The sequence below is a fragment of the Petaurus breviceps genome, unplaced genomic scaffold, assembly GCF_028583685.1.
Source record: "Petaurus breviceps papuanus isolate PSGF00001 unplaced genomic scaffold, PetGlider_PUasm1.0 90842, whole genome shotgun sequence".
In the NCBI taxonomy this organism is placed as follows: Eukaryota; Metazoa; Chordata; class Mammalia; order Diprotodontia; family Petauridae; genus Petaurus; species Petaurus breviceps.
In genome coordinates, this window is record NW_027187358.1 from 15,902,210 (window position 1) to 15,974,298 (window position 72,089).

Sequence of the window (72,089 nt, forward strand, 5' to 3'; positions counted from 1 at the left end):
CACTTTAAGATTTATATTGTTTCACAAATATTATTTTATTTTATCCTGACAACAGTTATAAAAAGTAGGTTCTAATATTATCCCCATTTTATAGAGAAGGAAACTAATTGGTAGAAGTTATTGACTTGTCCAGAGTCACACAGTGTCTCAGCCTAGATTTGAATTTAGATGTTCCCAAATCCAAATTCAAACTTCTATCTGCTTGGCCATTTAGTTGCCCTAGAGTCCAAGAGAGAGTGATAAATTAATGATCTCATCAGTTTGATACTCTATCGACTGGTGTTTCATTACATCTTGATGTTCTTTGAGGCTGAAATTTTTCAGGTTTCTTTTTCGTGTCTTTCCACAAATACCTCTAGAAAATAATATGGAAAGAACAAAGCAATGTGTTACCTAGTCATGTGCTATAGTGGAAAAAGCATTAGGCCTGAAGTCAAGAAGACTTGAGTTCTAAACTAGTCTCAGACACTCTTGAGCTTTGGGACCCTGACAAATCACTTAACCTCTGCCAACTTCAGTTTTCTCAACTATAAAGTGATGATAATAATAGCACCCCTCCCAGGGTTTTTGTGAAGCTCAAATAAGATAATATTTGTAAGGTGATGGCACATAGTAGGTGATTAATAAATGCTTATTTCCTTTATCCCCTACTTTTGATTTTCTCCAATCACCCAGATTGTAAGTTCATTTACATTTCAGTTATCCCCACTAAGAAAGGAATACAAAATGAATTGTCTAACTTATTAAATCAATCAACTTTATTAGTCTGGCATCCCAGATTGAAGAGCCTGGGACGGTATCAACTTGAAAAAAGATTCCATCCCAACTTTCCTTTGCATTCTGCCCCCTCTCCAAATTAACTGCCTAATGACTATTTTTCTCTCCAATTGAGTTGAAAGGGTTGCCATCTGGAGTTGCAAGGGGAGACTAAATTTTTCCTTGAATTGTGGTGAGCTGTTAAAAATTCAAGTGTATTAATCTGGTCTCTAATTTTTAATCTCAGATTCCCAAATTTTAAATAAAAAAATAAAACCACAGTTTTAATGACAGCTACAGAAGAATAAATGAAATTGTGCACAGTGAACATGTAACAGTTGTCAAGCATCCTGATTTCATGCTGCTTTTTTGCAAGCAGAGGCTTTCAAAACTTCCAGTGTAACACATCTAAGGGTACTTAGGGGAATAAATATGGAGGAGAGGACATGAATATGAGCCATCCTTGCTCAAAGTTTTTATGCTAACATTGTTGGCCTTGAAAATTGTACAAAGAATCTTTTAGCCTATCCTATGGATGTCTCTGAGTTCTACTTAAAAGCAGATTACATAGCATATGCATAAACCATTCTTGCATGAGATGAATCTGTAAGTACTCGGGGTTCAACCTAACCTACCCTCAATAAACAACATTTAATGTTGTGAAGAACAGACAGTGCCAAAGAAGGTTTGATGGCTTTCCTGTTAGAATGACTAAATTATGACTTGCAGGATCAAAACATATGAAGGATATTGGGATTTTAGAAAAGCATTGCCTCCAATGTTTGAGAAAACTTAGCTTGCCAAATTAATTTGGTTGAATGTTAAGAGCATTACCCCATGGCGGATGAGATATAAACAATAATGATAAATGGCAATGTGTCAAGGTACTGTGGAGTGGGGGGCAGTGGAACGTCCAATGGGATATCACTGGAGTCAGTGATAAACCCAGTCTGACAATATCTTACCGGTTGGGTAGGTGGAATAAACAACACATTAATGAAATTAACAGGCCTTTCAGTTTCTTTCTCCCTTATACAAGAATTATTAGGAAATCAAACAAAAAGAAAAAAGGAGAATTTCATATTTTAAAGGAAAGATATTTTAACTGAATAATTCCCTAAAAGAAGGGGTATTAAAGGGGTGATTGCAAAGGATAGTGAGATACTTATTACAGAATTGTTAAATAATCTGATGATCAACAAGCTACTGTTATTGGAAGAAAAAAGGGAGAGAAGATTTTCAAAAAAGAAGTTGGGAACTTTTTCTTTCCTTTTAGGCTGCTACATTTTCCTTAGAGTAAGCTATGCCATTGCTAGTTTGGGGTCCAATTTACACAGAATTTATCATCTATGCCAAGATGAGGCTTGACATAATAACTGTTTGACCCTGGGAAAGGAATAAACTCTCTCGGTCTTAGATTTTCTTGTCTATAAATTGTGGATAAGAATAACTGTACTAGCTATGCCACTGGATTGTTTTGAGGAGCAAATGGAAGAAGGCAAGCAAGGTACTCTGTAAACCTTAAGGTGTTATATTGATGAGAAGTGGGAAGGGGAAAGGAATGAGCTTTATACATCATCTGCTATGTGCCAGGTACTGACTGTGCTAAGAAACTGTTATAATTGCCCCAAAGAGAAGCAGGCCCCGATTCAATTCAACAAGCATTCATTAAGCATCTACTCTGTCCTATGTACTGTGTACCATGTTGGGGATACAAAGTTAAAAAGAAAAACAAAAAGAAAAATAAAATAAAAAGATGGCTTCCTTTAAAAATTTACTTTTTAGTGTGGTTATATGTAGAGAGATAAGAAAATAAAAAAAAAATTGGAGAAGAGGCCTGCTTTAGGTCCTCTCACAAGGTAATCAATCCAAGACTTGACTAAAGATTGTTACAAGTAAATAATATCACATGGAAATCATAAGAACAGGACTATATATATATATATATATATATATATATATATATATATAATATGTGTGTGTGTGTGTATATATATGTTTGTGTGTATATATATATATATATGTAAAGAGAACTAATAGTTTCCAAAAGCCTAATCAATAATATAGTTGTTCTGACACATCAGTGATAATGTATTATTAGCAGATTTCTAAGTTAAGTACATTCCAATTTTATCAGTGATATCAGGTCCTGGGAGATGGGCTTTATGTTTTGGCATATTCATTTTTAAAAAATACATTGGCCCAAAAGGAATTTTTTTTCCCAAAACAGTTGTCTAGACAATGATAGTGTTAGTCTCAAATATTAATCTAGTCAGTTCTTCATTCAGGAAAGTTGCCCACCATGATTGGTTAGGGTTTTGAGGGGCTTTTTGTTTCCTTTTGTTTGTTTTGTAGGATGGTCTTTACTGAATCATCTACAGACACTCACTCAGATCCCCATACGAGAGACAATGAACACATTTAAGACAGTGAAGGGATGTTGATATAATTTGTGGCAACCAAAACAACACAAAATTGTCACAGAACCCATGCCCTCAGCCTAATTCCAGTCTCTCTTGTAATTAGCCTATCATTGGTTAATTATTGTTTCTCACTTTGCATTTCTCCCTCTGCTGGAGGGTCTAAGTCATAAAACAAGAGATATAGTCATTAGCCTAAGAATAGGCTGAGACAAGTTCTCTACACCAGTCTTTAAATCCTGATGTGTTGATAAATTCAAGATCACTTGCTAAATGTCTCTAGTCCCTCATTGATACAGACAGATTAGCTGGTTACTGCAGAGGAATCAACTTCTCCTTGAAATATAGTAGATAAGACATAGAATACTTTCATGGGATTCCGTGAAATTGATCAGGAGAAGGATATACATCTTTACTCACTAGGAAAGGAAGGAGACATAATGGTAGGGGCTATGTTCCACTGGAAGGCAATACCAATAAGAAAGTTCAATTATATAATACATCAATCAGTCAATAACCAAGAAATTATTAAATACCTTCTATCTGCTAGACATTGTACTGGATACTGGGGATAGAAAGAAAAAATGGAAAAGGAAGAAATTACATTAGACCCATGATTTATAGATACATACACATATACATCTCAAAGATACACATGCAAAGTAGAAAAGCATTTGTACTTGATAGTATAAGAGAAAGTCTTCCACAAAAGGTAACATGGTCCTAGTCACTAAGAAACAGCTTATTAACATGAATGTTTGAGGGAATCAGAATATCAGTGATTTGGAATCAGGAGACTGTATTAGCAAGCACCCTAGCACAACCAGGATGGCCTGCTAGCACAAGTTCTCTGATCTGCTTTTCTAAAGGAAAGACAGATTTAAAGGGGTTAAGGATCTTACTTTAATTAGCAGACAGATAAATATAGATAAGTAGAAAGAAATGAGTATTCAAGAAAGAATGCAACAGACAGGGCTCCAGCTGATACAACCACCTAAATACACCACCAAACTGGGAGAGCACCAATATATGCGTAGTTAGGGGGTTAGCAAATGGTTACTTAGAGTCCCATCCAGGGAATCAAAAGATCCTTCTCATGAGCGAGCCCATAAGGTAAAATACTACCCTCTCAGTATATATTTTATTAGTTTTCAACTAATAGGCTCAGAGCCAGAAGGCACCACAACCCTTATGATGCAGTGCCTAATTAGTTTAATATCAAAAGGTGTGAAAGCCTTCCTGCAAGCAAGCCTCCCTGGAAGCAAGCTTCCCTGTAAATAAGCTTCCCTCCAAACAAACTCCTCTTTAGGCAAGTTCCTCTCCCAATGGGCTCTATGTGACTTAGGATGTATCATAGCTATGAAAGAAGCAAGGCATCCATGTTTGAAATACCTGTGTACCTTTAGATCTTGGAACACAGCTCCTGTTCCAAGGGAAAAGGGGGCACATGTGGTCACGTAGGCCTATTAATAGATGGGCAAGATCTTCCTATTACATTAACATTACAGAGACCTGGGGTTAAACTCTCATACTCCCTAGATGAATGATCACAGTTAACTCACTTTAAGGCCAAGTGGTACAATTAAGTGTTCTCTAAACTCTTTTACTCATTCACTTATAAAAAAAAAATGAAGACATACCCAATATGTCCATATTTACTTTTAAAATGAATTAAGTACAGCTAATGTTATACTAATAATTATGCACACTATAAAATCTATACCAAATGGTAATTAAACAGAGATAAAGATGAAATAATAGTTGATAGGTAAAAAGAAAACCTCTAATTTAAGGAGCAAGTGGAGGGATTTGGTCACATCTGTGATTTAGGAAAACAATTTTGGTGACTGTGTGGAGGATGGATTGGAATAGGGAGAGATTTGAAATCAATAGGCAAATGAAGAGTCTGTTGCAATAATAATTTGAGAAGTGATATGGGCCTGAAGTATATGAGTGGCCATGTTAGAGGAGAGTTGTTGACTTAGAAATTATAGAAATAAACAGATTTAGCCACTGAGTAGATGTATAGGGTAAGGGAGAGTAAAAATTCTCGGATGATACCATATGTGGGAACTTGAGTTACTGAAAGGATATTGAGGCCCTAGTCAGGAATAGAGAAGCTTGTCTGATGAGAAATTTTAGTTAGAGCTATAATAGAAAGAGATATATAATGTAGATTACAACTTGTCCTATGCTATCAACTTTTTCCCACCCCAATATCTGTGTGCATGCATGTATGCACAGGGGTGTGTATGTGTGTATATATGTGCATGCATTTATGCATAGGTATATGTCTGTCTGTCTCTGTGTCTGTGTGAATCGAAAATCCTTACTAGCCACTGCTCTGGGACACAGAACCTGTTATGAGAAGGGTGCCTGTGGCAGTCATGAGGCCATGATTTATATTGTTCGCAAAATGTGGTCATGCTGGTTTTGGAGAAAATTGTGTCTGTGCAGGTGAATTCAGGTACTTGAGTCTCAGTTTAATCATTATTACCAGGAGGGGTCAGCATTCAACCAATGGTGGGAAGAAACACAGTGGGAAAGGGTTAGTCTGTAATGGGTGAAAGGGCAGCATTGGCATTCATTGTCACAGAATTTGAGCATTGGAAGGGACCTCAGTAGACAGTTAGTCCAAAGATACACAAAAGGAAACTACAGTATAACATACACAAAACATGGTTATCTAGTCTCTGCTCAAAGAAAAGAGAAGCTGCCATCTCTCGAGAAAGCCCATCCTACTTTTTGACAGCTCTGTTATGAAGTTATTTTTATTTTCCCCGACATCTAGTAGAAATTTTCTCTCTTTGCAAGGTCCACCCATTTATTCTGGTTCTGCTCTCTGCAGCCAAACAGATCAAATTTTATCTTTCCTTTCTGTGATGGCCCTACTCAAGGACAGTTATGACATCCCTCTTCCCTAGTCATCTTTTCTCCAGGTTAAATATGTCCAGTTCTTTCAACCAATTCTCAGATGTTAAGGATTCAAGTCTCTTCACTATCCTGGATGTTCTCCTCTGGATACTCGCCTACTTTTAGTAGACTTAATCTGTGGTGGTAATAAATTGACAAAAAACTTTAGGTAAGGTCTGACAGATGCAATGTACAATGGGAGTCACACCTTCTGTTCCTAGAAGCTATGTAATACTTAACAAAATAGCAATTGAACAGCTCTCCCTTCATTTTATCATTAGTTATCATTGTCCCTTCCATACCAAGTGAGGGTCCTTTTCCATCTTGATCCTCCTTTCTAACTAAAATACCCACTTTTTGTTGTCCTTAGCTTTTTTCACCTCAGCTCAGCCTGGGCTTTACAATTCCTGAAAGTATTTTTAAAGAACTATACCAAGATCTTATATTTAATTCTTACCTCACCTTGTTTACATCTTTTGTATATTTTTTTCTATTCAAATTATTTGGCATTTTACCTTAGGATCTATATTGTTCTCTTCAGACAAATCCCATTTTTCTTCCTCAATAGAATTGTTTTCATTTGTGTCTTAAGAATTGAACTCCTGGGCGGGGGGGGAGAGCCAAGATGGCAGAATAAAAGCAGGAACTTGGCTAAGCTAACGCCTCCAATACCTGTAAAATATGACTCCAAACAAATTTTAGAGCTACAGAAACCACAAAATGAAAGAGAGAAAGAAATCTCCTGCTGAAGGCAGCTTGGCAGGCTGACAGGAAGGGGCTATTACACTAGACTGGGGTAGTCCCACATGACGCACACAGGGGCAGACCGGGGGTGCCCTGACCAGCAGCTCAGACTGGCTAGAGAAGACTTCAGGAGAGTGAATCACAAGCAGCCATGGAGGTTTCTAGACTTCTCAACACATAAGCGCCAAAGAGAAAGTAAAAGGTAAGTAGGGAACACTGTTGGAACAGGGGAACAGAAGCATATGGTCCAGGCTCTGCCCCCAGGGTGAAAGGTGACAGAGGCATAGCAGCTGCAGCTGCTGCCCCATGGTTGCCTCCAGAAATCCTGGCCTGCAGATCATATGGGGATCAAGCTACGATTCTGAGGGTAATCACTCTTGCTTTGACCTGTTAAGATCTGGGTCACAGTCTTGTGTAATGGTGCTGGGGTAAGGGACACCAGTGTGCCAGAGCTTGTGGTGGCTGTAGAGAAGGTGTCCTCCTCATAGTTCTGACAACAGCTCTAACAACTGCAAAAACCCCAGCAATTTGGGAAATAACTCTCTCCACTCTGGAAGCAGAGTTCTACTGTGGCAAAGAGCTCAAAAGTCTATATTGGCTAGCAAAATGAGCAAACAGAGGAAGCAAAATAAGACTATAGAAACTTTTTTGGGGGGACAAAGAGGATCAAAACATAGAACCATAAGAAGACAGTGTCTTGACAACAAAACTCCTACATCGAAAGCTACTACGAAAAATATGAAGTGGTTGCAGGCCATGGAGGAGCTCAAGAAGGATTTGAAAATCAAGTAATAGAAGTAGAATAAAATTGAGGAGAGAAATGAGAATTATGCAAGCAGATCTTGTAAAGCAAGTCAAAAGGCTGACTGAAGAAAAATAACACCTTAAAAAAACAGGCTAACTCAAATGGCAAAACAGCTAATGAGGAGAAAAATGCCTTAAAAAAGATGAAGTGGCCAGATGGAAAAGGAATATAAAAAAACCACTGAAGACAACTCCTTCAAAATTAGGTGGGAGCAAATGGAAGCTAATGACTTAATGAGAAAACAAGTGAGTATAAAACAGATCCAAACAAATTAAAAGAAAAAAAAGGCAATGTGAAATTTCTCATTGGAAAACCACTGACCTGGAAAATAGATTCAGTACCATCTGAAAGCCATGATAAAAAAAAAATGAGCCTAGAAGTCATCCTTCAAGAAATTGTCAAGGAAAATTGCCCTGATATTCTAGAAACAGAGGGAAAAGGAGAAATGGAAAGAATACACTGATCACCTCTTGAAAAAAGATCCCAAAACAAAAACTCCTAGGAATATTATAGCCAAAATCCAGACTTCCCAGGTCAAGGAGAAAATATTACAAACAGTCAGGAGAAAACAATTTTAGCATTGTGGAAAAACAATCAGGATAACACAAAATCTATCAGATTCTATAGTAAGGGATTAAAGGGTTTGGAAAATGATATTCTAGAGGTCAAGGGAGCTAGGATTAAAACCAAGAATCACCTACCCAGCAAAACTGAGTATAATGCTTCCATGGGAAAATATGGTCATTCAATGAAATAGAGAACTTTCAAACATTCTTGGTGAAAAAACCAGAACTGAAGAGAAAATTTGAATTTCAAATACAAGAAGAAGATAAACATGAGAAGGTAAAAAGGAAAAACAAATCATAAGGAACTTATTAAACTTGAACTATTTACAGTCATACATGGAAAAATAATTGAAACTCATGAGACTTTTTCTCCGTATGAGGATAGTTGAAGGGAATATATATGTGTATAAATATAATATATGTATACATACATATGTATGTATAGGAGGGTGTATGTGTAAATAAATATATTTTGAGAGTATGTATGTGTGTGCATGTATACATAGACAGGAGGTACATGATGAGTTGAATATGAAGGGATGATATCTAAAAAATAAAATTAAGAGGTGAGAGAGGAATATATTGGGAGAAGATGAAAGGGAGAAATAGAATAAAGTAAATTATCTCAGATAAACGAGGCAAGAGAAAACTGTTACAGTGGAGGGAAAGAGCAGGAAGGTGAAAGGGATTGGGTCAACTTTACTCTCATTGAATTTGGGTTAAGGAGGGAATAACATACACACTCAATTGGGTATCTTACCCTACAGGAAAGTAGGTGGGAAGGAGATAATTTGGGGAATGATAGAACAGAGGGCAGATTGGGGGACAGGGTTGTTAGAAAAAAAACACTTATTGAAGGGACAGGATGAAAGTGGAAAATAGAATAAGAGGGTGGCAGGATAGGATGGAGAGAAATATAGTTAGTCTTTCACAATATAACTACTAGGGAAATGTTTGCATAACTACACATGTACAACCTATATTAAATTGCTTGTCTTCCCAGTGGGGGTGGGTGAGGAGGGAAGAAGGGAAAGAATCTGGAAATCAAATAAAAAAAAAATAAATGTAAAAAAATTTTTTTTACATGCAATGGGGACATATGGGCACTGGGGTATGGAAATCCATCTTGCCCTACTAAAAATTTGGGGTGGAGATGGGGAGGATAAAAGAGAGAACAGATTGGGGTAAAGGGTATTGAGTAGGTTTGCTAACTTAGGTTGGGGTTAGGGAAAAGATAGAGAGAAAATTTGTAACTCAAAATCTTGTGGAAATGAATGTTAAAAACTAAAAATAAATAAATTAATTGGAAAAAAATAATTTTACTCTTGAATATTTTCTATATCTTCTGGGTTGATTTCCTCTGAAGGAATTTGGGACAAGGAGATCTTAATTTTCTTTCCTCTAAACCTCATGAAATATGTTTTACAGACATTTAGAGTGACTACGAGACACTTTCCAGATTTCCTCTCCTCTATTACAAAATCTAGGATATAGTAGCCCCTTACCCCCAGTGATCTCATTATTTCCAACCAAATGAGAACCTCACTCTTTGTGACAAACAGATCCATCACAATTTTTCCCCTTATCTGTTTGTTTCTTCACCTTTTGAAAGAAGATATTGTCACTAAGCCAAGCTATTAATTGTTCTGCTTTTGCCAGAGAGAGCCACAGCAGGTGTATGGATATTTGAAATCCCCCCTTACCTAAACCTCTCTGCCAAGCCTGTGATCATATTCACAGACGTTTAGTGATTCCCCTTTTCTATTCAAGTTGTTTTCTGTATACTCTACAATAAGAAAATCACTTCTTTTTATCCCTGCTAATCTTCCATGCAAGGATTTTCCCCTTCTAGTTTTAAAATTTCCTTATGTTGGAATATTTTCCTAATACACAATACTATTCTCACAAATTTTCCCTTTGCCTATTCTATTTCTATTAAATAAGGCAAACCAAAGATGGTGGATCAGTAGTGAATAAGAAAACCCCAGTGATTTGGGACAAAGATGCACCCTACTGTGGCAAAAAGCTTAAAAGTCAATTAATTTAGGAGCAACATGAGCAAGTGAGAGAAGAAAGGCAAGCACAGTGGTCTGAGTTTGGATTACTTTTTTGGGGACAAAAAGGATTGGGCATGGAACAGGAGGAAGACAGTGAAGTCAGAACTCCAATACCAAAAGTTTCCAACAAAAGAATAAGCTGCTTACAGGCCATAGAGGAGTTTAAGAAGGATTTTGAAAACCAAATAAGAGTAGTGGAGGAAAAATTGGGAAGAGAAATGAGAATGATGCAAGAAAAGTATGAGATGAGGGTCAACAACCTGACTGAAGAAAATAACACCTTAAAAAATAGACTAACTCAAATGTCAAAAGAGGCTTAAGAGACCAATGAGGAGAAGAATGCCTTAAAAAGCCAAATTTGCCATATGGAAAAAGAATCTCAAAAGCTCACTGAAGAGAATCATTCCTTCATAATTAGATTGGAGCAAATGAAAGCTAGTGACTTTATGAGAAATCAAAATACTATTAAACAGATCCAAACAAATGACAAAATAGAAGGCAATGTGAAATATCTCATTGGAAAAACCACTGACCTGGAAAATAGATCCAGGAGAAATAATTTAAAACTTATTGGACTACCTGAAAGCCATGATCAAAAAAAAGAACATAGAAATCATCCTTCAAGAAATTCTCAAGGAAAATTACCTAGATATTTTAGAACCAGAGGGCAAAATAGAGTTTGAAAGAATCCACTGATCACCTCCTGAAAAAGATCACAAAAAGAAAACTCCTAGAAATATTATAGCCAGCTTCCAGAGTTCCCAAATCAAGGAGAAAATATTACAAGCAGACAGGAAGAAACAATTTGGATACTGTGGAAACACAATCAGGATAACACAGGATCTGGCAGCTTCTACATTGAGGGATCAAAGGGCTTGGAATATGATATTCCCAAGGTCAAAGGAGGTGGGATTAAAACCAAGAATCACCTACCCAGCAAAACTGAGTATTATGTTTCAGGGGAAAATATGGTCATTCAATGGAATAGAGGACTTTCAAGCATTCTTGATGAAAAAAAACAGAGTCAAATAGAAAATTTGATGTTCAGATACAAGAAGCAAGAGAAGCATGAGAAGATAAACAGGGAAAAGAAATCATAAGGAACTTGTCAAAGTTTAACTACTTACATTCTTACATGGAAAAATGATATTTGCAACTTATGAAACTTTCTCAGTATGACACTTGTGGAAGGGAATAGAAATATATGTATATATATATATATGTATATATATACACACATATATATATATATACATGTACATATATATGTCTATATATAGGAGGGTATATTGCTGAATGAATACATATGTGAGAGTGTTTATATATGTGTACAGGTATACATAGACAGAGGGCACAGGACCAATTGAATAGGAAGGGATGATACTTAAAAGGTGAAATTAAGAGATGAGAGAGGAATATAATCAGAGGACATAGGGAGAGATAGAATGGGGTAAATTATTTCATATAGAATAGGCAAGGGAAAACTGTTACAATGGAGGGAAAGAACAGAAAGGCAGAAGGGAATGAGTCATCCTTATTGAATTGTGCTTAGGGAGGGAATGATATACACACTAAATAGGTCATCTCACCCTACATGAGAGTAGGGGGGAATGGGATGAGTGGGGGGATGATGAGAGGGCAGGTTATGGAGGGGAGAAGTTAGAAGCACCCACTTTTGAAAAGGGACAGGGCGGGGGCGACGATGGGGCGGCGGCCTGCGCGGGAAGGCGCGGCAAGGGGCGACGAAGGCACAGCGGCCTGCGTGGGAAGGTGTGGTGGCGGTGCGGTAGTCACAGGCTGGGTAGGTAGGCGGACGTGGGCCGGGAGGCACGGTGGCGGAGGCAGGCCAGGAAGGGGCCTGATCAACTCCAAGGGCAAGTCTTCCCACCAACCACAAGGTCCACTGCCAGGCCTATCACCAAAGGGCTGGGACTGGAAAGAGCAAGGTAAGAAGCAAAGACAGGGGCCCCTATACTGGACAGCAAATACTCCTGGGGCTACCACATCATAGCACAGAAAACTTTTTTTAAAAAGCCCCTTTCAGGACCTCCAAAAACAAGGATGACAGAGTGAACCCCACTTGCTCCAACCCCCCCCCCTCTGACCCTGAAAATATAGTAACTATTGTCCAGGGCAAAACCCTCTACAGTAAAGGCTTGGGATCCTAGAGGAAGGGTGTGGTTAGGACCCTGCCTCAAAATGGGTAGAAAGCAGACTACAAAGACAAAGACTCTAGAGTCCTACTATCCTCAGAGGGAGGAACCAACCTCAGAGGGAGACAATGTGGACTCCACACCCACAGCTGAAATTCAACAGGGAATGGATCCCAAGCATAGAAGGCTCTCCTAGATGAGATCAAAAGGAACTTTGAAAGTAAAATGAGAGAGATAGAAGAGAAAATGAATAATTCTCTCAAAACAAAAATAGCAGAATTCGAAAAGCATTATAATGAGGAAATCATCTCTCTAAAAAGAAAAGTGTATGATATGGAAAAGGAGCTTCAAAAATTAACCAAGGAAAATGATTTGCCAAAAACCAGAATTAAACAAACGGAAACAAATAACTCTATGAGGAAGCAAGAAGTAGCCAAGCAAAACAACAAAAATGAAAAATTAGAAAAAGAGGTAAAATACCTCAAAGAAAAAATAACTGACTTGGAAAACAGATCCAGGAGAGATAATCTGAGAATCATAGGCCTACCAGAAAATTATGATGAAAAAATGAGCCTGGACAACATTCTCCAAGAGCTCATTAAGGAAAACTGCCCTGAGATACTTGAACCTGAGGGGAAAATAGAAATCGACAGAATCCACCGGACACCTGCTGTAAGAGATCCCAAACTGAAAAATCCTCGAAATGTTGTGGCCAAACTCCAGAACTACCAGATAAAAGAGAAAATACTTCAAGTGGCCAGAAACAAACAATTCAGATATCGAGGGTCCACAGTGAGGATTGCACAGGATTTGTCAGCCTCCACACTGAAAGATCGGAGGCAGTGGAATACAATTTTCAGGAAGGCAAAACAGCTTGGATTACAACCAAGGATCACTTACCCAGCGAGACTGAGCATATTCTTCCAGGCAAAGAGATGGTCATTCAATGATATAACAGAGTTCCAGACCTTTTTGACAAAAAAACCAGAACTCAATGGAAAATTCAACCTCCAATTACGAGAAGCAACAGTGACTTAGAAAGGCAAACAAGGAGAACACACATCATTTTAGAGGGAAAGAGGGGAGGGAGAGGAGCTTCGCATGAGATCTGTTCCTGTCATTCTTAATGCGAAGAAAAAAATAGCATACCTCATTAAGTATAACAATATCCTACAGGTAGTAGGAGGGGGAAAGGGTTACAAAAGGGGGGTGGGAGTGGTTTGTAGAGAGGGAAGTAGTAAGGGGAAAAGGGGAGGAAAAGGGAGGGGGGCTGAAAAGGGAACACTGAAGGAGGCGTTGGTCAAAAGGAAAACTATTAAGGGGGGGAAGGGAGAAGGGAGGAAAAATATGAACATTAACAGAGGCAGGAATAGGATAAGGGGAAAGAAACAGATAGCAATCATAACTGTAAATGTGAATGGAATGAACTCTCCTATAAAACGGAGACGGATAGCAGAATGGATTAGAAATCATAATCCTACAATATGCTGTTTACAAGAAACACATCTGAAACAGAGGGATACACACAAGGTAAAGGTAAAAGGTTGGAGTAAAATATATCATGCCTCAGCTAAAGTAAAAAAAGCAGGGGTAGCAATCCTTATCTCAGATAAAGCAAATGCAAAAATTGACCTAATTAAAAGAGATAAGGAAGGAAACTATATCCTGTTAAAAGGCACCATCGAGAATGAAGCAATATCACTACTTCACATATATGCACCAAGTGGTGTAGCTTCCAAATTCCTAGAGGTGAAGCTAAAGGAATTAGAGGAAGAAATAGATAGCAAAATTATACTAGTGGGAAACCTTAATCTCCCCCTATCTGAACTTGATAAATCCAACCTCAAAATAAACAAGAAAGAAGTTAAGGAGGTGAACAGGATTTTAGAGAGGATAGGTATGATAGATCTCTGGAGAAAACTGAATGGGGATAAAAAGGAATATACTTTCTTCTCAGCAGTTCATGGCACATACTCAAAAATTGACCATGTTCTAGGGCATAAAAACCTCACAATTCTATGCAGTAAGGCAGAAATATTAAACGCATCATTCTCAGATCATGATGCAATAAAAATTATATGCAATAAAGGGCCAGGGAAAGACAGACTAAAAACTAACTGGAAATTAAACAATTTAATCCTAAAGAATGAGTGGGTCAAACAAGAAATTATAGAAACAATCAGTAATTTCATTCAAGAGAATGATAATAATGAGACAACATACCAAAATCTGTGGGATGCATAAAAGGCAGTTCTTAGGGGAAGTTTTATATGCCTGAGTGCATACGTGATTAAATTAGAGAAAAGGGAGCTCAACGAATTGGGCATGCAATTAAAAAACCTAGAAAAAGAACAAATTCAAAATCCCCAATTAAATACTAAACTAGAAATATTGAAGACTAAAGGAGAGATTAATAAAATCGAAATTAAGAAAACTATTGAACTAATAAATAAAACCAAGAGCTGGTTTTATGAAAAAACCAACAAAATTGATAGACCCTTAGTCAATATAATAAAAAAAAGAAATAAGAAAACCAAATTATGAGTATCAAAAATGAAAAGGGTGAATCTACCTCCAATGAAGAGGAAATCAAAACAATAATTAGGAATTATTTTTCCCAATTGTATGCACATAAATTTGACAATCTTAGGGAAATGTATGAGTATTTAGAAACATACAAGTTGCCCAGATTAACTGAAGAGGAAGTAAATTACTTAAATAATCCCATCTCAGAAAAAGAAATTGAACAAGCCATCAGTCACCTCCCTAGGAAAAAATCTCCAGGGCCAGATGGATTCACTAGTGAATTCTATCAAACATTTAAAGAACAATTGATTCCAATACTCTACAAATTATTTGGGAAAATTAGTGAAGAAGGAGCCCTACCAAATTCTTTTTATGACACAAATATGGTACTGATACCTAAATCAGGAAGAGATAAAACAGAGAAAGAAAATTATAGACCAATCTCCCTCATGAATATAGATGCAAAATTCTAAATAAAATACTAGCCAAAAGACTACAGCAACTTATCTCAAGAATAATACACTTTGATCAGGTAGGATTTATTCCAGGAATGCAAGGATGGTTTAATATTAGGAAAACCATCAGTATAATTGATCATATCAACAATAAAACTAGCAGAAACTACATGATCATCTCAATAGATGCAGAAAAGGCTTTTGACAACATACAACATCCATTCCTATTAAAAACATTAGAAAGTATAGGAATAAAAGGAGCCTTCCTTAAAATAATAGGTAGCATCTATTTAAAGCCATCAGCAAGTATTATATGTAATGGGGAGAGCTGGAAGCATTTCCCATAAGATCAGGGGTGAAACAAGGGTGTCCACTATCACCCCTCTTATTCAATCTGGTACTAGAAATGTTAGCAGTAGCAATTAGAGAAGAAAAAGAAATCAAAGGAATCAAGTTAGGCAAAGAAGAGACCAAGCTATCACTCTTCGCAGATGATATGATGATATACTTAGAGAATCCTAGAGAATCAAGTAAAAAACTGCTTGAGACAATAAATAAATTTGGCAAAGTTGCAGAATATAAAATAAACCCACATAAATCCTCAGCATTCCTATATATTTCCAATGAAATTCAACAGCAAGAAGTAGAAAGAGAAATCCCATTTAAAGTTACTGTAGACATTATAAAATATTTGGGAATCTAACTGCCCAAACAAACCCAGGACCTGTATGATCATAACTACAAAACACTTTTCACACAAATAAAGTCAGATCTAACTAATTGGAAAAATATCAATTGCTCATGGCTGAGTCGAGCTAATATAATAAAAATGACAATTTTACCTAAATTAAATTATATATTTAGTGCCATACCAATTAATTTACCAAAAAACTACTTTATAGAGTTAGAAAAAATAGTAACAAAATTCATCTGGAAGAATAAACGGTCCAGAATATCAAGGGAATTATTGAAAAAAATGCTAGGGAAGGTGGTCTAGCTTTACCAGATTTCAATCTGTACTATAAAGCAGCAGTCATCAAAACTACCTGGTACTGGCTTAGAAATAGAGAAGTAGATCAATAGAATAGATTAGGCACATGAGATTCAGAAGTCAATGACTACAGTAATGTATTGTTTGATAAACCTCCAGACCCTAGTTTTTGGGATAAGAACTCACTGTTTGACAAAAACTGCTGGGAAAACTGGAATATAGTATGGCAGAAACTGGACATAGACCATTATCTAATACCATATACCAAAATCAAGTCTAAATGGGTTCATGATCTAGGTATAAAGGTTGATACTGTAAGCAGTCTGCTAAAACAAGGAATAGTTTACCTATCAGACTTGTGGAGAGGGAATGACTTTATGACGAAACAGGAATTAGAGAACATTATAAAATGTAAAATGGATAATTTTGACTACATGAAATTGAAAAGTTTCTGTACAAATAAAGCCAATGTAACCAAGATTAAGAGGGAGGTGGGAAATTGGGAAAGAATCTTTACAACCTATGTCTCTGACAAAGGACTCATCTCTAAAATATACAGAGAATTGAGTCAAATGTATAAGAATACAAGTCATTCCCCAATTGATAAATGGTCAAAGGATATGAACAGGCAGTTTTTGGAGAAAGAAATTAAAGCTATCTATAAGCACATGAAGAAATGCTCTAATTCACTATTGATTAGAGAAATGCAAATCAAAACAACTCTGAGGTACCACATCTCACCAGTCAGATTGGCTAAGATGACAAAACAGGAAAATGACAAATGCTGGAGAGGATGTGGGCAAACTGGAACACTAATGCATTGTTGGTGGAGTTGTGAACTGATCCAGCCTTTCTGGAGAGCAATCTGAAATTATGCCCAAAGGGCTATAAATACTTTCATACCCTTTGATCCAGCAATACCACTCCTAGGGTTATACCCCAAAGAGATCATAGAAATGGGAGAAAGACCCATATGTACAAAAATGTTTATAGCAGCTCCTTTTGTTGTGGCAAAGAATTGGAAATTAAGGGGGTGCCCATCAATTGGGGAATGGCTGAACAAGTTGTGGTATATGCATGTTATGGAATACTATTGCACCATAAGAAACGGGGAGCAGGCGGTCTTCATATTTACCTGGAGAGGCTTAAAAGAACTGATGCTGAGTGAGAAGAGTAGAACCAGGAGGAATTTGTACACAATTACAGACACAACGTATGTGTGATGACCAACTTTGATAGACTGGACTCTTCTCAACAATACAGGGATATAAGTCAATCCCAAAAGACGCATGATGGAGAGAAAAACGTGCATCCAGAGAAAGAACTAGAAAGAACTAAATTTATATCTAGGTGGAAGCAAAATACCTGATCTTTTTCGTTCTCTTATTTGATTTTATGTCCTCTTTACCATTTTTCATTCCAGCTGGTACAATCCATCCTTATAAACTGACCATTGTATAATGTGAAAGTATTTACAGATCCTATACTTGATAATAAGCTGCCATGGGGGGGGGTAGGGAGGGGGACAAAATGTGAAATTCAAGGAATTGTGGAATTGAATCCTGTAAACTAAAAGGAAACAAACAAATTAATAAATTAAAGTTAAAAAAAAAGAAAAGGGACAGGATCAAAGTAGAGAATAAAACTAGTGGGGTGGGGGATAGGATGGAGGGGAAAATAGTCAGTCTTTCACAATCTATCCACTATGGAAATAGTTTGCATAGCTACACATGTAAAACCTAGAATGAATTGCTTATCTTCCAAGTAATGGTTGGTGATGAGGGAGGTAGGGAAAGAATCTGGAATTCAAATGTTTAAAATCAAATGAAGATATGGGAGAGAACAGATTGGGGGAGGGGATATTCAATGGGATGGCTGTTTTGGGGTAGTGGGTAGGGGAAAATGGGGAGAAAACTTGTAACTCAAAATCTTGTAGAAATGAATGATGTAAACTAAAAAATATAAAAAAAGAATTAGTCAAAAAAGAAACAAAACAAAAAACATGTAAAAAGTCACACCACCTAGACTTCTAACCTGGTCATCCCTTCTATTCCACCAAATATTAATTATATATTTGAGGTGAAATTTACACTTTTTGTTTTTAAACATTCACCTCCCCCTTTTTATTGTCTAAACTTTGGGCTTTTGTTCATAGACTTTCAGTTGGTGAATTTTAGTACTGGCTCTTTTTTTGTAGTTTTATCTCTTTGATTTTCTTGACCTGTTAATTACGATTCTCCTTCCTTCTTTGTAATTTTTTCTATTGCACACAGATATAGTTATAGCTAGATATAGGTATAGGTATAGGTCTATACCTATAGATTTAGGTGAGATTTATAAGACAGTGCAAGATCGTACTTCTTCCAGAAGAATGGGTCTAAAATACACTGAAGTGGAAGGAGCTGAAATAATGGAAAAGGGTACAGTGGAAATCATGCCATTACCAAAGGGTGCAGAGCAATTTCAGCAGATCCATAATATAGATAGATTCTAATAGCTTTCCTGGGTTACCCAAATAGTCCCATACAGCTCATGACAGGAAATATATCCCAATTTTCCAGATAGCTCGAGAATAATTCCTATATCTGTTTCTAACTTCCTATGCCCTTTCTACAGCTACTTTTTCTATATCACTTTATGTCCAAGGTTTTACTGAGCTAGTATTTTCAACTATCCAATGAAAGAAAAGTAATAAACCTAGAAAGCAAGACCATAAGCTTAGGAGGTGGGGGCAGTGGGGAGCAGTCTTAACAGGGTATCTGTGCCAATACTTCTTTCCAGAGAGGAGCAAACTAAAGACCAAAGAGATGAAATGGCATATCCAAAATGACACAGAAAATAGGAAAGCTGATTCAAAGTCAGGACTTTTGATTCTAAATCCCACATTCTTTCCTCTACACCAACCAAAGTCAGGTAATTTAGAGCTTGTTAAGAAAGCACAATGGGATAAAATGGGAAATGTACATAGATGATATTTATCTTCCTTCAGAATAAGAATCATTCAAGTTGCCGACAACTGATGCATCATTTTCTTGTAATAATGACTTAATCACAGTAATGAGCAATCAATTTTCAAATATGAAATGAATGCTCAGAATAGAAAACCCAGCCATTTCAAAGGCCAGTTAATGAGAGCAAGGTGGGGAAAAATATTTCATTAGGCAGCTGATTTAAAAAAAAAAATAGTTCTTATATCACCTGGATTTTGGAGTCTCTTAAGCAATCATTTCTGTTTTTTTTTTTTATAAAATTGGGAAAAACTCTGTCTCTCTAAAGTAAAATTTTAAATACAACTTCTTTGACAATAATATTTAGAGGATCAAATTTTCTCTATCATGTGACCAAGAAGATCTAACATTAGATATGTAAATTTTAATCCTTACACCTCTCAAACTTCTCCAAAACAAAAAGTATGCACCAAAGATAAAGCGGTTTTAACTGTATCTGTAGAATAGGGAACCAGGATTCAAAAAGAAGGCTAAAAAAAAAAAACCTGACACCTACAATGAGCTCACCAAATACCTCCCACTCCACCACCCTCTTTTCTGCTTCCAGTGAGGCAACACTATACAAGGACACACAAGCCTGTAACAAACCCAACCCCATGTCTCTTTCTCTTTCCAGTGCTATTGAGATCCCAGATCAAGGCCTTTGCTTAGACACAGAAGCTTGCTGAGACCCCAATAATACAGACGTGGCAAAACTCTGTGCTTCAAAAAGAAAATAAATCTGTTCAGGAGAGTCAGAAACAGAAGATAGGGGGTAGGGCATTTGTCTACCTTTGAAATAGATGTTAGGTTTATATCTCTTCCCACCCTCCAGCTAGAACTTTGGAGACTTGAAAGATCTAAATTATCCACATAGTACCCAGTACAAAAGTTCTCTTAACTACTAGTGCCAGGTCAGAAAACTGAAGAATAGAGGGAATGGGAGAGAATACCTGAACAAGATACCATGTATGTTTATCTTGGGGGTGGGAAGGGGATGAGGCTTTCCATTAAACCTGAGATAAAAATCTTAGCATCTAGCTGAAGCCAATCCTATTCCCTTGCCACAGGATAGAAAATGTTGTGTCAGAGACCTAGGTTGAGAAACCAAAAATTGCCCAGAATGGGTGAAGGCTGAAATACTTGAGCTCTAACACCCAGAGAAATATCATCAGAAGGAAGGGAATTAGAAAATGAGGAATAGGAGAAAATAAGAGTGAGAAAAAGATGGAAATTACCAAAGAGAGCTCAAGAAAATGAAAACACAAAGACTTTGCAATGTAATAATCATAGGATCATGGACTCAAAACTGGGGCTTAGACTATGGACTTAGAAATGTCATTAAAGGACATTTAATTCAATTCTCTCATCTTATAGATGAGGGCACTGAAAACAAAGAGACTTTAAAAGACATGACTAAGGTTACAGAGCTATATAAGTGGCAGAGCCAATATTAGAATTAAGATCATTCAATACCAGAATACAAATGCTTTATACTATACCATGCTGTTTTCTAGAAAATATGAAAATCTGGCTTGAGGGAACTTGTGATTTTGTTTGATGCCTTCAATGAGTGTATTATGCACCATGACAACTACCAAATCAACGTTATTCTAAAATTAATGGAATAACCACGTGACCATTATTGCCAGGGTACATATTAGAAATAAGACAGGGCAGGCCAGTATTATAACATTTTTATTTTTAAACCCGGTGAATAAATATCCAAATTAAAATTGTGCCACTGATTGTACTTTGCAAAGTTGCTACTAGGAATATCTTGGCAACATAAAAGTGAAAGAATTCCTTTCTTAAAGCAATCATAAAAAGGGGGAAAGCACCCATGTGCACAAAAATGTTTATAGAACCTCTTTTTGTAGTAGCAAAGAATTGCAAATTGAGAGGATTCTCATCAATTGGTGGATGAATGAACAAGTTGTGACATATGAATATAATGGAATACTATTTTGCTCTGAGAAATGATAAGCAGCTGGATTTCAGAAAAACTTGGAAAGACTTACATGATCTGATGCTGAGTGAAGTGAGCAGAACTAGGAGAACATTGTACACAATAACAGCAACATTGTATTGATGATCAACTATGACAGCCTTAGCTCTCCTAAGCCATAGAATGATCTAAGACAGTTCCAAAAGACTCATAATGCAAAATGCTATCCACATCCAGAGAAAGAACTGATGGGGTCTAAGTACGGATCAAAGAATGCTATTTTCACTTTCTTTATTGTTTTTATTTTTTTTTCTTTTGTTCTAGTTCTTTTGTAACATGAATAATATGGAAATATGTTTTATGTGATGCATGTATATATAATATTAAATTGCTTACTGTCTTAGGGAAGAGGGGGGGAAGGAGGGAAGGATAAATATTAAAATGTAAAAAAATATATATATCTTTCCATGCAACTAGAAAAAAATTTTTTAAATGTTAAAAAAGAGTTAGTTACTTTCTTTCATTGATCCCAAGTGCTGTAAAGGCCACTTGGAGAGTAGCCACACTTATGGCTATATTTATATACACAGATGATGACAAATCATATGAAGCAATTTTGTCGGGGAAAGGAAAGAGCTAGAGGTGATAGAACACTAAACTTCAAGTCTGGAGTCATGGGTCTGTGCTTAGCCTCTTATATGAACTTAGCCAAGTAATTTAACTTCTCTGGGTTACAATTTTCTCATCACTATCATAATAGTATGTCTTGCTAAAATTCTACTCTGATACAATACAAGGAAATGAAACATAGTGTAATGCATTGCAATGAAGTACAATAAAATTCGAAACACATTTGTGAAGTAGTTACTATGTTCCATAGACTTTGGATTCGGTCAAATGGCCACACTTGAGGACCTAGAGGGCCTCCTGTGGCATCAAGGCCACAGGTTTCCCACTTATGTTGTAGATATTGTATTTTGAAGATAAAAATATGAATAAAAACAAAGATAGTTCCTCCCCACAAGGAGTTTACAATCTAATGAGGGAAGACAATAGACAAAAGAAAGCTGAAAAGGGAAGATAGGGAGAAGGGACCCAACAGTGGAGCTTGTTGAAGAGTTGCAGAGAGATCCAAAAGGAGCATATTGTGTTGGAAGTGAGGAGAAAAAATGTGCTGTACCCCTCCTTAAATAGGGATCCTGGAGCCCATGGTCCTGCCCTCCTGTCATAGGAGCCAGTCAGAAGGACAGATCAAACTGAAGAGATATGAGGCCTCATTGTGACTTATAGACAAGTAACCATATGTTCTTAAAGATTGTGACAGTGGGGTGCAAGGTCAGATATTAAATCCTAACAGTGGACTTTATATAAGAGCTCTTTGAGAGTGACTTCTTTGTTAAGTTAGCTCCCTGAGGTCTTTGTTATGGGTTCCATTTATAAGGATGTTCTTTGAGTTCTGAGACCAATAGGCTCTTCCCCAAGATTTAGTTATTTTTCAATGGTGGGCTCCTATGCAAATGTCCTCCATTAGCTTTGGCTTAGGCCTTGAAGCCAGCTCTCCAGAGTATCCTTTGTAATGTGACTACATATGAAAAGAATTAACTGATTCTTCCTAAGACTCTCTGGCACCTAGAGAACACAACCTTATCAAATTATCTATTCTGTGCTACTTCCAGGATGCAGCAGTCTAAGGTAATGATTAGAAAACTTGAGTCTTTTTTGTCTCACTGCTCTATAAAAACCTTGTCCTAAGAATCAATAAATGGAGTTCATGGTTCTTCCTTGAACTACCCACATGGCCTGGTCATTTTGTATTCACATCTCTGAATCATGCTAAGTGCTGGACACTGAGCAGCCCATGGCACACAGACACCACCAGTGTGGAATGTATAGGTCAGTTCTGGTGACTTACTAAAGCTCTTTTTGTCTGAGGACCAGCCTAAACAAATATGGTGATACTCTCACCAGGTTGGCAGTAGGGTGGTGATTTTTTAATTTTCTTGTAAGTCATGGTCATACTGGAATCCAATTCACTAAGTGGTAAAGGGATTGAATTTATGTTCTTGCAAGAAACAGTAAACACTAGCAACAACAGAAGCAAAATCAGCAAACGATTGTTTGTATTGGGCTAAGAGGCAATGTTGCTTATTGGATAGAGAATTTGGCATCAACAATACCTGGGTTCAAGAAGACTCATTGCTGACACTTACTTGCTTTCTGACACTAGCAAGTTACTGAATCTCTCAGTGAATAGGAAAAATCTCCAAGATTATAAAGTCAGTGTTACTGATGCATTTATATACATTATGTCATTTGCATCTCAGGGCACTATTAAGAAGCGGGTACTAGGGATGGCCAGGTAGCACAGTGAGTAAGAGCATCGGCTCCAGTGTTGAGAAGACCTGGAGATCGAATCCCGGGCTCAGACACTTAGCACCCACCCAGAAACACCTTGCCGTGTAACCTTGAGCAAGTTACTTAACCCCAATTGCTTAGGGAAGGCCAGGTGGCTCAGCGAGTAAGAGCACCGGCTGTAGTGTCTGGATGACCTGGATCAAATCCGGGCTCAGATATTCAGAACCACACCCAGAAATAATAACTGGCCGTGTAACCTTGAGCAAGTTACTTAACCCCAATTGCTTTAAAAAAAAAAAAAAGAAGCGGGTACTAGAAGCATGGAATGAGCACTGGGTTTGCACTCAGAGGAAATTAGTTTGAATCTTGACTTTAATACTTATTACTTATATGACATGAAGCAAGTCATTTAAGTTATCTGAGTCAGTTTCCTCACAGCTAAAGTGAGGAGACTGAATTAGATGATTGCTAAGTTCTTCACCAGGGGTAAGGAAGAAGGGAATAAATATTTATTTAATGACTATTATGTGCTATGTACTATGCTAAGAACTTTTTACAAATATTAACTCATTTGATCTTCACAAAAAACTTGGCAAGTAGTTGCTGTTATTAAACCCATTTTACAGTGGAGGAAAAGGAGACAGATAAATTAAATTACTTTCCCAGGGTCATGTAACTAGTAAGTGTCTACAACTGGATTTAAACTCAGTTATTCTTGTATTTTTTTTTCCCCAATTCCATGTCAAGACAATTTTTAGTATTCACTTTTATAAGATTTTGAGTCTCAAATTTTTCTTCCTCCCTTCTTCCCTTCCCCTCTTCTTAAAATTGTAGGCAATTTGATATAGGGTATGCATTTGCTGTCACCTGAAACATATTTTCGTGGGTCATAGCTGTGAAAGAAGAAACAGATCAAAGAGAAAAAAAAACACAAAAAAGAATAAAGTAAGTTGAAAAAAGGATGCTTCAATATTCATTCAGCGTCCATCAGTTCTTTATCTGGATGTTGATAACATTTTCATTTGTGAGTCCTTTGTACTTGTCTTGGATCATTGTGTTGTTGAAAAGAGCTGAGTCATTCATGGTTCATCATCACACAATGTTCCTAATACTGTGTACAATGTTTTCCTGATACAGTTCATTCCACTTTGAATCAGCTCATACACGTTTTTGCAGGTTTTTCTGAAATCTGCTCTCTCTGAGAAAAGTTATGTGATTTGACCAGATGAGACTCTGGGCAGCCGTTGAGTCCCAAGGCTTTGAACACCCAGATGTTGGTGCTTCCCTCTCTGGTAACTAACTAGGTATGGATGTAATGGTCAGGCAGCTGGAAGCCTCTCTGCTGATGTTTCTCTGTCTGTATTTTTTGTCTGCTTGTAACTTCTGTATTCTGTGAAGTTCGGGGTGCTGACCTTTTCCCCCTGAACTAGGTAAATGACATATGTTTGATTAAAGCAGGATTGTTAGCCCATTTTGAGTTGCTTTCCTTTAGAAAAGTAAATCTGAGAACCTGTGTTGGCAGCCACCCTGAGTATGCTGGAATGCTTGCTGCTATAGTTTCTTTTTCCAAGCTGTGGACTCTTTATTTTTTTATATTTTTTTTGTATAAATCATTTCTTTTCACATTTTTATCTATATCTCTTATGTGATTTTAAAATTATTTTTTGAGCTCTTCCATGAGTTTCTTTTCTGGGCTCGAGACCACTTCCCATTTTTCTTTAGGGTTTTGCCTACAGGTGTTTTGACATTTTTGTCTTCTTCAGAGTTCGTCTTAATCTTCCCTGTAAACATAATAACTTCTATGGTCAGATTCTCTTTTGGTTGCTTCTTTTGATCATCTATTTTGGCCTTTTTCCTTTCTTTTAAATTTGAACTCTGCCCTTTGGGTGGAAGGGGAACTGTCTCAGCCTTCTTGTGCCAGTGTCTGTAGGTGTTGGCCGTATACTTGGTGCTGCAGTGACGTTGCTTTAAGGTCCATGGGGCAAGTCTTGTGTCTAGTGCTATGATGAGGAGGTAGCAGTGGGAGGTGGGGGAAGGTACCTGGCACTGCTGGAGGCTGTAGGACTCTGGTGCTGAACTGCAGTCCTAGTCTTGTTGTCTGGCCTGTGCTAAGGCTGGTGGGGTGTTTCTGTGCTTCCCTGGAGCTACACTGAAAGATGTGGTGGTCTGTCCTCTGGAAGCTCCCTGTTTGCCCAGAGCTGTGCTGAAGCACTTGGATGTCTGGTCTCTGGAGGATGCCTATTTTCCTGAAGCTACATTGAAGCACATGGTGATTCTTGGAGCTAGAGACTACTGGTTCCCCTTGCTATGCTTTAGCACATGGGTGGTTCTGGTGTTCACATTTGCCTGCTCCATCACGCTGGAGCTCAGAACCTATCACTGGTTAGCTGAGGTGGGGTTTGCTGCTGGCTTACTGGGATGATTCTTGTCCTGGACTGCACTCTACTTTTACTGGAGTGAGAAAGACCTTTCTTGCTGATTTTCATCTTTCTTGAGTTAGAACACTCTTTCACCCCAACTTTTTTGCTGGTTTGACTGTTCCAGGATTTGTTTTGGGGTGAAACTTTATGATTGTTTGGAGCTGAATATAGAAGAGTTACAGCAACATAATTCTTACTACACCAACTTGGCTCCTGGTAATGGTGAATTCAGTTCTTGACTCCAAGGCCAATGCTCTATTCTCTGTGCCACCTGACTGCCTCTTCCAACTCAAATAGCACCCTATAAGCATTATTTCCCAACAAACCCAATATTTTTTTTCAGACCTATGATTTCAGTGATGTAGGGAACTTAAGGAAATTTCCTCCTGATGCAGACTGAAAATATATGTATGTATAAAATTTAATCTTCAAAAGTTTTCTTGGACATTAAGAGAAAAAATGACTTGCCCATGGCCACACAGTTCCTATGTCTAAGCAGTAGGACCTTTAGTCAATTTTCTACTTCTAGACCTGCTTGTCTATCCATCATAGCACATTCCTTTCTTATCCCTAGTTTTACAAATGAGGAAACTAAAATTAATGTACTTATCCTAGGTCACACAGAGAATTGTAGAGTCAGGTCTCCTTTATTCATATAATATTCATTCTTCCATATCACATTTTCTTTCTCATACATCTCATGTTCATAAAACAAAGTATTTCCTTACTTCAAAGTCACTGTTCTTTCCTTTATGCTACATTCTCTATAGCATGCCTATAAAAGGAGTGCTTGGAACTTCATTATCTTTAAGGTTTTCCCAGTTTTAAAATTATATGTTGTGCTTGTGCATAATTGTATGTTATCTTTCTCTTTAGTGGGTCTTGTGAAGGCAGGCCATTTTCACCACATTGCTAGCACTTAGTACAGTATATGGCACATAGGAATTGTTCAATAAATGCTACTCCTTTCACTGATACAGATCAAACTGCATCAATGATTTGATACATAAGTTCTACAGAGTCACCGTAGTCATATAGATGACAAATGGATTGCCCTAGACCACAGAGCCAGTAAACAGAATTTGAACATGGATCTTCTGACTTTTAATCTAGTACTCAAATGTTTACAATAAAGCAGTTTGCTTCTATATATACATACACACATGTGTGTATGACTATATGTGTGCATTTGTATGTATATGGACACATACATATAGATATTTGTTTGCATAAACATAACATAGATCAGAGAATTTGAAAGTAGAAAGGAATCCAAGTAGCCAATCAGTTCAACCTATCCATGCAAGGAATCCTCATTCTAATTTAACTTGACAAGTGGTCACCCATCCTCTTGTTGAAGACCTTCAAGAGAAGAGAAACTCTCACCTTTTGCAGCAGTCCTTTGCACTTCTGGACAGTTCTCTCTGACATTAAACCTAACTTTGCCTCATTGCTATTTCCACTTATTGTTTTTAATTCTATTTTCTGTGGCTAAGCAGAATGAGTCCAGACTGTCTTCCATACAATAACCCTTTAAATATTTGTTGAAACTTGTCATCTCTCTTGTCTGTTATTTGTCCAGATTGAAGGTCCCCACTTCCTTTCACTAGTTGAAACCCAAATATTGTGAGTGTAAGACACATATACATATGTAATTTACAAACATATAATATACAAACAACTCATATTATTTATAGACATAAGTATATATACGTGTGTATATATGTACTTTATATATACATGTATATTCAACACAACTAATATAGATAGAGTTACATATTTATATATAATACATGGAAATATATGTGGGTGTTTTCAATATTCCGCAAATAAAGGATATTTAGTCAGCTAGGAACCGAACTAATGCGGGCACCAGGGCTGGAGTTAGGAGTGTGTGAATTCAAATCCAGCCTTGGAAACTTACTAGTTGTGTAACTGGGTAAAACACTTAACCTCTATTTATCTGAGTTTCTTCAGCTGTAAAATGGGGGTAATCGCACCAACTTCACAGCATTCTTATGAGGATCAAATAATTGTAAAGCACTCAGTATAGTGCCTCAGGCATGGTAAGGATTACATCAATGGTTATAATTGACATCATCATTATTAGTATATAATGTTCATACTTCACTCTGACATCCATGACATTCGAGAATTGTGTCTAAAGGAGGGTAAATTGGCCAATTCAATTCACATAACAAACATGTCAACAGAGATTATTTCTCAGAATGTTGCATAAAATGTGGCTCCAGGATTCTTTTTTTTTTTTACAGTAATGATATAAGCTTTATTTGCCATTTTTAATATTGCAATTTTTGTTGACCATTGTCAAAGAAGACTTTATGTTCTCCTTTCTTTTAGATCAAAGCCAAAGCTGAGGGACAAACAGCAAGGATCCAGGTTCTAAATCTGTGTACCCAGCTGAGTTGTTTTGGAGCCTCCAGCAAGTCATTTAATTTCTTTGTTGCTACCATACAGCTGTCTGTAATCCAGGAAAATAAGACTTCCTATCTCTCTGGGTGTTTGTGAAATTTTTAGTTAATTAGTCTCAGTGAAGTACTTTGGAATCCTCTGATGAAAACTCCTATCTCAGGGAAAAGGGTGATAATTCAGGTTGGAAGCATTAGCCTTACCTTCAAAAGACTGTGTAGCAACCTAACAATGCCAGGCTCTGTGTTAAGTAATGCTTGTTGAGGATAAAAATGACTAAGACCTGGAAATAAAAATTGAACATTATAGATTCCAGGTAAGCATGGGCAAAATGGCCAATTTGGCAAGAGGTAGAGGAATTTAGCTCACTCTTATGTTTACCTATTTAACTGCAAGAAAGAGAGGGTGTTGCTTCTTTTTGGTCCAGGGTTTATGACATTTCTTTAATAGCCTGCTATGTTTCACATTGAATTTAAATATAGTATGTTCTTTCCTTGCTTCGATTTATTATTGAGATGCTGTGCAACACATATATGATCTTTATTCTCTCTAGGGACTTCAGAAACAATATAAAAAGAGATATGGGCAGATTAGAAATTCTCATTTTTCCTTTCTCAGGGCCTCCTGACAATACAACAAAGAATTCCAATTTTTAAATACACAGTATTACTATTGACAGTATTTAGAAAGGGTATGGGGTGGCCATTCTGGACTAGTCCTAATCTTGTTCTACAGAAGGTATGATTTTGTTATGATCCCTACCATCCATGGGATTTGAAATCCTTTTGTAAATCCTTTGTTCTCCTCAGAAACAGAAAGACAATAAAAAGCAGTTGTGTTTGTACATATAACTCCCCTTAGAACTCATGAGCTAAGGAAGATATGTATTATTTTTTGACAATCCTATAACTTGCACATGCATCTTTATACACATAGGGAGACACTTCCCAACAAGGTACAATTTGAAGGTAATTGTGATGCCAGTTTACAACAAAAATTTCACCTCTTCTAATTGCCCTACCATGTAATATTCTAACAATGGGGGGGGGACAGTGTTTTTGTTTCCTGGCAGATAAAACATAAAACTAGAATCATAAGACAGATTTGGAAGGGGAGTTAATGTTCATCAAGTACAACTCTTTCATTTTCTAAATAGGAAAATAGAGGGCCAGAGAAGTTGTAACTTTCCTAAAGTTACACAGTAAACAGGTCAAACCAGAATTCAAATGCAACATTCAAATATCATCTTCAGATGCTAAACCTACTCTTCTGCCATCTTTAACTTGCAATAAAATGTTTCCAACTCAGTTCTATTTGTCTCCTGAAGGGGGTGGGGAGAATGTAGGCAGAAAACATGGAGTTGAGAAGAATTGGTGCCTGGAATGAAAGAGGCTAAGGTAGGGATGAGAAAAGACTTGGGAAGAGAGAGAAAAGGATAAACAAGAAGTGAGGTAAATATTTTTAAGACAAATTTAGCCTACTTCATAATTTTCTCTAGGACCAGGCCTCTCTATAGGAATTGTGAGGTATCATTCATACCCCCAAAATAACCTATATTAATGCCTTCAATTTGGTCACAATCTTAGGAAGTCTTGACAGTGGTTGTATCTCACTTTATTGAGCTTCATTTAGCCATATTATCCTCTCTTGATCAGGTTTAACGTTTGTTTATATATGACACCAAGTTATATAAAATAAATTTGACATCTACAGCTGGTGTCTTATATGATTTAGAGATTGATCAAATTGGAAGGGTCTCATAAATTGGTACTACATGCGAGATATACTATGTATTTTGGAAAAGGAAAGCTTACAGTCTGTTGGTATAACTCTATTCTTCTGCTGGCATATGCTCCCCCTGGTTCTACCTCTGACCTACTAGACTTCTATGTCATGCTTCAGCTTCTATCTTGCCCTAAACTTTCTTCAGGCTCTAGGCTCTGCACCTAATGGAATGTCCAACTAATCCCGAGATCTTCTCATTCTGGAATTCTCCTCACTATGTTGACCCCTTTCCCATTGGTGAGCTCCTGACAGGGCCTCCATTTTAGGGAGCTGCCCAGGCTGGCCAACCTTACTTACCCTCCAGGCTCTGATTCTGACTTTCCAGACTTTAACACCATACCTGCTTTTAGTTGTCCTCCCCTCTCCACCTCTTCTTTGCAGCTGCCTTTTGTGTGCTGTCTTCCTCTATTAGAAAGCTAACTCATTGAAAGCAAGGACTGTCTGCTTGCATCTATTTATTTTCCTAAGGTTTAGCACAGTGCCTGGTACAGAGTAAGTAAGGTTTAGGATAGAGTGAGAGAATAGGAAATGAAAGCAACATTCTTTTTCAGAATTTGATTAAGAAAGGGGAGAAATAGTATGTAGCAAATAGTAGATTATTTATAAATACTACTGAACATAGAAATCTTGTACAAGTATAAGATGGAATATGTAGCCTCCAAGATCCTTTCCAACTTTCTGTTTCTGTTGGAGTCAAAAGATCTGGGTTCACATAATGGATCTACCACGTAAGAGTTATATGATGTTAACAACCTTCTTCACAGCGTAACAAAAATTCACAGTTGGAAAGGATCTTGAAGGCCGCGTGATCCATCTTATACTTGTACCAGAATCCCAGATCCAACAGTATGACAAATAGTTCAGTATTTACTATGTATTGTTTCCTCCCGTTTTTAGTCAAACTCCTTGAAAGGGAATGTTGTTTTTACTTCCCCTTCTATCAGTTCTATTCTAACTTTTGCAATAAGGCTTCCATCCTCATCACTAATTTGAAATTCTACTTTCCAGCTTTAGCAATGATTTCCTATTTCTTATCCTTCTTGACTTCTCTGCAGCACTTGAATTTAGTGGTCACCCTTTTCTCCAACTCTTACACTCTCCTTTCCAGATTTTGGTGTCATTGTTCTCTTTGTTTTCCTTTGTGATTATTTCTTTTCAGTCTCTTATTGAATTGTTCTCAATATCCCACCCCTTAAGGCAAACCCCAAGGATCACAGGATAATAGGTTGAAAGCTAGAAGGGAACTTTAGAGGCTATCTACTTCAATCCTCTTATTTTAAATATGTGGAAAATGAGCTTCAGTAAGATTAAATGACTTGCCTGAGGTTTAATAGAGTAAGTGAAGGTCCTCCAACTTCAAAGTCAGTATTCCTGCTGCTGTAACACCCTATGTTCCTGGGTCCTCTACTCTTTTCTCTCTACTAGCTCTGTTAGTAACCACATCAACTTTCATGGGTTTAATTATCTTTTCTATGTTGATGACTCCAAGATCTATATATCCAACTATAGACTTTCTTTTGAACACCATGTGATAGTAATGGAATATAAAGATCCCCCTGTATTGGCTTGGTTTTCAAACTGATTGTGTTAAAACCCAGAGCTTGTTAATCCCACCTGTGGGATGGACTTGTTGATGTGAAAAGAAAGTCCTGAACAGGGAGGAGCTGGTGATGTAGATTTGGAGAGACACAAGAGAGAGGCAGAAGAACTTTTTGGAAGCAGCACCCTCTTGGAGGCAGAGAGAGAGACTGAATGGATTGCTGAGGGCTTTGAATCGCCCTGGACTTTTGAGACCTGCCCCCTGAGCTGCCAAGGACTGAGGAGACATGGCTGTTTTGCTGGTACTTTGTCTGTCTGTTTTGATGTTGTTTTGCCAGATTTGTCCACTGGTGAAAGACAGTCCTGTTGAAGAAGTCCTGGAACCTGGCTGTTGGCTAAGAGCTCCTGAGACTGTCCTGCAGACAGAGAGTGAATACTGTCCACTGGTGAAGGACAGTGCTATTGTTGCAGGGGTCTGGGAACCTTTCTGTTGGTTCAGAAGCCCTAAAGAAGGATTTTCTTGTTGTATGTTTACAGAAATCCTGGGAGAGGGTTTTGCTAATGTTTTCAGGGGTTCTAGGACTGTTCTGCGGACAGAGGATGAATTAATGAAGAGACTGGCAATGTATCTTGTGGCCTTGCTAAGCCTTGTCTCCCCAGGAACTAAGATTGCTGAGAACTAGCCTCTTGTCAAGATGAAGAAAAGACCTCCATTTGGGTATTAAGTGCTGTGCTTAAACTTGATGTAACTCTGGGGTAGATTCAATTGTGATCCAGGGGTGGGGTACTTTTGATCTTTTTGTGTTCTATGGTTGAACAAATGAATGACTTTACTTATGTTTGGAAACTAATCTCCATTTGAGAAGAGGGGTTTTGTGATGGACTAAATGAAGGTACAGCCTAGGGGTAGAGTAGTATTTAGAACAGGGACTTTGTAATTGATTGAATGAATGGAAGGTCCTGGGGTGGGGTAGTACTTGGAGATTATTTAATCACACTTAGTAAATGCTGTATTTTGAATGATGTCATGTTTTGATCTTCTCTGTTCTTGGTTTGTTACTGAGTAAAATGGAGAGCACCTATGCTGGTATTTTGAACCTTGGGAAGTTGCCTTTCCTTGGCATTACATTACACACCAGTCCCACATCACCAAATGATTACTGGATATTTCAAATTATACTAAAGACCTCTCAAAATCAACATGCCCAATATGATTCTATCTTTCCCCCCACATCTACTCTCTTCAGAATATTGTTAGTCATTCAGGCAACAAGCAGATATTAAGGCCTATTGTGTGCCAAGCACTTTACTAAGCTATGCCAAGGGCAAGACCATCCTTCCAGTTAACCAGGATTCCAACCTTGATGTCACTCTTGAATCCTCATATTCAGTTGACCCACATTTTCAATCATTTACCAATTCTTATCATTTCTTCCTCCACAACAGGCAAATATCATTCACTTTCTCTTCATTCAGAGAAGCACCATCCTAGCTTAGGTTTTTATAACTTCCTGCCTGGATTATTGTAATACCCTTCTAATTAGTGTCTTTATTTCCAATTTCTGCCCACTCCAACTCATCCTCCACACAGTTATCAAAGGAATTTTCCTGAAACACAGGTCTAAGGATGTTATTCAGTTAACTTTAATGGATAATTACAATCTCTAGGGTTCAATGTAAGCTCCTCTTTTTGAAATTTAAAACTTGGTGCATTCTCTCTTATCAGGTAACATCATCATCACCATCATCATCATCATCATAACTAACATTTTTGTAGTGTTTACTATATGCCAGGCACTGTGCTAAGTTCTTTACAATTATAATATCCTTTGACCCTCAAAACAATCTTGGTAAGTAGGTACTATTATTATTCCCATTTTATAGATGAGGAAACTGAGGCAAAAGAAGATAAGTAACTTTCCCAGGATTGCACAGCTAGTAAGTTTCTGAGGCCAAATTTAAACACAGATCTTCCCGCCTCCAGGACTGGTACTCTATCCACTGAGTCATCTATTTCCCTTCATTCACTGTAAGGTACAACTGAACTGGCTTTCTTGTGTTCTTGCACTACACTCTATCTCTGATCTCCAGTTCTTTCATTGGTTATCCCCCATGACTGGAATACACTATTTCTTCATTTTTGCCTCTTTGTGTACCTAATTTCGTTCAAGACTCAACTTGAGCATTACCTTCCCCATGAGGCATTTTGCTCACTCTGTCCAAGGTTATCTTTTATCTGTTTTGTATGTACATATATATGATCCTGTTTCTCCCTCATTAGAATCTAAACTCCTCAAGGGCAGAGAATATTTTGCTTTCATATTTCCGTCTCCAGCACCTAGTAGAAGTATCATACATAGTAGGCATTTAATAAATGCATATTAATTGACTGATCATTAAGGTTCTGCTTGCTGGAAAACATAGTGAAGAAGGATCTCCATGGAAACATTTCTTTTTTTGGACAACTCCTAGTGTCAGGAAAGAGGCAGCATAACCATGACACCTGAGCAAATGGGGAAAAAGAAGAGTACTATAATGCAAATACAATAGAAGGAAAATATCCAGAATTTCTGAATATGGACAACAAAGCATTGAACTAAATAATCTACTGATAGTGGCCAGAAAAAAAATCACTCTAAATTCTGAGCTACATAATGGTTAATATGATTTCAATGACAAGAAACACATTTTACAATTGGCCAGGAGAAATATATTTAAATATCATGGAACTGCTATTTGAATAACAGAATTATTCTGTAGTTACAATAAATCAGACAAGGAAATGGAAGCACCTTTCAAAACCCAAGAGAGCAAAGAAGAAACAAAGGGTTACCCTGCATAAATCAGAAAATACTGTAAAAAATTCAGAAGAAAACTCAAATGGTAGAGAAACAATGAGGCAAAGGAGATCTTATGGAAAAGAACAGCAAAATAAACTTGCTAAAATTATGATGTTAAAAGAGACAGGGAAAGAAGATTTTAGACTTCATTTATTTGGGCAAAGAATTGGCAAGGACAAAAAGAGGTAAATGCATTTATATATGTCTGTATGTATGTATACATACACACACACACAAGACAAAGAAGGGAACAGTTCAAGAAAATTCAACTTTAGATGAGTTAGACAAACTGGAGGAGTTTCTGTTTTTGTTTTCTTTTTTTGGGGGGTGGAGGGAGAACTTGTGGGAATAAGCTAGCATCAAGTTAGTGTAAGCAAAACTAGTTAAGGGGATAAAGAATTGACTTGAAATTTTTTTCAAATAAACTGAGGAAAACACAAATTTAGCCATCACAATTTTAAATGTGAATAGATTAAACAATCAGAACAGGATGGATAAATTATCCAGCATATTGTTGTACAAGAAAGACTTGAGAGGCCGTAACAAATCATCTGTTGATCCAAAAAAGTAGGAGTTTCAATCATGTAATAACACAAAGCAACAGTTAAAAAATCCCCCACAATAGTAAGAGGAACACAGGAACCATAGATAACAAAATAATGTCAATATTAAATGTAACACTACTACCTGGTATAGTTTCTAAATTTAATTTTAAGAATAATGTAGTGACAAAAAGACAGTAACATAATAAATGTAGAAGATTTTCACCATTTTTCTCTCAGAGATGAACAAAAATAGCAAAAAGATAAATGAAAGGAAAATCACCTACAAAACAAATGGCTGGAGAACTTTGAACTGAAAAAACAGGGTATTTCTAAATCGAAACATTTTAAAAATATTTATATTCTCAGCACCATTTTGTACATTTACAAAAATAGGCCATGTGCTAAAACACAAAAATTATGTTAATGTAAAAGAAGCAAAAATATTAAACTTAGCCTTTAGAGAGAGACCATAATGCAATAGATTTGTAATTTATTTAGGTAACACAAACCAAAATACATACCTAAATTAAAGCTTAACCTTTTCAATAAAATAGCATTCATGGAAATAATGAATAACTATTCATAAACATTAAGATTACAATCAAATATCACTGAGTTTAGCTTCTAATCCCCAGGATGAAGATATTAGTTCATTAAACTTTTCTTTTTAATTCTAACCATATCAAAATGAGGAAGATAATCTAATTGACAGAGCAAAAGTACATTCATAAGACATAGTACTTTTATATACTTGTCAAATTCATAGAATATTAGGTCTATTAGGAGCCTTAGAAAATGATTCTTCTGTGCCACCATCTTGTATATTTAGAAACAGCTAAAATATGTTGTCCAAGTTTATATAGGTAGATCGTGGCATTTCTTTATTTTTTTTTTGGAGGGCAATTGTGATTAAGTGACTTGCCCAAGGTCACATGGCTAGCTTCTGCGTTAAATGTCCGAGGCTGGATTTGAACTCAGTTCCTCCTGACTCCAGAGCCAGTGCTCTATTCACTGTGCCATCTAGCTGCCCCAATCGTGGCATTTCCAGGGAAAAAAATCAAGGTCTCCTGAGTTCTAATCCCCTTTAATACAACAGTTACTTCTCAGGAGAATCTTGCTTACTTCAAGAGTGAATCTGGAGTTAAGATACTGAAGTCACATGTTATTTTCAAATGTTAATTGTATGAAATCAAGTAGCAATAGCCTAAAAATATTCAGCATAATGCTGCTTCTTTCATATTATATAATTTTATTCTTGGTAAATGAAAACAAATACACGTTTGTGTATGATATATAATTATAAATGCAAATATATATGTAATGTATACATATAAACTTTACTATGACTGAAGTATTTGTAAAACTATTTCAATTATAAGGTATTTGTTTTGGTTATTGAAAACAAGGAGATGTGGGAAAATGTATACTAGTTTCTGCAGAAAAAAATTTTTTTTCTAAAAATGAGGAGTCATTTTTAGTAGGACAAATACATTATTCAGTCTGTTAAGAAGAGAATAAACAGCTTGAATACTTAAAAAAAAACAACTTCTTTTCTAAATTCTACAATAACTATGATAAAAATGATTTTAAAAACTCTTTGTTTTATGACTTCTTACCCTTTTGGACTATGTTCTATTTAATAATGCCAGAGAGTGCATGGTAAATACAATGTTTAAAAAAAAATAAATTCAGATCTGCTCAGTGTTTCAAGGTACATGTAAGACATGATAGATAATATATTTGAGTACTGACTAAATATGTCCTAAGTAAGTGCATGACCTTTCTCTGGAAAGAAGAAAAGAGTTAAGTCCGTGGATCTGGGATCTCTACATCTGGGTAATTAAAGGAAATCTTTTGTATAGGCTTTACATATGGCAATCTAGTATGCTTTGAGATCTACTCTACTCAGTTTTCCCCCATCTCTCCCTCTTCTACTGACAATATTTATATTTCCACCTAATGAAAGGATAAAATAACAATTTAGAAATGTAAATGTGTTAATTATGAGGTGAGAAGAGTAAAGAGAAATAAGAAGAGCTAGGCATATTTTTTCCCATTTCCCCCTAAACTTTAATTAATTTATTAGTTTAGTTCTTGTTACTTTGCAAATTCAGGGGACACAAAATAAGAAATATAGTTAGTGAAAGGTGGTGAAAAGAACATCCTTAGTACATGCAAGACTAAGTGGATGGTTTGGAGTTTAAGTGCTGCATTTGAGGGTCAAGAGCCAATAGGGAATAGCTTGAGGCAAGCAAGGAACTGGAAAGGCAACATCAAAGTATGAAAATAAATGGAAGAAGAATGAGGCTCAATTAAACCAAACTTTTTTAAAGTACAATTTTCTGTAGATTGGGCCTTTCCTATAGTTTTAGTACACATAGATAAAGATACATCCTAAAACATGGCCTAACAGGCTTCATTTACTCTATGATTTGAAGAAAGAGGATACGTGTTCCATTTCATTCCATCTCTGGTTGTATTAACTTCTTTTAACTGTCCCTGTCCCTAATTTCTAGAAATAATAAATGTTTTATTACTTACCACTTTGGAAATCAAACCCAGTATTTTAAGTTCCAAAACCAGAGTATTATATATATTCTCGTGTGTAGTATATCATTTTAAAATGTTTATTGATGGTGATTTCCATTTAGGAATATCCTGTTCATACATTCATATCACTTTGATCAAAGAAAATCCTGCCACAGGCCTGGCCCTAGTCAATTTAAAGGCAAACTCAAGAAATGACAAAAGCTGTTTATTAGTATTTAGTCATATAAAGTCATTAAGCAGTTAGAGTCAGGACAGTTAATAAAACATTTGACAATTATAGTGGGGCTGGCTGCCCAATTTCAACATGGAGGTGCTTTCATTACACAGGAGTAAGACAATTTATGTATGAGGGTAAAGCAATCTTGATTGGTAGATATTTCAAGGAGGAGGTGAGATTAGTGTCACCTTAATTCCTACCCATTTTATCATAATTGAGAGATGAGATTAGCCCTCAAGTGATAGGAGTAGCCTTCAAATGTTGAAAGTAGCCCTTGGGGGGTGGCCAGGTAGCACAGCGAGTAACAGCACCTGCTCTAGTGTTGAGAAGACCTGGAGATCGAATCCCGGGCTCAGACACTTAGCACCCACCCAGAAACACCTGGCCGTGTAACCTTGAGCAAGTTACTTAACCCCAATTGCTTAGGGGCGGCCAGGTGGCTCAGCGAGTAGGAGCACCGGATCTAGTGTTGGGATGACCTGGATCAAATCCAGGCTCAGATACTCAGCACCACATGCAGAAGTAACTGGCCATGTAACCTTGAGCAAGTTACTTAACCACGATTGCTTTAAAAAAAAAAAAAGAAAAAAAAAAAGAAAGTAGCCCTTAAGGGAGTAGGAACAGGACCTCCAAGTGGCTCTGGCTTCCACCTTCCCCAATTGATGTAAAAAGGGGACTCTGAACAAACTTTGGAGCTGCAGAACCCAAAAAATGACACAGAGAAGCTAACTTCCTCCTGAGGACAGCCTGGAAGGCCATCAGGAATTGGCCAGTGCAGCACTCTGGGAGCCAAGCCCAGGCCCTTGGGAACCAAAGGTTTTAGCCCCAGGGCGGGTCTGACCAGCTACCAGGTTTGAGGGACTCCAGATCAGCAGCAGCCTTGGCTGTTTCCAGAATTATGAACACATAGATGTGAAAGACAAAGTGAGAGGTCAGTGCAGTCTGGACTTTGAGACCCAATAAGTAGAAGTGCATCTGCTTTTGCCCCTAGGGCAAGAAGCCGCTGAGATGCTGGCACAGACATCCAGCACCATATGGCAGCTTCAGCTCCTGGCTTGCAGAGTATAGGGTGACCAAGCAACCAGTCTGTGGGTTATTCACTCTTGCTTTAACCTGCTTGGATCTGGACTGCAGTCTAGGGTAGAGGTCCAGGGGTGTGTGTCCAGCTTGCCAGAGCATGTGGAGACCTCAGAGAAGGCACCCATCTAATACCTCCAGCAGCAGGGAAAACTCCAGTGTTTGGGACGAAAGCTCCTCTGTCTGGTAGCAGAGTCCTACTGGGACAAAAAGCCCAGGGGTCAAGTAACTGAGGGGAGATATGACCAGGCAAAGGAAACAAACCAGACAGAAGATTCCAACATTAGACTCCTATTTTGGGGACAAAAAGGATCAAAGAATGGAACAGCAGGAAGACAGTGAAGTCAGAACTCGCACCAAAAGCTTCAAAGGAAAATACAAGCTGGTTACAGGCCATAGAGGACCTCAAGAAGCAGATAAGAGAAATGGAGGAAAAATTGGGAAGAGAAATGAGAACAATGCAAGAAAATTACAAAATGAGAGTTAACAGCCTGACTGAGAAAAATCATACCTTAAAAAACAGATTAACTCAAATGGCAATAGAGGCTCAAAAAGGCAATGAGGAGAAGAATACCTTAAAAAGTCGAATTTTCCTGATGGAAAAAGAATCTCAAAAGCTCACTGAAGAGAATCAGTGCTTCAGAATTAGATTGGAGCAAATGGAAGCTAATGACCCTATGAGAAATCAAGATGCTGTTAAACATATCCAAACAAATGAAAGAAGAGAAGGCAATGTGATATATCTCATTGGAAAAACCACTGACCTGGAAAATAGGTCTAGGAGAGATAATTTAAAAATTATTGGACTACTTGAAAGCCATGATCAAAGTAAGAGCCTAGAAATCATCCTCCAGGAAGTTCTCAAAGAAAACTGCCCTGATGTTTTAGAACCAGAGGGCAAAATAGAGGTTAAAATAATGCACAGATCACCTCCTGAAAAAGATCCCCAAAATAAAACTCCTAGGAATATTATAGTCAGGTTCTGGAATTCCCAGATTAAGGGGAGAATATTACAAGCAGCCAGGAATAAACAATTTGAATATTGTGGAACAAAATCAGGATAACCCAGGACCTGGCAGCTTCTACACTGAGGGATCAAAGGGCTTGGAATACGATATTCCCAAGGTCAAAGGAACTAGGATTAAAACCAAGAATCACCTACCCAGCAAAACTGAGTATCAGGTTTCAGGGGAAAATATGGTCATTCAATGGAATAGAGGACTTTCAAACATTCTTGTTGAAAAAACCAGAGTTGAATAGAAAATCTGACATTCAGATACAAGAAGCAAGAGAAGCATGAGAAGGTAAACAGGGAAAAGAAATCATAAGGAACTTATCAAAATTGAACTATTAACATTCCTACATGGGAAAACAATAATTGTAACTGATGAAACTTTTCTCAGTATGAAAATAGTTGAAAGGGATAGAAATATATATATACATATATATTCTGGTCCCCAGAAACATCTTCCCTTGGACATTGTGGAATAAGTCTCATTCTTAGGGAAGCTCTGAAGGGGGTTAGTAGATCTGCTTCTCTGGTACCAAGTTACTTCCAGAGATTTATTTTTGGTTTGTTTAAATATTTTCTCTTTGATCTGGGAGATGTGGATTTGTCTATAGTGTTTCTGGGAGCTTTCATTTTGGGATCTCTTTCACATGGTAATAACTGAATTTTTACAATTTCTATTTCCCCATCTGGTTCTAGATAATCAAGCCAGCTTTCCTTGATAATTTTTGGAAATACAATGTCTAGACTTTTAGTTTGATCATGGTTTTCATGTAGCCCAATAATTCTTAATTATCTCTTCTCTATTCATTTATTAGGTCAGTTGTTTTTGAATTATATTCTATTTTTTCATTCTTTTGATTTTGTTTATTGTTCCTTGATGTTTCATGGAGTCATTCATTTCCATTTGTCCAATTCTATTTTTTTTTTAAAGCAATCTGGGTTAAGTAACTTGCTCAGGGTTACACGGCCAATCATTTCTGGGTGTGGTGCTAAGTGTCTGAGCCTGGATTCCATCCCCAGGTCATCCCGACACTGAGACTGGTGCTCTTACTCACTGGGACACCTGGCCACCCCCCAATTCTAATTTTTAAAAGACAATTTTCTTCACTGAGCATTTGTGCCTCTTCTACTATATGGCAACTGACGTTTTATAAGGATTATTTTCTTCAACACTTGTAATGCCTCTTAAAAAAAAAAACTTGTTTTTTCATAATTATCTTTCCTTACTCTCATTTTTAATCATTTTTTATCTACCAGTCTGATTTTGAAAATCATTTTTATGTCCTCCAAGAATTCTTTTGGGTTTCTGTCAAAATCCCCTGCACCTTTTTTTTTTCCCTTTTGAAGCTTTGCTTACAACTGGTTTGACACCATTGTCTTTTGAATTTGTATCTTGATCTTCTCTGTACTCATATTAGATTTGTATGGTCAGGTTTTTTTTTTTGTTTTTTGCTTATTTTTCCAGTCTATTTCATGGTTTAGAACTTGGGTGAGGGGAAGAGACATAGTACCAAGCTTCAGGCTTTTATGCATTGCTGTTTTATGATCTAGTTTTGAGGCTTTAGAAGTTTTTTGTGCTTCCAAGGTGGTGTCATGCAGGGATATGTGTGGTCACTGCTCTCCTGATGTTCACTTGGCTTTTACTCAGAATGTGACCCTGCTTACTCAAGACTGAAAGCCATATGATTCCTAAGGGCTCCTGCTCCCTTGTGAAAAAGTACTCCTTTTAGCACTTGAACTGTGATCTGGACTAAGTGGGTATAGGAAATGGAGTTGCCTAAGAGCATCTGGTCTTGAACCCAATGGAAGGATAGCAGTTACCTGTAATCTTTAATAGTATTTCCCCCCAATTACATGCCAAGGTACATTTTTAGTATTATAGTGTATATATATGTATATATACTTATTGTATTCATTTTTACAAGATTTGTAGTTCCAAATTTTTATCCCTCTCTCTCTCCCCTCCCCTATTCCTAAAATGGTAAGACATTGGATATAGGTTATATATGTTCTATTATGTAAAACATATTTCCATATTAGTCTCAGTTGTAAAAGAAGAAACAGATTAAAAAAACATGAAAAAGAATAAAGTGAAAAAGAAACACTTTGATCTGTATTCAGAGTCGAGTTTAACAGTTCTTTATCTGCATGTAGATAGCATTTTCCTTTCTAAGTCCTTTGTATTTGCCTTGGATAATTGTGTTGTTGAGAAAGGCTGAGTCATCAATGGTTGATCACATAATGTTGCTGATTCTGTGTACAATGTTTTCTTGGTTATGCTCATTTCACTTTGCATCAGCTCATTCAAGCCTTTCCAGGTTTTTCTGAAATCTGCCTGTTCATTTCTTATTGCACAATATTATTCTATTACATTCATATACTACAACTTGTTCAATCATTACCCAATTGATGGGAATCCACTCAGTTTTCAATATTTTGCCACCATGAAAAGGGCTGCTATAAATATTTTTGAACTTGTAGTTCCCTTTCTCTTTTTTATGATCTCTTTGAGATGCAGACATAGTTGTGGTCTTGTTGGATCAACGGTATGCACAATTTGGTTGCCATTTGGGCATAGTTCCATATTTCTCTCTAGAATGGTTGGATTAATTCATACCTCTAGCAACAGTATATTAGTGTCCCAAGTTGCCACATCTTCTCCAGCATGTATCCTTTTCCTTTTTTGTCATATTAGTGAATTTGATAGGTATGAGGTGGTATCTCAGAGTTGTTTTAATTAGCATTTCTCTAAATCAAAAGTGATTTGGAGTACTTCTTCATATCCTTACAGAAACTTTGATTTTTTTCATCTAAAAACTTCCTGTTCATATCCTTTGACCACTTATCAATGGGTTAATTGCATGTATTCTTAAAAATTTGACTCAGCTCTATATACATTTGAGAAATGATGCCTTTATCCAAGATTGTTCCTCTGGTTTCTGCTTTCCTTCTAATTTTGGTTTAATTGGTTTTGTTTCTACAAAACCTTTTTAATGTAATATTATAAAAATTAGTTTACATATTATATAAAAATTGTATAATGTATTGTATAATATATGGCTTCTTTGGTCATGAATTCTTCTCCTCCCCATAGATCTGACAGGTAGACTATTCCTTGCTCTTCTAATTTGCTAATGGTTTAACCTTTTATGTCTAAATAATACACTCATTTTGACCTTATCTTTGTATATGGTGTGGAATGTTTGTCTATACCTCAAAAGAGGACCTGAACAGAATGTTTTGAGAAATTATGAATGAAAACTGCCCTTATATCCTGGAACCAGAGGGCAAAAAAGGCACTGAAAGAATCCACCAATCACCTCGGGTAAAAGAACCCAAAATAGAAACTCCAAGGAACATTATAGCCAAATTTCAGAACTATAAGGTCAAGGAAAAAATACAAATGACCAGAAAATAAATCATATAATGAGGAGTCACAATGAGGGTTGTACAAAACTTGTGTGCTATAATATTAAAGGACTGAAGGTTATGGAACATAATATACTGGAAGATAAAGGAGCTAGGACTACACCCAAGAATCATTTACCTGGCTAGATTATGCATAATACATAAAGGGAAAAATGGTCATTTGACAAAACAGAGGACTTTCAAGCTTTCCTAAGAAGACCAGAACTAAACAAAAATTTGTCCTCCAATATCAAGACCAAGAGAAGGTAAAAAGGGCAAAGAAAACATAAGGGATTCAGTAGAGCTAAACTATTTACATCCCTAAGTGGGAGGAAGATACTTGTAGTTCTTAAAATTTGTATCACTCATAGTGATGACTATTAGGAATATACATAGACAAAGAATATCGTAGACGGAATATAGGCATAAGTTAATTTGAGGAAATGACACAAAAACTTGAGGGAGCACAATGGGTGCAGAAGGAAGGAAGAAGGAGAATGGAGTGAATTAGTCCACATTAAGCGGCACAAGATTCCTTTTACAAAGGAGGGGAAGATGGGAGGGTGGGTGATGGACATGTCTTGAGCCTTACTCTTGTCAGTATCAGCTCAAAGAGGGAATATGCACAATTGAATATAGAAATCTGTCTTATCCAACAAGGAAGTAGGAGATCAAGGAAGGGTAAGTAGGAAGTGATGGAAAGGAGGGCAGATCAAGGGAGGTGATAGACAAAAACAAAACACTGGTGAGGAGGGAAAGAGTGAAAGAAGACAGGAGAAACGGGAGAAAGAAAGAGATGGAGGGGAAATTCATTGCAATCATAACTGAATGCGATTGGGATGAGCTCACATAAAATGGAAGTAGATGGCAGAGGGGAGCAAAAAAACAGAATCCTATGATATGTTGTCTAAAAGAAACATACCTGAAGCAAAAAGACACAAATCGAGTAAAGGTAAGGGGTTGGAGCAGAATCTGTTATGCTTCAGCTTAAGTAAAAAATAAAATAAAATAAAAAGCAGGAGTAGCAATCCTGACCTCAGACAAAGTAAAAGCAAAAATAAGACATAATTGGGCGACTAGGTGGTCCAGTGCGTAGAGCACTGACTCTGGAGTCAGGAGGACCTGAGTTCAAATCCAGTCTTAGATATTTAACACTTACTACCATAGCCGTGTGACCTTGGGCAAGTCACTTAACCCCAACTGCCATCCAAAAAGTAAAAAAAAAAGACACAATTAAAAGAGATAAGAAAGGAAACTAAATCTTACTAAAAAGGTACCATAGACAATGAAGAAATATCAATACTAGATATATCAAAATTGGCACTAAACATATATGCGGCAAGTGGTATAGCATCCAAATTCTTACAAGAGATGTCAAGTAAGTTACATGAAGAAATAGACAGCAAAAGAGAGACAGAGACAAGAGACAGGCTGTTGTTGCTTTTCCCCCTAAACTGTTCCTTCATCATGCTGCTCTGACTTTGTCCTTGTGAAGTTCATTTTGTTCTTCCTACAGGCAGAACACTGGTCCACCAAATCATGCTTCCCAGGGTTTCCCTCCTGCAAAATTATACTAATTCCTGCTAGTGTCTGAAATAAAGAATTAAAGCTACTTGGAAAAAGTCCCAAGTTCTTTTTCATATGAAACCTCCTATCTCCAGGACACCAAAGTACACAAACAGATTGATTCCCATTACAATCCTGGGTACCTTTTACCTAGCCAAGGAATTATGCTAATTATCTCTAAAAAGGAACTTCAATAAGAACTTGTAATGATTTCTATGTGAAAGGGATGAGCCAAGGTTCTTGGCACCAGAAAGAGAAACCTTAAAATAATCCCTGTCCGGAAGGGGCTTACATTCTCCTTTGCATATGAATGGGGGGAGGGAGGGAGGATAAAACATATAATCTAATAAGTTTTTCCACTACTAATTTGAGAAAGGAAAAATATCTAATGGGTGAGGATCTAAACAAAGTCTTGTCTAGGGGCTGTGATTTGAATGAAAGCTAGAGATTTAAGAGGTGAGAAAATGTTTATATTCATAAATGAGAAACTATATTGCTCAAGATTTTCCCAAAACGGTACTTAAACGATCTAAGTCACATTTTTTTTTCACCTTTAAAAGAGGTCTAATCAACATTTCTGAAAGGATGCTGAGTGCAGTGAGTGATAACTGACAGAAAATATATCAATAGCATCAATTTCCCTGGTAAATCTTAGCAACAGAGTTGGGATAGGTGGATTCCAATTACTTTGATTGCAAACCTCTTCCTCTTATTTATTTGCTTGTTTACATTTACTTAACTGCTTGGTTGAATTTCTTCCTTCTCTGTTGAATTTGACTTAGAATACTGGAATACTGTTTGGAACACAGGGGAATTGAAAGGCAAGGAGATTTGAGGTTTGTTTCCCCTCTCCCTCCCCCCCCATAGTTTGGGACCCAGAATCTGAGGTAGCTTCAGGCTTAGTATGAAGGGCAATTGCTGCATCTGAAAATGTGTGCTAGGAGATGCTGACATGGGTGGAGTATATTAGTATATTAGTAGAGTATATTAGTGGAGTATATAGCAGTGAATGTGAAATCAGAATGTCTAGATTCAAATCACAGGGCTGACACTTAAGAGTTACATTGGGCAATTGCAAAGTCCTTCAATGTCAGTCTGCATGTTTAAAATGAGGAGAAAATATTGTCAGAACAGGACTTTGTAATTTAAAGAAATATAATCTATTTATATTAAAGTAATAGATTTCTTGTTTCTTGGTTTGAATGCAATATCAAAAATACTTAACATTTGTATTTAGATAAAGGTTTTAAAAGAAATAAAACCCACACTTCTGATTTTCCCTGAATCCAACTATCCCAGTTAAATTCAATTTATTTTGAATATGCTTATTGTTGTCCCTCTTGCTTTTCCAAATAGAATGCAAGCTACTTGAGATCAAGCTTGTGGGTTTTGTCTTTTGCTTTGATATTCCTAGCACCTACAAGAATGCTTGGCAAAATGGTGGTCTCTTAATAAATGATTTTTGATAGACTGAAAATGGGAGTTCGTTAAAAATTCGCCACCTTTTCTTCTTATGAATAGGCCTTCCATTTTGGATGACCATGGTCATCTAGCATGTCACCTAACTTCTTTGGGGTTTTGGTTCTTCTCTTTAGAACTGACCTAGAGAGAATGAAAAGTGTCTTTTTAGGTATCTTTGAGAAGTGACCAATCCATCCAGATGGATTTAGTCGTAGTAGGTGAGTTCAATTGGCTAAACTCTGAGGACCCTCCTTACTCTGGATAAATCCTATAATCCTAAAAGTAATACTGGTTACTAACTTATTCAAATGAAACATGCAGTTTCAAGGCCACCTCTATATAAGTTAGCTAAGTGGCTACTATGAATAGAATTCTGGACCTGAGTCAGGAAGACCCAAATTCAAATTAATCGTTCAGTTGCATACTAGCTGTGTGACCCACATTGGGTCAATCTTAGTTTTCTCATTTGTATTATGGGGATAATTATAGTACCTATCTCCTAGTGTTGTGAAGATTGAAAAAAATAATATTTGTAAAGCACTTTGCAAAGCTTAAACTACTTTGTGAATGCTAGCTATTATTATTTTGGTTATTATTGTTGTTGTTGTTAATAATTACTTTTAACATTTATATAGTACTTACTATTATATGCCAGGCACCATTCTAAGCACTTTATAATTATTATCTGATTTTATCCTCACCAAAACCTTGGGAGGTTGGTGCTATTATTATATCCATTTTATAGTTGAGGAAACTGAGACAAACAGAGGTTGTGGCTGGCTTGAGGTCATATAGCCAGTAAATCTCTGATGTCAGATTTGACCTTAGCCCTTCCTAACACCAAGAACAGCACTCTGTGCTACCTAGTCATTCATGTTATAAGACGAGGCAATATTGTTAAATATAGCAAATATTTCTACTGAGAAATGGGATTTACCCTCTAAACTATATTCATTGCTTTTTTTTTTTTTTTGTAGGGGTGAAGGCAAGGCAATTGGGATTAAGTGATTTGCCCAAGGTCACATGGCTAATGTGTGAAGTGACTGAGGCCGAATTTGAACTCCAACCCTCCTGACTTCAGGGCCAGTGCTCTATTCACTTTGCCACCAAGCTGCCCCACACATTCATAATGAAAAATATTTATTGTCACCAGCAACTTCTAATGGAAAAAGTGCTGGCTTATGAGTTAGGAGACTGAGGATCTAGTTTTGTTCTGACATAAACTAGACACCTCTTAACACCATTCAGATTCTTCACCGCAAAAGGATAGATTGCAATGATCTCTAATATCCCGTCACTCAATTTCTATCATTTTATACACTCCAACTAAGTTTTTCTGTGGTGAAGCTGATGAAGACTTATCCTGTGAAGAAATGGTATTAGATTGTTCTCTACCTCCAAACCCAACAATTATGATTTTTTCTAAGTAAAAGGCATTTTCTATAGACGCAAAAGCCATGTCCACAGGAGGATTAAGATTAAATCCATTTAGATGCTTAATTGATCTATAGTTTCTTCTCAAAGATATCTAGATTCTTCTGAGTCTCCCTATTTCAGTTCTTAACAGAGGTGGTAATTTTTTTTTCTGTTTTGACTTTATGATTACCATTCCCTTAAGACATCTAACTGAATGTCTTAACAAGTTGGAGCTTGTAGAATTTACTTGCAATTAAATTGTAGCTGTAGTAATTAACTGGTTATTGATAAGAGAATTTCCAACATACATGTATTATCTTTATTTACTTAAGAAGAACATGCCAAGTAACTAGGTATTACTCTAGTATTAGTGTTTAGTCTACAAATTCCAGTTTGATCCCCTGTTTACTGGTTAGTTTATAAGTTTATCTGAGACCACAGATCTTCCCCTTGTGCCATCTGTTCTTTGATAAGCGAATATTTACTTTCCCCCCTGCCCTCTGTAAAATTCCATGATATCCATCCTGTTGATGTAACTAAAACCTATAAAAGATTTCTGAAAATAACTGGTTAGGGTCAAAACATGTGTGTGTGTGTGTGTGTGTGTGTGTGCGCGCGCGCACCATGAGTCTATATACATTCCATATGTAATGAACCAGTTATAAAATGTCTCAGCATGTTGATAAGTACAATTGTATGATTGGCAGCAGTTCTTATTAACTAATCCTTTGACAATATTTATGTCACAGCTATGATAGAAGAAACTTCATTCCTTCAAGCCAAGGTAAATTTAATATTAAATGCATTATCTGTGATTCTGTCTTTGATAACAATCATTCTTCTTCTAATAATTAAATGACGTTTTGTACTTTTCATCTCCTGGCATCACAGGCACCTGTGGCCTTTTCTTTAAAATCCTGAGTAAACCACTTCTCAAATAGTGAATAGATATCAATTTCTAAACATGATTAGCCTGACATATGCCACCTAACAAAAGGTAATTCTATTCTACCCAAAATGTTTTTCACTACCAGGGAAGAGATTTTCCATTTAAAGTCCCCTCACTTAAATGATAATTAGTTTCCTTTAAAAATAAATATCCAGATATTTTTGAGATTTTGCAAACAAGAGTTCGTTAACATGGCAAGAAATCTAAATTACATAGAGACCAAATGATATTTGGGCAAATATTCCTAAAATATCTCCACTACCTTTTAATTATCTTTCCTTCACTCTACTTCCTTTTGTAAAGAGAGAGAATAGAGATTGTTCCATTGGTTTCATTGATATAGGGAACTCCCCAAAGAGAAAACTCTCTAAAAATTCAGGACAACAATGTCTCTGCAATCTAGAGCTTTAGAGCATTGTCTTGAGCAGAAGGAGGATATGTGACATGCCCAACATCATATAGTTAATATATTTCAGAGACAGGCATTAATTTCAGGTCTCTCTGGATCTGAGGCCAGGTCTCTATCTGCTATTGTAGTGGTATCAAAATCAAGTAGAAATGGGGCCACTAACCCATTATGAAGATCCCAAATGGCCACATATTGATTTACAAAACAACATATTAACATTATATTTTATTGTAATTTCATATATTTTGTTAAATATTTTCCAATTATATTTTAATATGGTTCTGGCTATACTCCAGAACATTGTTGGCTTCATGCAACATGTAGCCATGGGTCTTATATTTTACACTTTCCCCCTAAGTTTTGGTTACCTTCCCTTTGTGGGAATTTTAATGAAATGGCATCATTCTTGGTTAAAGAAATAAAATTATTTTTGTAGAGTGTTAGGGAACTTAGGACGTGAGAAGGGCTTGGCAAACTGGACAAATTTATGTGGTTCATTTAAAAATTAAAGTAGGATTTGAAAATAAAATGATAGTAATTATTGAAAAAGATAATAGCACTGGGATTTTTAAACAAAAATACCATTTTGCCTTTTCTTATAAACCCTTATTTATGAGAAATCAGTTTTCTGAACCCCAAAAGAGCACAGGCCACTTGTTAGTTGCTACAGGTATTTATTAAAGTTTTAGACATGAGGAAGTTTACCATACTGCATCTTTGACTGTGCACATGTAATGACTTCACAAAGTTCTGAGAGAAAAATTAAAAAATATGAGTACAATAAAAGATTCCCTAATGTTTACTACCAAAAATTTGACTTAAGCTTTGAACAAATCATCCAAGGCTTCCTTTCTACCCCCAAGATAAGACAGGACTATTGATTTACCAGATGTTTGGGAATTTTTTTTTAATTTAGTGTCTGATTACTGATAAATATGCATATAAGCTTCATAAGTTTTCCTAAAAATCATGAATTTAATGAAGCTAAAGGGGTACTCAGAGTTCATCTTGGCCACCTCCTACCTGCCTAACATTAGAATATAAGCTCCTTTTAAATAAGGATTGTTTCATTCTACATACTTGTATTCCCAGAGACTAGTATATAGTACCTGACACATAGTAGGCTCTTTTTTCATTAATTGACTAAGAATGCCCTCTATGTCATCTTGGACAAGTTATTATTTAGGCTCCACTTGAAGATGTCAAAAGCCAGGGGATTACTTCAATCTTCTTTCAGTTCTCCTAACTTTCAGTGCTTTCCTACTATTACCTACAGTAGGCTTCTCATCCTTGGAGTGTTGACTCTATAATCCTTTCTTCTAGATGATAAGTTCCTCTCAGATACTTCATTTTATGTGTGTGTCCAAGTCAGCTATGCTCACCCCTTCAGGTCTCTCCCACTTGTACTGCTGGATCTCTACATTTTTCCATTATTTAATTGTATTGATACCTCTCCCCTTTACCTGATTTTTAGTCCCCTTTGGTGTATTGTCTTCCTATATTAGGGTATACATTCCATGATGGTAGGAATTGTTTTCATTTTTTATTATATAAGTATTTTCCATGCTTAGCAGTACCTAGCACATAGTAAATACTTAAATGCTTGTTGAATTGACTCAGTCAATCTATTTTCTTTCAGGATAGCTCTAACTGCTAGGAAGTTTTATTTAACTTATAGCTAGCTAAAATCTACTTCTCTGCAACTTTTAACATATTTCTCCTAGTTCTGATGTATAGAGCATAATGAAATTAGTCTCTCTTCCACGAATTGAATAATATGTAAAGAGTTGTATATCAGAACAATGAGCTAAGAGAAAAAACATATTGACCATCATATATTATACTGAGAAGTACTGTGTGTTAATATGAAAAAAAATGTCATATGACATTTGAATCCTATAACCTGGCTTCAAAACCACATGTGATTCTATGTAATTCACTTAACTTAGCAGTTAGAGTTATCCTGAAAGAAAACAGACTGACACTGAATCAACCTGAAAAGCATTTAAGTGTCTAAGCCAACTATGCTTACTCCTTCATACCTCTTCCAGTTCTAGTCCTGAATCTCCAGATTTTCCATTATTCCCTTGCATTGATACCTGCCCTTTTTCCTGACTGTAAAGCCAATTGTAAGCAGCTCTCCTGAGGATTGCTGCTGTGAATAACTTTAAGGATCTAGTCACATAGCATAGTGAACTCTCTACTTGTTCAGCAGTAAACTAAAGCAAAACATTCAAGAAACTAAAGCACAACATTCACAACATTATGCCATCATAACATATTACTAAGGGGGCTGCATAGTCTTAAACAAAATATAGCATTCAGTAGGTCACAATCTCCTCAGTCACTATAGGGTACCCAAAGTAAAGTCCTCTTTCATCTTAACTTGAGACTGGCTTCCAATCATCCTTAAGGGGTAGTCATCCTTCAGCCAATCATCCTTAAGGGGTAGCAGAGTACAAGTACAAACACCATCCACCCTTAGGTCACAGTAAGTTACAATATCATCAGTCAGTAACTGAGTATCCAAGTAAAAATCTCCTTTCATATTGCCTCGAGGCTGACTTCCAAACTCTATGGCTCTTCTTCCAAAGACTGGCCACTCCCAACTCTTGCCTAGATTCACACACAGGGGGCTCTCTGCTCCTGTTCCATATTGCAGCTTACAGGGACTGTTCCACTCCAAGTTCTTCAGTTTCTGTTTCTAGGAAAACAAAGCTTAACAGGGCTATGACAATATTTACACACATTGCCAGGAACTATCATCTCAATTCACTTCCTGTCTGAGAAACCAATACAGAATAACAGACATTTCTGTCTGAGAAATCAACATAGACAGTGCATCGACATCACAAACATTCTCTCTTTCAGTTCTGCTTGGTCCCAGCTTGTGCTCAAGCTTTTATCTGCTTTGTTTCTTCCTATTCTACTCTTTAGGCGAACTCCTCCTATTGTGGGCTCCATATGATGAAGTTAGGCCTATTAAGAACAGGGAAGATCTTCAAACTCCCTTGGGCCTATTAAGGGCAACATAATATATTTCCAACAAAGACTTGACACAATCAAAGGCAAGACTCAAAGGCACTTGAGGTCTCTCTAACTCCAACTCTAATGTTCTATTCACTGTACCACCTGATAACTCTTGATGAGCAAAGTGCATCTATCAGTGAAGATCTGCAACTTTTAGACCTACAGAGCGATCTGGAACAATGAGAGGGTGAGATTTTCCCAGAGTCACATAATCTCCAAAGCCACATGCTTATTTTCTTGCATAGCTCTTTATACATTGTCCTGTTATCTCTAATGATTAAAGAACTACTTGTATTGTTATAATGTGCAATCTTTTCATTTATTCATTGGACTGGATGCCTATTGAAGTTCCTCTCCAATTCTCAAATTCTGTGATAAGAATGTAAGTTATTCCAAGTGTATCCTCATTCAAAGTTTCGCACTTTGGGGGAAACAATCTCCACTTTCTCTCTCTTTTTCTCTTCCCCTCTCTTCTTTCCTCCCTCCCCTCTCCCCTCCTTTCCTCTCCTTTGCTGTTATATCTATTTACTTATTTCTACGTGCCAGATTTTTAGTCTGATGATTCAAGTCCAATTCCGGTTCTGTCATTTACTACTCATGTGATTTGAGAGAAGTCCCTTTCTGCATCTCTTTCTTTCTCAGTGAAATAAGCTATCCAAAGGTAGATTGGGCTGCCTTAAGAGATGGTGGATTCTTCTCTCCTTAGATGTGTTCAAGCAATGTTACACTAGATGATCTCTTAAATCCTTTTTATTTCTAAAAATAATCTCTTATTTCATTCTCAACTAAATCACAGAGTTCAGTAGAAACATATATATTTACATTTAATCATCTTGGTGTTTCATCTCACATAATGTGACAAAATCTCTCCTAAAGCAAACATTAATAAACAAAAGTAAGAGATTCAGGCAAAAATTTCACTAGTACTATTTTGTCATGGTAAAGAATTGAATAATTTTCCTTTTGAGCCTTAGCAATCAGTTCAGTGAAAAAGACAAGACCCCCCAGTTCCTTGCAAAGAGCTAGCTGATTACAAAAAAAATTTCAATATTTAACAAGTTGCCAAGATGTAAAAAAAAGGAGAGTCATTAATTAGGTTACTGTTGAAACTGTCTTCTTTTTTCATCTTTCATCACCAAACCAAGAATTTCAATTAGAATTCTGTTTCTTACCATACTTAGCTTTCTAAATCCCTATTGTGCTTCAGAAATTCATTCCAATTAACTCAGGTCAAGAGGTGATGTTGCACATTACTCTGACATAGCAAGATATTGGATTGTCTAAAATAATTCTATTTCCCTGATAAATATGCAAGGTGATAGAACAGCCTAAAGGAAAGGAATACACTGATTAATAACCAGTTTTCACCACATCTTTCCAATATGCATTGTGGAATGAAAAGACATGGCTTAGGAACAAATCATATAGAATGTTAGTCCAAGAAATCAGTGACTAGCATAAAGAACAATAAGAAAATACATAAGCTTTGTTAATATTCTTCAGCTACTGCAGAGTATCTATGCTATTAAATGTACTGATCTGTTTGGCTTTGAATCTTTGCAAAGCCTCCAACGTTCATCATTTTCTAAATATCCTTAGCTTCCAAATGAAGTTGCAGTAGCCACACCAGTCTTTTCTGATTCTTCAAATGATAATTATCCTTACGTGCCCTTATCTCCTTTTATGTGGAAGAGAGAAATTCTCCATGGCCCTCTGAAGCACACTTTGTGTCTCCATTGGTTGACACATGATTTTGATTCTTGGGAGAATGTGGAGTTTTGTGATATCTAACCAAAATAGTTCTTAATAGTTGAAGTCTCACTAGCCTATGGGTTTGGATTTTGATAGGAGACTTTTGGAAAAAAATATTCCTTAAGTCAAAAGATAGAACTTTAGATGCATTTTTGCATTATTGGGGGGATAGTTGTGGGGTTATGATGAGATTTTATGTCATCCACATTGTACACTTCCTACTCCAGCTCTGTAAGTCTCGACTTTTAAGTGTGCATCCATCCTATATTAGTGAACCATGGATCCATTCTTTTATATGGAATTTATTAATATTGTGTAGAAGAATTCTTTCTAAATTTATAATAGGAAATTTCCACATTAATGATGCTCATATTTCCCCTAATGTTAAATTATTTTTCATTGTACCAAAAAACTTGCATATTATGAAATCGTTGGGAGCATCAAAGAAAACTAAGTGGGCTTTTGGAAGTAAGCAATTTGAAAACAAGATACATGGAATAAAACACTGAAAAGAATAGCTTTTGAAGGAAATTCATTGAAAATATAGTTAGTTTACACTCACTGTCTCTGTTTTGTCACCACTACTCGATCTCTTGTAATCTTGTTCTCTCAGAGGTTATCAAATGCCTCCTGATTTGTAAAACCAATAGTCTTAAATTAATCCTTATTCTCCATCAATAAGCATGCGTAGAGTATGAACCAGCTGTCATTTGTTACCTTTTTGGAGCAATCCACACCTGAAACACCTTCATCCATTACTTTTCTTAAAAAGTAATGGCCTAGTTGACAAGTTATTAATCAATTTTTATTAAGTACCTATTACATTCCAGAAATATTTTATTTACTAGTTCTGCTAATTCATGATGTTTCCAAACGTTCTGAATTATATCCTCCAATTATCTATCTGGATAATTTTTTCACTTTCAGTAGTTCAACCATTACCTACATAAAAGTAAGGTAGGAGAGAGAGAATGAATGTACCTGTGATTTCACTAGTATAGGGATCTTTTGGGTGAGGGCCTTCCTCTATTAATACAGACTATGACTTTCTTTGCAAGTTATAACTTAAAGGACTTAGAGAAGTGACACATTAAATGACTTGCTCAGTGTCAGTCACACAGCCACTTGAACCCCAGGTCCTCCTGGCTTCAAGGTTTTCTAGCATTTGGCATTACTTCTCCATATTGGTTTGATCAGCCACAGTCAAACACATTGCACGTTGACCCCAACACAGGGATATCATGTTGGTCCTCTTTGAGTATGAAGAACAACAATACTTTCCCATGCCTCTATTATGGGTTATTAGTCTGTAGTCTTTGAACAATAGACAGAAATTGATATACTTAGTCTAATTTTAATCCGATGCATTTTATTAGCAATAGTAACAATAATAATCACATTCATGTAACACTTTAACATTGAAAAGTATTTATGATTATTATTGCATTTTTATCATCAGGTACTGTTATTTGCCCTATTTCACAGATGAGGAAAATGAGGCAGACAGAACTTAAGTGACTAGCTTAAGGTTACGCAGCTAATAGGTATCTGATAGCTTTGCAATGAGGTCTTCCTGGCTCCAGGTCCATTGCTCCACCCATTGTATCACCTAGCTGCTTCCAATTCTTTATGCATTTTTGATATAAAGCTTCTGATTGCCAAAGGGGTCCATTAATTTTTTTTTTAATTAAGGACCCATATGTTACATAAATGATTTCCAAGGCCAGTCTTAACTTTCTCCAGGCTTATATTTTGAACTGCATGACCTCTAAATGTCCATGTTAGCTCTCAACACATAAAAAAGTTGAGAGTTACAGGGTATTGCATGGATAAAGAATAAGTATGTATTTGCTTTGGTAAGCAATTTGTATGATCTATGTGTCATTGTGAAGACATAGAAATCAGGAACAGTTTGCATGTGTGTGGGCATGTATGTATGTGTATATGTATATATTATGTATATGCATACATATATGTATATGTATACATATATGTATAGGTATATGTGATTCTACTTTTAATTAGAGCCTCATAGCATTGTTGTCCTAGTGCAGGAGAAGACAGAGTCTGGGCAAGTTCAGTATGCCTTAAGGGCATGATCTCAATCTTTTTGTTGAATTTGTCTAATTTCAGTTCCCTGTGTATGTGTGTGTGGGTATGTGTGTGTATTTATATGTGTGTGTATATATACACACACGTGTGCATATATGTGCACGTGTGTATGTGTGTTTGTATACATGTCTATTTGTATGTGTGTGTATCGTGTAACACATATGTGTGGTGTGTATATACACAAATATGTGTACAAACATTTGCATATCCATCCATCCATCCATACACACATACACAAACATTTGCATATCCATCCATACTTCAAATGGAGCACCAAGAGCTTCAATGTGCATCCCAGATATTGGTCTTTCCATACATTTTATAGCATCCTAGCCTCTCCCCCAATGTACAGTACCCTATAACCCTATAACCAGTGATATAGTACCTTATAACATTATATAGATATTAAAATTTCCTATAACATTATATTATACTGTCCTAATAAAATTATTATATAAAAGTACTTCTAAAGTATATTTAATCAGATCCAAAAATTTTCTACTTAGATGATATCACAATGGCATCTTAAATTGAATGCTTAACTGAATTTATGATTTTGTAATCCAGATCTGTCTTCTGTTAATTTTCATCATGGTCACAGATTTCTCCCAGTCACCCCTGCTCATGGAATCATGGACACAAAGCTGGAAGGGACCTTAGAAATCATGTAAATCAAATAAATAGGGTTTAGGGCTGTAACACTAAGGGAATTTGAAGGACTTTCCTGCCCCTTACTAGGCTCATGTGACCTGCTTTGAACTTTGGCACAGCCCACAGTTTAAGTCACATAGAGCTCAGAGTGGAGGAGTTTACCCAATAGAGCATGAGCAGAGAGCAGGAAGGGTGGAGCACAAAGTGGGGGAGTAAGGTGGAACTGAGAGAGGAGGCAGAGAGAGGCAGAGCAGCTAGAGTGGGTGAGAGAGGGGCATTTTGCCTAAGGGAGCTTTTTTGTGGTAAGGTCTGACAGTAGGAAGGATTGGGTATGGCAGTGTTTCCTGCATTGGTAATCTGTACCAACTTCTTTATTACCATAGTGAATTTGGCTTTCTGGTATATGAAAAAATATCTTGTTTTGTCTTTGAAGAAGAGAGTGTGTTATATTTTGTGATTCAAACCTGGAAATACACTTGCATATTTATAGCAACCACTGTGTGTATCATATTGATGATATAAAGACTTTTGTCAAAAGTCTTGGGTTAAAATCCTGCCTCAAACACTAGCTAGCTGTATGAGTATGAATAATTTTCATAATCTCAGAATATGTTACCACATCTGTAAAATGGGAATGACAATGTTTATATTATTAATTAGTTCATTGCATTGGTGTGAATAAAATACTTTACAGACATATTGAAATGTTCCTATTATCAATATCACAAGAGGAAACTAAGGCATAAAGGGAGCTATAGCTCAAAGCTAGGATTACTAATGCCAAGTCCATTTAGTATCATCTAAAGACAGATTCCATATTAATATTTAATATTGTGCAGTGAACAGGCAGTCACAGAACAGTGATTTCAGTTTTCTAGATCTACTTTTAATATACAACATAAATATGCAACTTTATTTTAAAATTTTAGGCATCACAGTTTAGAGTTACAAAGATGATATACTTAGACCTATGGGAGCAAGCAGCCTGAAATACTCAGACTCTATCCTTAACCCTATTATAATGTAATTGAGAAATATTTAACCAAAGAAAAAATATGACATAGATAATGTTAATTAATGGTTGTCTACATCTATATGCACCATGCAGGAATCTGTTTCATTTTGAGTTTAATAGCAGTGGCTAGAATGATGTAGATTACCCCCTCAAAACAAACAACCAATAAACAACCCTAGAATTTCTGTCATACAAAAAATAAAACCCACAAATTGTTAAGAATTTAGGTTAATGAGTGGGAAAGGGGGGGGGCAGAGCCAAGATGGCAGCATAGAAGCAGTAAAACTCCATGAGCTCCCCCCATAACCCCCTCAAATATCTATAAAATATGTCTCTAAACAAATTTTAGAGCTATAGAACCCACAAAGTAACAAAGAGAAACAAATCTCCTGCTGATGGTAGCCTGATAGGCGGACAGGAAGGGTTCATCAGAGTGCCCTGAGAGCCAAGCCCAGCACTGTGTGAGCCCTGTGTTTTAGCCCCAGGGCAGCCCTGACCAGCAGTGGCTAGAGCAGACTTTTGGAGAGTGGATTACCAGCAGCAGTGCTGGTTTTCAGAATTATCAACCCATAAATGCCAAAGAAAAAAATGAGAGGTTATTATAGAACTCTGTTGGAATCTGGGGGGCAGAGGAGTGGGTCTGGGTTTATCCTCTGCCCCAAGAGCTAGAAGTGGCAGAGGTAAGGGGGCCTGCAGCCACCTACACATGGTTGCTTCAGAGGTTCTCGCCTACATATCATAGCGGGGCCAAGTGAACATTCAGAGGCTAATCACTCTGGATTTAACCTGCCTGAATCTGGATGGCAGTCTTGGGTGTTGGTCCTGAGGTGTGTGACCAGTGACCCAGAGTTTGTGGGGGCTGGAGGGAGAGCAACTTCCTAATAGTCCCAGCAGTTGAGAAACTCCCAGCGATTTGGGACAAAGCTTTCCCCTCAGGAAGCAGAGTTCTACTGTGGCAAAGAGCACAAAGGTGAAGCAATTGAGTGGCAACATGAGCAAGCAAAGGAAGCAAAGCAAGCATGGCAATCCAACTTTGGATTCCTCTTTTAGGGATAAAAAGGATCAAAGCATGGTATATCAGGAAGACAAAAGAGTCAGAACTCCTGAACCAAAAGCTTCCAAGAAAAATATGAACACTAATAGGTCCTGGAGGAGCTCAAGAAGGATTCTAAAATCAAGTAAGAGAAATGGAGGAAAAATTGGGAAGAGACATGAGAAAGATGAAAGAAAATCATGAAAAAGAGAGTCAACAAATTGACTGAAGAAAATAACACCTTAAAACACAGATTAACTCAAATGGCAAAAGAGGCCCAAAAAGCCAATGAGGAGAAGAATGCCTTAAAAAGCCAAATTTACCAGGAGAAAAAAAGAATTTCAAAAGCTCATTGAAGAGAATAATTCCTTCAGAATTGGATTGGAGCAAATGGAAGCTTTAGGAGAAATCAAGATACTATTAAATAGATCCAAACAAATAAAAAGAAAAATAGAAGGCAATGTGAAATTACCTTGGAAAAACCACTGACCTGGAAAATAGATGCAGGAAAGGTAATTTAAAACTTATTGTACTACCTGAAAGCCATGATCAAAAAAAGAACCTAGAAATCATCCTTCAAGAAATTCTCAAGGAAAACTGCCCTGATATTTTAGAAATAGAGGTCAAAATAGACATTAAAGGAACTCACTGATCACCTCTTGAAAAAGATCCCCAGAAGAAAACTCCTAGGAATATTAAAGCCAGGTTCCAAAGGTCCCAAATTAAGGAGAAAATACTACAAGCAGCCAAGAAGAAACTCTTTGAATATTGTGGAAACACAATCAGGATAATACAGGAACTAGCAGCTTCTACATTAAGGAATTAAAGGGCTTGGAATATGATATTCTTGAGGTCAAAGGAGCTAGGATTAAAAGCAAGAATCACCTACCCAGCAAAACTGAGTATCATGTTTCAGAGGAAAGTATGGTGATTCAATCAATTAGATGACTTTCAAGCATTCTTTTCTTTTTCTTTTTTCCTCTATTATTTAAGTTTACATCATTAATTTCCACAAGATTCTGAGTTACAAATTTTCTCCCCATTCTCCCCCTAACCACTACCCCAAAATAGTGATCCCACTGAATATGCCCTCCTCTAATCTGCTCTTTCCCATATCTTCTGCCATCCCTCCTCCAACTTTCCAGTAGGTCACTGTGGATCTCTATGCCCCAGTGTCTGCTGTATGTCTTATTTCCCAGTTGCATGTAAAATAATAATAATAATAGATGTAATGTATATGTATTTAAAGACTTGATTTTAAAACTTTGAATTCCAGATTCTTTCCCTTCCTCATGCATCATTCACCCTTACTGGGAAGATATGGAATTCAATATAGGTTGTAAATGTGTAGCTATGCAAAACATTTCCATAGTAGCTATATTGTAAAAGACTGACTATATTTCCCTCCATCCTATCCCGTCCCCACTTGTTCTATTCTCTATTTTAATCCTGTCCCTTTTAAAAAGTGGGTGCTTCCAACTTCCCTCCTCCAGCTGTAATGGAAAGGCAAATTTAAAGACCTTCCCTGACCCTAGGCTAAAGTGCACCTGGAGCCTGGGGTGGGAGGCTTGTTTTTCAGTAGATACTTTTTGATTGGCCAGTGGGTCCAGAAGGTTGTTACATTCTCTGAGCCAGCAGCAGGCTACATAAACCCTGCTTTGAGGCTTTGTTTTGGGGCTCACTTTGAGAAGTGTTCTGTGATTTGATGAGACTCTGGGAAGTCATTGTTGAGAGCCCCCCAGCTTTGAAAAACCCAGATGTTGATTTGGTATGGATGTAATGGTTGGACAAGTTTGGAAACCTGTCTACTTGATCTGTTTCTCTGTCTTGATAATTCTGTCTGTATATTCTGAAGTTTGGGGTGCTGACCTTTTTCCCCTGAACTAGGTAAACGATACCTATTTTCCTTTATCAAAGCAGATCCAAGAACCTGTGTTGGCAGACATCCTGGGGACGCTTGGGGTGCTTGCTGCTACACCAGCCTGTCTTCTCTTCCATCATCCCCAATATCATACCTTTCCCCCCTACTCTGCTGTAGGGTGAAATACCCTATTTAGTGTGTATGTCATTCCCTCCCTAAGTCAAGTTTGAGTCATTCCCTTTTGCCTTCCTGTTCTTCACCTCTATTGTAACAGTTTTCCCTTGCCTCTTCTATATGAGATAATTTACCCCATTCTGTCTCTCCTCATTTCTTCTCATTATTTTCTTCTCTCACTTCTTAATTTCACCTTTTAAGTACCATCCCTTCCTATTCAATTAGCCCTGTGACCTCTGTCTATGTACACCTGCACACATATATACACACACTGACATATGTATTCACATGCCCATATACCCACCTATATTGACATGTATATGTATGTGTGTGTGTATACATTTCTATTCCCTTCAACTATTCTCATACTGACAAAAGTTTCATAAGTTACAATTATTGTTTTTCCATGTAGGAATGCAAATAGTTCAACTTTGATAAGTTCCTTATGATTTCTTTTCCCTGTTTACCTTCTCATACTTCTCTTGCTTCTTGTATCTGAATGTCAAATTATCTATTCAACTCTGGTTTTTTCATCAAGAATGCTAGAACGTCCTCTATTTCATTGAATGACCATATTTTCTCCTGAAACATGATACTCAGTTTTGCTGAGTAGGTGATTCTTGGGTTTAATCCCAGCTCGTTTCACCTCCAGAATATTATATTCTAAGCCCTTCAATCCCTCAGTGTAGAAACTGCCAGATCTTGTGTTATCCTGATTGTGTTTTCACCATATTCAAATTTTTTTTTCCTGACTTCTTGTAATATTTTCTCCTTGATCTAGGAACACTGGAATCTGGCTATAATATTCCTAGGAGTTTTCTTTTTGGAATCTTGTTCAGGAGGTGATCAGTGGATTCTTTAAACCTCTATTTTGCCCTCTGATTCTATAACATCAGGGAAATTTTCCTGTGAATTTCTTGAAGGATGATTTCTAGGTTTTTTTTTTTGATCATGGCTTTCAAGTAGTCCAATAAGTTTTAAATTATTTCTCCTGGATCTATTTTCCAGGTCAGTGGTTTTTCCCATGAGATATTTCACATTGCCTTATATTATTTCATTTGTTTGGATCTGTTTGATGGTATCTTGATTTCTCATTAAGTCATTAGCTTCCATTTTCTCCAATTTGATTCTGAAGGAATGATTCTTTTCAGTGAGCTTTTGAGATTCTTTTTCCATCTGGAAAATTTTACTTTTTAAAGCATTCTTCTCCTCATTGCCTTTTTGAGCCTCTTTTGCCATTTGAGTTAGTCTATTTTAAAGGTGTTATTTTCTTCAGTCAGATTGTTGACTCCCATTTCCTAATTTTCTCTCATTGTTCTCATTTCTCTTCCCAATTTTTCTTCCACTTCTCTTATTTGGTTTTTAAGATTCTTTTTAAGCTCCTCTATATTCTGTAACCAGCTCATATTTTTCTTGTAAGCTTTTTGTGCAGGAGTTCTGGCTCCATAGTCTTCTTCCTGTTCCATGTTTTTTATCCCCAAAATAAGACCGCAAAGATATTTTGCTCTGCTTGCTTTGCTTCCTTTGCTTGCTCATTTTGCCACTCAATTACTTGACTTTGAGCTTTTTGCCAGAGTAGAACTCTGCTACCAAAAAGGGGAGCTTTGTCCCAAATCACTGGGGTTTTCACACCTGGTGGAGCTATTAGTTGGGTGCTTTCTTTGAAGCCTCACCACACTCTGGCAAACTGGTCACACACCCCAGGACCTCCACCCCAGTCCGCAATTCAGATCCAAACAGGTTAAAGCAAGAATGTTTACCCCTCAGACCGGTCACTTTGTCCCCCTACAATCAGCAGGCCAAGAGCTTTGAAGAAGCCATGTGGCAGTGGCTGCATGGCTGCTGCCCCTCAGATGCTTTTCCCTCCAGGGGGTAATCCAGATTGCACTCCTGAACTCCAGGATCCTGAAGTTCACACTGCACTGACCTCTCACTTTGTCCTAAGCATCTTGATAATTCTGGAAACCACCACAACTGCTGGTGATCTGAAGTCCCTCCAGGTGGTTGCTGGTTGTGGCCACTTTTAGTCTAAAACCTTCTGTCTCATGTAGGTGCTGGGCCCAGCTCCCAGAGCAGTTTGTTGGCCCCTTCCTGCTGGCCTACTGGACTGTCTTCAGTGGGAATTTAGCTTATCTCTGTCATTTTGTGGTTTCTGTAGCTCTAAAGTTTGTTTAGAATCATTTTTTTACATGATTTGGAGGTGGGAGCAGGAGCTGTATGGAAGTCCTGTTTCTACTCCACCATCTTGTCTCTGACCCCACTTTCAAGCATTCTTGGTGAAAAAAAAAAGTTGAATAGAAAATTTGACATTCAAATACAAGAAGCAAGAAATGCATGAGAAGGTAAACACGGAAAAGAAATCATAAGGAACTTATTAAAAGTTGAACTATTTACATGACTACATGGAAAAATGAGAATTGTAACTTATTTTTTGTTTGTTTGCTTTCTGCCTTTTTTGGAGGGCAATTGGGGTTAAGTAACTTGCCCGAGGTTACATAGCTAGTTTTTTTTTTTTTGTGTGGGTGTTAAGTGTCTGAGGCTGGAATGAAACTTGGGTCCTCCTGACTCTGGAGACAGCACTTTACTCACTGCGCCACCTAATCACCCCAATAATTGTAACTTATGAAATTTTTCTCAGTATGAGGATAGTGGAAGGGAATATAAATGCATATATGTATACATATGTATATATCTATATAGGGGGGGCATATGTGCATATGAATACATATGTGAGTGTGTATATATATGTATATATAACTATATATGTATATGTGACTGTACACACACACACACACACACACACACACACACACATATATATATACATAGATAGAGGTAACAGGATCAATTGAAGAGGAAGGGATGATATTTAAAAGGTGAAATTGAGAGGTGAGAGAGGAATATAATAAGAGGGAATGGGGAGAGATATAATGGGGTAAATTTTCTCATATAGAAGAGGCAAGGGATAACTGTTACAATGGAGGGGAAGAACAGGAAGTCAAAAGGGAATGGGTCAACCTTACTCTCATTGAATTTTGCTTAGGAAGGGAATGACATAAACATTAAATTGGGTATCTTGCCCTACAGGAGAGTAGGGGGGAAGGGGATGAGAGGGGGGATGATGAAGGTGAGGCAAGGTTGGGTTGGGGAGGGTAGTGAGAAGCACATACTTTTGAAAAGGGCCAAAGTCAAAGTAAAGAATAGAACAAGTAGGGGACAGGATAGAATGGAGGGAAATATAGTCAGTCTTCCACAATATATTCACTATGGAAATGTTTTGCATAGCTATTCATGTACAACTTATATTTAATTGCTTATCTTCTCAGTAAGGGTGGGTGACAAGGGAGGAAGGGAAGGAATTTGGAATTCAAAGCTGTAAAATGAAATGTTTAAAAATATATTATTGTTATTATTATTATTTTACATGCACCTGGGTAATAAGATATACAAGCATTGGGGTATGGAGATCCATCTTGCCCTACTGGAAAGGCAGAGGGGGCATGGGGGAGAATATAGGAGAGAGCAGATTGGGGGATTGTGTATAGAGTGAGATCATTGTTTTGGGGTGGTGGGTAGGAGAAAGATGGAGAGAAAATGTGTGGAAATGAATAAAGTAAACTAAAAATGAACATAAAATTTAATTTAAAAAATTAAATTAAATTAAAAAAAAGAAATGATGAGCAAGCTGATTTCAGAAAAACCTGGAAAAACTTGCATGAAGTGATGTAAAATGAAATGAATAGATCCAAGAGAACACTGTCCACAGTAATAACAACACAGTGTGATAACCAACTTTGATTGACTTAGGGCTCTTCTCAGCCAAACAATGATCTAAGACAATTCCAAAAGATTTCTAATAGAAAATGCTATCCAAATCCACAGAAAGAATTATGAAGTCTGAAAGCAAATTGAAGCATACTATTTTCTATTTTTTTTCTTTCTCATGGTTTTTCACTTTTGTTCTGATACTTCATATGACTAATGTGGTAATATGTCTACAAGATTGTACATATATAGCCTGTGTCAGATTGCATGCTATCTTTTTGAGGGGGAGGGGGAAGAGGGAGAAGAAATTTAAATATAAAATTTTATAAAGGTAATATTGAATTGAAAATATAAAGATAATATGAATGAATTATAATGGTAATATTGAATATCTTTACATGCAATTGAAAAAAAACAAAATACCATTAAATGCAATAAAGGAATACAGAAAAAAAAAGAATTTAGGTTAATATTATAATTTCACTACTTATTTACAACATATCAGTAGTTACATAATACCCAAAAGTTAAATGAAAACTGGAGAGAAAATATATATGTATATGTGTGTATGTGTAGTAGAATTATTTTAGACAGATATTTTATATAACAGATAATTTTAGATAGTCTTAGACTTTATATAAAAGAGATTTCATAGTGTGCTAAACCATGTATTTTATGTTATAATACATGTATATTATAGTTTTATATTACTTAGTATATTGTATTATTAAATTATAATAATACTAGATAAACATTTTAAATAATAGTTTTGTTCATATATATGAATGATTAGCATTAATTATTCAAAAAGACAAAACATCTAGTTTTTACTATTTGGGGTATTCATGGAATCATTTGATATGCTGTGATTCTAGGTACATTCTTACATTAATGAATTAACAAGAAGATGCTGTCTTTTAAAAGAAAACAATAGAAAATGCCTTCATCTAATGCAGATTGACTTTAGTTGTTTCAATTTAAAATCTCATGTTACACACTTACTAGCTGTGTCACCTTGGGTAAGTCACTTAATCCTGTTTGCCTCAATTTTTCATCTGTAAAATAAATCATAGAAGGAAATAGCAAACACTCCAGTATCTTTGGCAAGAAAAACATGTCCAGGGCATGGGAGAGAGAAACCATGAAGTTATATATGACTGAAAAATGACTGAACCACAGCAGAAATAAAGTTATCACCTCTGTGGTGGTTAAATTTGTTCTATGTATTTAGGTCTTTTTTCCTTGTGTCACCAATCCTTATCTTATAGCTGCCTCCCCTTTGTTACCACGGATTGTGTTCTACTAAAATTTTTAAAACTGAAATCAGAGTGTAGAGTCAAGTTTGTTGGGGAAGTAGAGGCAAATTAAGTCAAAAATCACAAATCTTTGGAGAATTTTCTGTGTCTAAATTCTCATTTGTCATTATACTATACTAGGATTTTTGTTATATATGTAAAGTTTGGCAAGAGGAGTTTTGGTATCCAAATGTCAACTGCTATTTCTCAGGATATTTGTAGATTCAACAAATGGTACAACACATAAATTTATAGTGCATCTAAAAGGAGTTATATTCAGAGCATGACCTATCTTTTGACATTCTACCTAAAATAGAATATCCTATTTTTAGAACATATGCATTCCTTCTCAGTACTTTGCCAACAAAAATTAATTGGGTGGATTTCAATAATGCTGAAATTTTACATTAGTGACTAATTTTTTTTTTAGGAAGACAAAGCTAGAACTTAAGAGTTTTATTTATTCAATTGCATATTCTCCCTGGGAACTAGAGTGTTGAAGTCTTTTTTTCAGTAAGAAACTTCAATGATAGAATTTATTTTTTCCCTCAGCTACAACAATTAAGTTGCATCCTTTACTGAGCACGTAAATGTGACTAATTTTAGTCAATGTTCTCTCTATCTACATGCTAACTTTTTATTCTGCATTATTTAGTTGTTTGTGTAACCATGATTAACTACAAAATAATGAGAAAACTTGTCTAATATAATAAACTATAACAAAAAATTCCTAAAATATTCAGAATGGACTGGGTGGTGAGAATAGGTGAAAGGTTACTAAGTAGCTTCAAATAGTGGGATAGAATCAATAATTTCCACTATGTACTCCACCACGGGATCTGTTCATTAGAAGACAATGTATATCCTACTAAAAAATAATGACTTGCTCTATGGTAAAAGCAGAAAAAATTAATTATTAAATCTGTTTGCACACATAAAGGCTTCTATCCAAACACTAAATATTTCAAGTTTTTTCTTGACCTTTGTTACCCCTTCCACATATGCTACCTTTCTCATACAAAATGCTACAGAGAATGAAAGTGTTGTCAATTAGGTAAAAAGGGTGTTTGTATCAACCTTTTCATGTGTGGAATTTAATGACATTTTAAGGTTAAAGTAAAAGTCAAGCATCGATTTGCAGTGCCTCCCCTTAATGCAGCTAATGAATAGAGATCCCGATAAAAACCTTTTAATCCTGTTTAAACCTTCTGCTTTCAAAAGACCTTAAAACACAAACTCATACACACACCTAAACTTTTTTTTTAATTTTCTGTGACAATGATTCATGATGGAAAGAAAAATCCTAGATGACCTGGGAGAATTTCTATTCAGAAAATCTTTTAAAAATATGTGAGTGTATATACACATAGACACACACACTCTCTCTCTCTCCATATATATCACAAATATGTACATATATAGTGTGTGTATCTATATATATATACACACAGTATGCATAAATACACATAATATATACACATATATGTGTATATGAATGTATCTATTGAAATTTGTGTGTGTGTGTGTGTGTGTGTGTGTGTGTGTGTGTGCGCGCACCAATATCCCAAGGTCCGTTGTTATAAGACTTTCTCCTTATTGGTACAGATGAAGATGTTGCCCTTTTGGAGAAGGGGGTTGTTAGAGAGAGATAGAGAGCTTCAGTTCTCAGTCATTTTCTCCTTCGGGGACTCTTCAAGTGATATTAAGTCTTTGGAACTCTCTAAGCAAGTGTCTTCTAGTATGGAGTCAGTTTCCAGCTTTGAGAGAGATGGAGGAAGCTGACCCTACTTCAGGTTCCTGAAGGAAAAGGCTGTGGGACGATATGTGAGGAGTAGACAGTCTTCATGAGGTCCCTATTCCCAGCTTACTAAACTAGAGACTTTATGGAGTTTTCCCTTGAGTGAGATCTAGGACACTTTCTCCTCTTGAACTGAGTTATCACATTCCCAAAGGGAAAGTTCCTTCACTCTGTATGACCTGGTCTACATTTGTATGTATATATATATATATAAACATATATGTATGTGTGTATATGTATACGTATACATATATATGTATGTATGTGTATATATACATATATATATATATATCTTTTCTGGTTTCTGTTTTGCTATGATTTGGAAAAATGGATTTCTTTGCTATTCTCTGTATGTTCATTGTGAACTAGTATTAGGTGGCAAAGGGGTCAAGCCTTGGATATAGATATTGGAGTCTCCTTTTCCTACAAAATGACAAAGTAATAGAAAGTTAGATGGAAACCAATATTATAAGCTAGATGAACAATTTTTAAGGGAGTGGACAGATATACTTCTAGCCCAGTAATCCCTCTCTCTGAGGAGAGCTGTATAGTGGCCACTTGCTACAAACTCCTACTTTCCTTCCTCAAATGAATGAAAGTCTCCTTTGGAGTAAGAGGGAGGGAGAGATATTTACTTTGCCTCTCATCAGACATTGCTCTTCTTGTAACATGTGAGCTCTTGACTACACATATGGGGTCCACACTTACTTCATTACACACACACATACACACATATGTATGTATATACCTGTACATATATACACATATACATGTATATAGACACACAAATAAACATATCAATGCATATATGTGTGCAGATAGATGTGTGTATATGTATACATATGTGTATATACATATGTATGTAACTGATGAATTTTTTGTCATAAGATAGTTGATAAATAGGTATTTTGAGGATATTGTCAATACATTTCAAGATGCTACATATTTGAGATCCTGAAAAATCATTTCATACTGTCTATGAAGTATAAGGAAGGATAATTATAGTTGTACACAGTATTCGTAACATCATATAGTATCTAAAGAGTTAATGAAGAAAAATTATGAGGAAAAATGTGTATACACAAATAGGGATCTGAGAACATATACAAAAGGAAAATTAATAAGAAATAAGTTAGTGAAATATCACAGCTTAATATTTCATAGTACTCTGTGTATAAAGGGGAACCAGCAAGCTCTTTGAACAAAATTCAGGCCATAAAACGCCTGGCTCCATAACATCCCATTAGAAATCTAAAAATACTTTCACAGGTAAGTTATATTGCCTCATATTTTTTAGATCTATGTGTAATAGCATCTTTCTCCAGAAAAAAAAATGTGACTGTAGTGATTTTTCAACCAATTCAACATGCAAATTCTTAGCTAACACTTAAATAGGGAAACAGATTTATATGAGTTCTTTTCATGAATAACATGGCCACTTAAAAAAAAAAATTAATAAGAACACTGACTCATGGGAAATGTACAAAATAGAAAAAAGGTTCATCACAGGTATCAGAGATTTGTATTTGACTGACATTAACATTTCTACTATCTATTATGAATAATTTCAATGTCTTTTCATAGGACTGAAGTATGATTTGTTTAATTCCATAAATATTTAAGCACTTACTGTGTTCATACTGCAACCACAATTTTTGGTTAAATTAAATATTATCAAAAAGATATCCAGGTGAATTGATTAAATACTTGGAATAAATAGTTAGCATGTTTGTAAATGCTGTGATATTTATTATGGGCCTATCTTTTTAATAGAATATGGCAATATATTTGAGGAAAGAAAAGAGAAAATTGACAATTAGAAGATTTAGCTTCTAAAATCAAGGGCAAAACTGAAATATTCCTCTTCATCCACCAACTAGGCTCATTGTCCTGGTTTACCCCATCTAGAGCATTCTTTATTGGACAATGTCTCTTGTGGGCACAAGTTCTCCTCCCCCACACTAACAGAAGTTCCCATCATTTTCTGCAGTTTCAAAAATTCCTACGAAGAAAGGGTTTCTCCAAGGGTCAAGTGATTTAAGGAAATCCTAAATGCTCAAACAGAAAAAAAAATAAAGATTATAAAAGGCTTATTCTGATAGCATATCCAAAAGAAATGTCTGGACCAAATTGTCCCAGAATGTAATCCCTTGGATTTGCAAAGGACAATTTTTCTCACTGTCATTTTCCAGAGCAGTCCAGAACATGTCCTCCCCATGCTATTACAAAAAAGTCTTTTAAGTACTTAAGACAAGGGAAGAATCTGTCTTTCCCATGAGAATAACCCAGGGAGCAAAACATTTAAAATAAATATTAGTTTATAATTTAGTTCCTAATTGAATGCTGCTATCAGCCCCTCTGTTGACAACATTTTAAAGCAATGGATCCTTTGGCTCTAATACAAGGTGAAATGAACTTACTCTTTCAGGGTATTATGTTCTCAATATTTGCTGGAGTTTTGCATTATCAGTACAATTTCTCAGCCTAATTTGCCCTCTTAGTATTAGCTATACATTCCCTGCTTTCTAATTATCAACACTTCCTGACCTGCCTTTTCTTCTCAGTAGGCTCTTGTGAATTCTGTTTATCTATGAATATTTATTTCACCTGTGTGTCTGTGACATTTCCTTTAATCTACACCAAGGTGATGGTTTATATGGATCATTCCAGCTTCCTAGCATGCATCTTTAAGTACCAACTACTGTGACTGCCCAATAAAAGATGGCTGATGACCTGCTTAGGAAAAAAAAAAAGAAACCTATATTGTCTCCATTTCTTTTGAATAGCTTCCTACCCTGGGGCCAACTTAGAAGGAAGTAGGCAGTTCTTTAGTTGATGTGATTCTAAGGATCTGTTCAAAATTATGTCTGCTGAAATATTATTATTAAAGAGTAATTTCTTTGTCCTAAGATGTTTCTCTTTACAAATGCAAACACAATCATCCACAACTTCCTGTGAGTGAATTCAGTCAGATTCTTTCCTTTCCAAGTAGGTTGTTGAAATTAACTGAGTTGAAAAAAAAATGGGAATTTTGATTCAGTAGAGGAAGAAAAAGTGTAACTTGGTAATACAAGGATTTTCCAGATAGGGGTATTCTAGGTACCTATAATACAGCATGAACACATTGGGTAAAGAGCAGTGTGGATACCTGGAGAAAGGAAGGACACAGAAAGGGAGATGGGAGGATGCTACAAACAACAAACTTCATCAGCTTTACAGCTTTAATGTAAAACACCCCATCAGGAAGTACCTTGGGGCTCCGCTCCCTCAAATCTCAAGGCTGGGGATAAACAAAAAACTGAAAGTCAACAATTTAAAAGTAGAACTGGCTGAACATGAAGAAATTGGAATAAAGGTGCTTGATTAGGTGGCACCTGAGTGTTTGGTTTTGTAGCATTTGAAACCAAGAAGGGAGTTCCAGTCTATTTATACCCCAGAAAAGGAAAGTGCTTCTCCCTCACTCTTATTGGTGGTGTTGGAGTACAGGCTCTGGGAACCCCCGTGAATCTTCCCACTTGATCTGGCATTCCCCTGAGGCCATAAGTCTTCCATTTACTCTTAACCTAACCTAGCCTTCCATTGTCTCTTATCTCGAGGTAACCTTCAGTTATCTCCCACCCTTGATCCTATCAAAATATCAATGACCAAATCTATTACCCTTAAACTAGCCCAGCCCTCCAGTGCCATTGCCTCTGTAGTTTCCCACCCTTAATCCCATCAAAATCCCATTCTCTTGGTTCTTGCAGTATGACCTCAATTCCATTAAGATCCCCTCTGCACACCTCCTCCCATCACTTCATATTACTAGACCACCCTTAGGTCCTTCCCACAGTCTTTAGACATATAAGATAAGATAGGCATATCCATCTTGCCTCCATGAAGGCACTCAGATTCAATCTAACTCAGACTCAGTCTGTGTCAGATTGTTCTGGCCAGTTTATCAAGTGTCACAAATGCTTAGGCTCCTTAAGAGTCTACCCAATGTGGTGAATCTAATAAATTTTGATTGAGAGAAGGCTCGAGTCAAATTCATTCTGCAGGACCTGGCATATCAGTATTTTGGGGTCTCAAGCACCCTTAAATCTCAACATTTCAAACCTCAACAATGGGAAGAGCTGTGGTCTAGGCAAGAAAACTAAAACCTGATCCTAACTTCCGACTGAGTTGAGATTCAACTAAAGAGAGAAAACACCTGTGGGGTATCCTGATTTTCTGAGTTACCCCCCTGATGATGTATGGGCTCCGGGAGCCCCATTGACCTCTTCTTGAGTCCTTGAAGTACAGGCTCTGGAAACCACCTTTG